Source organism: Piliocolobus tephrosceles, chromosome 5 (genome assembly GCF_002776525.5).
Source record: "Piliocolobus tephrosceles isolate RC106 chromosome 5, ASM277652v3, whole genome shotgun sequence".
Lineage (NCBI taxonomy): Eukaryota > Metazoa > Chordata > Mammalia > Primates > Cercopithecidae > Piliocolobus > Piliocolobus tephrosceles.
The window spans coordinates 62857174-62929262 of NC_045438.1; the positions used below are offsets into that span (position 1 = coordinate 62857174).

Below are 72089 nucleotides of genomic sequence, written 5' to 3' on the forward strand. Positions count from 1 at the left end.
CTTAAAACCATATTTAATTTTACACGTAAGTTACATTCACTAGTATATACATAAAAGAGAAGTATACAGTTGCAAAAAGGGGAAAACCTCTATGAACTGATTTGGAATGATATCCAAGATATATCATTAAGTGAAAAAAACAAAATACAAAAAAGTATATATAGATAAAATCCAAAACCGCTTTATAATAAAAATATTCAACAAACTTAGAATAGAAGGGAATGTCCTCAACCCGATAAAAGGTACCTATGAAAAACCAATGCTAATATCATATCTAATGGTGAAAGACTGAAGGTTTTCCCCTTCAGAGTAGGAATAATACGATAATATCTACTTTCACTACTTCTACTCAATCTTGTATTGGAGGGTCTAGCCAGAGCAATTAGGCAAGAAAAGAAACAAAAGGCATAAAGATTGAAAAGGAAGAAGCAAAACTATCTCTACTTGCAGATAACATAATCTTGTATATAGAAAATCCTAAGAAATACCACACACACACACACACACACACACACACACATACATACACACAAACATATACCTGTAAATTACTAGAACCAATAAACTGGCTTAGTAAGATTGCAGGATACAAGATCAATATACGAAAGTCAACTTTTGTATATATTACTAGTAATGAACTAGTATATATACAAGAGAACACTCTGAAAATGAAGTTAAGAAAAACAATTCAATTTATAATCATGTTAAAAGGAATGAAATATTTTGGAATTAATATATAACGAAAAAGGATAAAAGTTGTATCCTGAAGACTATAAAATATTGTTGAAAGAAGTTGAAGAAGACCTAAATAAAGGCATACCTCATTTTCTTGCACTTAGCTTTATTATGCTTTGCAGATATTGTGTTTTTTACAAGTTGAACGTTTGTGGCAACCCTGCATTGAACAAATTATTGGTACCAATAGCATATGCTTACTTCATGTCTCTGTGTCACATTTTCGTAATTCATACAATATTTCAAACTTTTCCATTATTATGTCTATTTTGGTGATCTGACATCAGCGATCTTTGATGTTACTATTGTAAATGTTTTGGGGTGCCATGAACCACACCATATAAGAAGATGAACTTAATAAACGTGTGTGTTCTCACTGCTTCGCCGACTGGCCATTCCCCTGTTTCCCTCCCTCTCCTCGGATCTCCCTATTCCCTGAGACACCCTATTGAAATTAGGCCGATTAATAACTTACAATGGCCTCTAAGTGTTTAAGTGAGAACAAGAGTCACATGACTCTCACTTGCAATCAAAAGCTAAATATGATTAAGCTTAGCAAGGAAGGCATGTCAAAAGCTGGAAAAGGCCAAAAACTACTCCTCTGGTGCAAAACAGCCAAGTTGTGAATGCAAAGGAAAAGTTTTTGAAGGAAATTAAAAGTGTTACTCTAATGCATACAAGAATGATAAGAAAGGAAAACAGCCTTATTATTGATATGGAGAAAGTTTTAGTGGTCTGGATAGAAGATCAAATCAACCACAAAATTCTCTGAAGCCAAAGACTAATCCGAAGCAAGGTCCTAACTCTCTCTAGTTCCATGAAGGATGAGAGAAAAGTTTGAAACTAGAAGAGATTGGTTCGTGAGGGTTAAGGAAAGAAGCCATCTCCGTAACAAAGAAGTGCAAGGTGAAGTGTGATAAATGTTGACATAGAAGTTGCAGCAAGTTATCCAGAATATCTAGTTGAGATAATTGATAGAGGTGGCTACACCAAACAATAGATTTTCAACGTAGACAAACCAGTCTTCTACTGAAAGAAGATGCCATCTGGTATTCTTATAGCTAGAGAGGAGAAGTCAATGCCTGGCTTCAAAGCTTCGAAGGACAGGTTGACTCTTTTGTTAGGGATGAATGCTATTGGTGACTTGAAGTGGAAGCAAATGCTCATTTACCATTCCGCAAATCCTAGGACCCTTAAGAATTATGCTAAATCTATTCTGCCCGTGCTCTACAAATGGAATAACAAAGCCTGGATGACAGCACCTCTCTTTACAGCATAGTTTACTGAAGATCTTAAGCCCACTGTTGAGACACCCACTGTTCAGAAAAAGAGATTCCTTTCAAAACATTACTGTGCATTGACAGTGCCCAAGAGCTCTAATGGAAACGTACAAAGAGATTAATGTTGTTATGCCTGCTAACACAACATCCATTCTACAGGCCATGGATCAAGGAGTATGTCTTGTGTCTCTGTGTCATATTGTGAAGTCATTATTAAGAAATATATTTCAGGCTGGGCACAGTGGCTCATGCCTGTAATTCCAGCACTTTGGGAGGCTGAGTGGGTGGATCATGAAGTCAGAAGATCGAGACCATCCTGGCTAACATGGTGAAACCCCATCTCTACTAAAAATACAAAAAGTTAGTCAGGTGTGGTGGTGGGTGCCTGTAGTCCCAGCTACTCAGGAGGCTGAGGCAGGAGAATGGTGTGAACCTGGGAGGCAGAGCTTGCAGTGAGCCGAGATCACACCACTGCACTCCAGCCTGGGTGACAGAGCAAGACTCCGTTTCAAAAAAAAAAAAAAAAAATACATTTCACAAGACTACAACTGCCATGGATAGTAATTACACTAATGCAAGTTTGTCCAACCCATGGCCCATGGGCTGCATGAGTCCTAGAATGGCTTTGAATGCAGTCCAACACAAATTTGTAAACTTTCTTAAAACATTATGAGTTTCTTGTGATTTTTTAAAAGCTCATCAGCTATCATTAGTGTTAGTGTATTTTATGTGTGGCCCATGACAATTTTTCTTCTTCCAATGTGGCCCAGAGAAGCCAAAGTCTTGGACACCCTTGCATAATGGATCTGGGTAAAGTAAACTGAAAACCTTCTGGAAGATTTATCATTCTAGATACCATTAAGAACATTCATGATTCATGAGAGGAGGTCAAAATATCCATGTTAACAGGAGTTTGGAAGAAGTTAATTCCAACCCTCATGGAGGACTTTGAGGAGTTCAAGACTTCAGTGGAGGGAGTCACTAAAGATGTGGCAGAAATAACAAGATAACTAGAATTAGAAGTGGAACCTGAAGATGTAACTGAATTGCTGCATTCTCGTGATAAAACTTACACAGATGAGGAGGTACTTCTTACGGATGAGCTAAGAAAGAAGGTGGTTTCTTGAGATGGAATCTACTCCTGGTGAAGATGCTGTGAACATTGTTGAAATGACAGCTAAGGATTTAGAATATTACAAAAACTCAGTTGATAAAGCACAGTTTGAGAGAATTAAATTCAATTTTGAAAAAAGTTTTACTGTAGATAAAATACTATCCAACAGTATTACATGCCAAAGAGAAAATTTTCATGAAAAGTAGAGTCAATTAATGTGGAAAACTTTATTTTGTCTTATTTTAAGAAATTGCCAGAGACCCCTGGCCCCCAACCTTCAGCAACCACCACTCTGATCAGTCAGCAGCCTTCCATATCAAGGTAAGACCCTCTACCAGCAAAAAGATTACGACTCACTGAAGGCTCAAATGATTATTAGCATTTTTTAGCAAAAATATATTTTCTCTTTCTTTTTTTGTAACTTAATATTCTTTGGTCTGCAAGTGAATAATGTATTTTAAATTGAGGTATAGGTACATTGGTTTTTTTTAAAGACAAAATGGTGTTGCACACTTAATTGTCTACAGTGTAATATAAAAGTAACTTTTATATGCACTCAGAAACCAAAAAATTGGCATGGAACCATCTGGAATCAAACCTACAATATCTCCAAGGTGTGTCTATAAATAGAAAGACATGCCATGCTCAAGAACTGGAAGACATAATATTGTAAAAATGGCAATCCTACTAAAATAAAATAAAATGGCAATACTACTCAATCTATAGGTTTGATGCAATCCCTGTCAAAATTCTAATGTACTCTTTTTAAAGCCCCCAAAATTGGCAAGCTGACACTAAAACTCATGTGAAAATGCAAGGGACTCAAAATAGATAAAGCAAACTTGAAAAAGAAAAACAAATTTGGAGGGATTATGCTTCATAATTTCAAACTTACTACAAAGCTACAGTAATCAAAACATAGTAGTACTGGCATAAAAACAGGCATTTAGATTAATGGAATAGAATTAAGAGTCCAGTTATAAATTCTTACATTTATGGTCAAGTGTTTTTATGGCAAGGGTTCCAGGACAATTTAATGAGGAAAGATGAGTCTTTTCAACAAGTGGTTCTGAGAAAACTGATTAGCCACATGAAAAGAATAAAGTTGGACCCCTACTTCCCATTATATAGCACAATTAAGTATAAATGGACCCTAGACCTAAATGTAAGAATTAAAACCATAAATCTCTTAGAAGAAAACATATGAGTGCTTTCATAACTTTAGATTAGGCAATGGTTTCTTAAATACGACACCAAAAGAACAAGTAATGAAATAATAATTAAATGGAGATCATAAGACAATCTGTAGAATATACTTGCAAATCATATGCCTTATAAGGGACTTTTACTCAGAATATATAAAGAACTCTTACAACTCATCAATAAAAAACCACAACATCAAATTTTATAGAAAGGCAAAGGATTTAAACAGACATTTCTCTAAAGAAGACGTACAAATGGTCAAGTAAGCAAATGAAAAGATGCTCAAGGTCTTAGTAAATGGGGAAATCCAAGTCAAAACCAAAATGAGATACTACTTTACTCCTACTAGAACAGCTAAAATAAAAAGGCAATAACAAGTGCTGACAAAAATGTGGAGACATTGGAACCCTCATACATTGCTGATGGGAATGTAAAAAGTGCAGTCACTTTGAAAAATTGTTTGGCGGTTCCTCAAAATGCAAAATATAAAGTTACCATATAATCTGAGCGATCCAATTTATAGGTATATACCCAAGAAAATTAAAAAATATATGTCCTCATAAAATTCTATACCTAGGCCAGGCCTGCTGGCTTACGCCTGTAATCCCAGCACTTTGGGAGGCTGAGGTAGGTGGATCACAAGGTCAGGACATCAAGACCATCATGGCTAATACGGTGAAACCCTGTCTCTACTGAAAATACGAAAAATTAGCCAGGCGTGATGGTATGCACCTGTAGTCCCAGCTACTCAGGAGGCTAAGACAGGAGAATTGCTTGAACCCGGGAGGCGGAAGTTGCAATGAGCCGAGATTGCGCCATTGCACTCCAACCCGGGTGACAGAGCAAGACTCCATCTCAAACAAAACAAAACAAAACAACAAAAAACCCTATACATAAATGTTAATAGTGGCACTATTCCTAATGCCAAAAAGTAGAAACAAATGTGGTATATCCATATAATAAAATATTATTTAGCAATGAAAAAATGAAGTACTGATACATGCTACAGCACAGCTAAATTTTGAGAATATTATGCTAAGGGAAAAAAGCCAGATACCAAAGGTCACCTGTTGTATGATTCCATTTATATAAAATGTCCAGAATAAGCAAATCTATAGAAACAGAAAGTAGATTCATGGTTGCCAGGGACTGAGGGGAGGGAGAAAAAGTAAGTAACTGCTAATGGGTACGTTTCTTTTGAGAGTGAGTGATAAAAATGTTTTGGAATTAGATAGTGATGATGGTTGCACAATCTTGTGAATATACTAAAAGCCACTGAATTATATACTATAATCTGGTTTTTGTTTGTTTGTTTGTTTTGAGACAGAGTCTCACTATGTTGTCAGGCTGGAGTGCAGTGGCATGATCTCAGCTTACTGCGACCTCTGTCTCCAGAGTTCAAGCAATTCCCCTGCCTCAGCCTCCCAAGTAGCTGGGACTGTAGGCACGTGCCACCACACCTGGCTAGTTTTTTGTATTTTAGTAGAGATGGGGTTTCATCATATTGGCCAGGATGGTATTGATCTCCTGACCTTGTGATCCACCCACCTCCGCCTCCCAAAGTGCTGTGGTTACAGGTGTGAGCCACCACACCCAGCCTGTGGTATGTTTTATATCACATTAATTATTTCTCAATAACCAAAAAACAAGAAATACAGAAAAAAGTACCACTGAAAATTAAGAAATCTAGTAAGGGTTTGGTCATACATTGATTCACAAACAGGAAACAAGGAAAGGAGGAAAAAAGGAAAGTAAGGAAGATAAAGAGATAGGAAAGAGAAAGTAGGGGGCAAGGGAGAAAGAGAGAAGGGAAAAAAGGAAGGAAGAAAGGGGCAGCCTGACATTAGCTGGTGGGAGTGATGACATGCCTCTGGCTTCTCTGTCATGCAGGCTGACCTTGACATTAGCAGGGCAGCTCCCTTGCGGGGTGTGATAGAAGTACACCTGCTGGACAGCCACCATCAAAGCATTTTTCTGAGCAGCTTGGCAAGCAAGAGTCACCTGCATATTTTCCACTCCTGAATGCAACAAGAGCTAAAGAAAGAAAATACGAAAAATATTAGGAATTTCTTGCATAAAGAAGTGAGTTGAAGGTTGAGATCACCACTTATTCAACATGTAAATATATGAATCAAACTGCCAAATGAGCTGGGATGCTTGCTACTCAGCCATAAGACTGAATCTGGTCTCTCCCTAAGCAGCATTTCATTCCAAGAAGGCAGCCTCCAGGCTTGATTTGCTCTATAGCTGGACACCATTAGATTTCCCCAATGGTCAGGAAAAGATGAATAGGCTCTAATGAACTAGCAAACATGTGCTCAGTGGTAGGCTCCTGTAAGCCAAGATTAGATCAATGTTTTAAAAATACACATACAGAAGCAAAGAAATCCAAGTAGCAGATAAAACATAGCACCAGGTTTAGAAAGACCAGATAAAAGCTCCAATAACAAATGTATATTTTTAAAACCTTATGCAAAGATTGTTCACTACATGTGTACTTCTTTTTTAGTATCTAACAGAAGTTATTATAAGTGGTGTTGCGGTCTCTATGGTTCAAACCAGGCTAATGTGCACATCAAATAAGGCAAGGCCATCACTATGGTTTGAATGTGTCCCCCAAAAGTTTATGTGTTGGAAGGTGATTGAGCCATGAGATTAGAGCCCTCATGAATGGATTAATGTCATAATCGTGGGAGTGGATTTCTTTCTCAAGAGAGCAGATGTTATAAAAGCAAGCTTGGCTTGCTCTTGTAGTCTCTTTTGCATGTAATCGCTTGCCCTTCTGCTTTTCTGCCATGTTATGATGCAGTGCAAAAGCCCTTGCCAGAAGCTGCCACCATGTCCTTGGACTTTCCAGCCTCCAGAATCATGAACCAAATCAACGTCTTTTCTTTATAAATTACCCACTCTCAGGTATTTTGTTATAGCAAGAGAAAATGGACTAAAACCATCATCATTATTATTATTTAAGAAATTGGAAGCTTTTCTTTTTTTTTTCTTTTTCTTTTTTTTTTTTTTTTGAGATGGAGTCTCACTCTGTTGCCAGGCTGGAGTGCAGTGGCGCAGTCTTCACTCACTGCAACCTCCACCTCCTGGGTTCAAGCGATTCTCCTGCCTCAGCCTCCCAAGTAGCTGGGATTACAGGCACACGTCACCATGCCTGGCTAATTTATGTATTTGTAGTAGAGATGGGATTTCACCATGTTGGCCGGGCTGGTCTTGAACTCCTGACCTCGTGATCTGCCCACCTTGGCCTCCCAAAGTACTGGGATTACAGGCGTGAGCCACCACGCCCGGCCCATGGAAGCTTTTCTTATATGTGAAAGTTAAATTTATATAAAGTATTATGTCTTCTGAAAGAAATACGTGAGCAAATTGCTTTATTCTACTTTCATTTGGTTTTAAAAAATAAATCATTTACCTTAAGAATGGTTTCCTTTGTGTAAAAACTAAATTTACCAATTTGGTTATCATCCACCTCAGAGATGGCTAAGACAAGAGCAGTAGGAGAATATCTGCAACAAAAAATATGAAATTGTTTTGATGTGATATGCAATTAATCAAGAGACACCATTATGATGGAACAGGATGTCATGTGATCAGATCTGAAATGTCAGTAATAATAGCAAATGCAACTTTTATACAAAACTTGGTATTTCCACTGAAAGCTATAAGAGATCTGGGATCTTTTCTGTCCTTTTTGAACTTGATCTTTCTGTAGTTTGATTGTGGTGACCACCTCATAGTGTTGGAAATTATTTTCTCTTGATTACCATTACACTACTCTCTCCCGTTTTTCCTCTTACCTTTTTTTTTTTTTTTTAAGCAAAATGTTTTTATTTATTTGAAGTATATATGTAGTTAACTGGGCATCAAAGGTGTACCAAGTGACTTTTTTTTTTGGAGTCAGAATCTTACTCTGTCACCCAGACTGAATGGCAGTGGTGCAATTATAGCTCACTGCAGCTTTGAACACCTGAGCTCAAGCAACTGTCCCACCTCAGCCTACTGAGTAGCTGGGACTACAGACATGCACCACCACACCTGGCTCTTCTCACCTTCTTGACCATACTTGTTTAGGATCCTTCACTGACTCACTCCTTTGAGCACCCCCTAAATGTTGTCCAATTCTCTCTCTTTCCTACGGTTCCAACAGCTATCTAAATATTCTTTGTTGCCATTTTTCCACCTTGAGACTCAGTACTTTGTCCATAACTATGAGACTTTGTCAAGTAACTTAATATCTATCAATCCTTCTTTCTTCATCTGTAAAGGGGGTATCACCTATCTCATAGGGTTATGGCAAATATTAAGAGGGATAATATGCATGAATGTGCTTTTTAAAATGTAAGTCACTATACTCATATTTGATCCAGTTGACCTTCCATATCTATGGGTTCTGCATCCATGGATTCAACCAATTGCAGATAAAAAATATTTGAAAACATAAAACAATAAAAAGTAACAATACAAAAATAAAAATAATGCAAATAAAAACAATGTAGTATAATGACTATTTACATAGCATTTAAATCGTATTAGATATAATTATAAGTAATCTAAAGATGATTTAAAGCATAAGGGAGGGAGTGCATAGGTTTTATGCAAATACTATGCCATTTTATATAAGGAACTTGTGCATCCTTGGATTTTGGTAACTGAGGAGATTTTGGAACTGATCCCCCACAGACACTAAGGGATCACTATATATGTTGTTGTTATAATGGCTCTCCAAAGTGGTAACTTTAAGGAATTAACATACATAAATAAATACGAATTCAGTACACAAGTTCTTTGGATATATAAGCTTTCTCCTGGTAATGAAAAAGGCTCCCTTATCTTGCGGCATCTCTAGGTCATCACCTGGAGGACCAGTTACAGACAAGAGCATCAGTCAGACCATAGGGCATTTGGGCAGTTTGTGCTGATTGGTGGATTCTGACTGAACAAAAATGTGGTGCCCTATTTTCACAGCAATATAAAACACCAACCAAGGAGGCCCTTGAAGAACCAGAAAATAGCTTAGCTCCAGATAGGTTTTTTTTTTTTTTTTTTGCCAATTGGAGACCTAGCGTCGCCTAAGGCCTGCTCATACTTCCTGCCTTGGCTTCTGTGAATATCTCTGTATCCGTACAGTAAATCCAGTTTTTGGCTTAGCTAGTGTGACAGGATAGAGCAGGGGCAGGTTTTCCCCCCAGGAGATATTTGGCAATGTCTGGGGATGTCTTTGATTATAGAACAGTGTGTATGGGGTGGGGTACTGAGATATTACTGGCATCTGGTGGGTAGAAGTCAGAAATGTTGCTAATCAACCTAAGACACACAGGATAGTCCCCTACAACAAAGATGTCTTCAGCCCCAAAGTTTAGTAGTGCTAAAACTGAGAAATCCTGGGATATTGTATTCTATCATCCTAACCCGCTCATTCTACCCCTGCTCTCTGGAGTCATTTAGGGTATTAACACTCAGAGTTCTATTTTGAGCAGAGATCTGCATTAGCAAAACAAAGGTGCTGGTTGCCTCCTTGGAGTCACCTTTTTCCTTCCTTGGCATGGAGCCAGTACCAGGAATCTCCAGGGATAGAGGTGGGACCCTGTGGGGAAAAGCAGATAGCAGAGAAAGAGAGCAGAGGGAGACAGCAGTTTCTCCTCCCCACACATCAAAGGTTAATTGTGTGAGGACAAAAGAAAGATTCCTTCCCCTGACTGAGCAGACTCACCATCTATTACTAGTAAGGGTATTTTCTTTCAAGCAATGGGTTGAACCTATGGGGCATAAGAGAGAAGTTTCACTGGTTTGCATTGGCTTCCGTCACTAGCTAACAAAGGAGGCTGCCTGAGATATTGCCTGCATGTTATATTTGTACCTTGTGTTATCCTTTCAAGGAAACAGCTGCTCTGAAAACTTAAGTGACATCTTCCTGGTCTGAAGGAAAGTGAGAGATGAGACCTGGACTTCTGATCCATGGCTCTCACCCCATTAGACCCATGCTGACTCCCTTTTCTACCTGGAAGCAACATATTCTACCCGGGAAGCAGCTGAGCCTGTGATTTCATCTCACCTGAGTTCTCTAGTTCTTTCATTTCTCAGTTACTTGGTGTTTTTAAATGCAATTGTCCCCCTTAAATGAAATCTTACTTTCTCCCTCTTATTAAAAAAAGAAAGAAGAAAAAAACTGGCATCATGACAGATAGAATATAAGAGAGAACTTAAAAATGTAATTGTTCTTGCATGTCAAATGGTGACAAAAATTAGTTTTCACTGGTTATTCACTCAGCCATCATGTTATTTTTACCTCATGCTCTCAAGGCTCACCTGTCTACCAGACCACTGTCCTCCAGCAGAGAGGTTATAAAGACAGGAGGTGGCTGGTCTGCCCTGTTCCTGTGTGATGCAAATTCAAAGTGAACAGGCCTCAGATACAAATGGAACTCTTCAAAACCCATCTCCCATGCCAATTCTTTATAGAGCCTAAAAGAAAAAAAGAGCCAAGGGCATATGTTAGTGTTTTCTCCTAAAAAACAAAGTGAGTAATAAGAAAACGAAGACACCTGAACAAAAACTAAAGTAAAAGTCCAATAAAAGCCCAGGTCTGTGTGAAGTGAGTGAGTCACAGAGGTCTTCTGCTCTGCACTTGCTGTGACAGTTACAGATGGTAGAAAGCAGTTCAAGTAGGAGATGTGCTTGGGTGTTTACTCGACTCTCATTTTCCACAAGCTGACTTCTGTCCCCAGAGCCCTCATGAGGTCACCAACATTGCTGAAATGCAACATTCACCATCTTCTCTCAGAGTTCATCACAGTTGGCCTCTCTGTCTCCTCCTCGAGGATCATCTTTCACCATGTTCCTGCCTCATGACCGCTCTCTCTCAGTGTTCACTGGCTTCTCCTCTTGCTTATCTTCAAATGTTGGTGTTTCCTGAGGTTCCGAACCTGGTTCTCTTCTCATCTACCACATCCCCTCCTTAGGGGTTTGTGGGGGAGTCTGTTCAGCTCCACACCCTAAGACTACTCCTTCATGTAACAATCTGTGACCCTTGTCTGTGTCCTGACTTAACTCTGAGCTCCAGTCCCAAGTCTGTCGCAGCATGGCTCCAGTTAGATGTTCCTCTGGCATCTCAGCCTTACATGTTTATAATTCTTTCCTCCTTCCTTAACACTGTCCTCCTCCTCCTCCCCCCTCCCCTTTCTCCTCCTCTTCCCCCTCCCTCTTCCCCCTTCCTCTCCTCCTCCTCCTCCTCCTCCTTCTTCTTCTTCTCCTTCTTCTTCTTCTCTTCCTTCTTTTCTACTTCTTTTCTTCTTCCTTCTTTCTTCTTCTTCTTCTTCTTCCTCTTCCTCCTCCTCCTCCTCCTCCTTTCCTCCTCCTTCTTCTTATTCCTATTTCCTCCTCCTCCTTTGTCTTTTATTTTTAGAGATAGAGGTCTTGCTTTATTGCCCAGGCTGGAGTGCAGTGGTGCAGTCATAGCTCACTGCAGTCTCAAACTCCTGGGCTCAAGCAATACTCTCACCTCAGCTTCCCAAGTAGCTGGAACAGGCATGAACCACCAGGCTCAACTAATTTTAAAAAAAAAAATTGTAGAAATGAGGTCTTGCTGTGTTGCCCATGCTGGTCTCAAATGCCTGGGCATTTGTGATTCTCCTATCCTGGCTTCCCAAAGTACTGTGATTCCAGGCGTGAGCCATAGTGCATGTTCCCCAACATCCCACTTCTAATGCATTTCTCCATCTTGAGAAGTTGGCATTGAAGGCTGAGTTCTTGGCACCTGTATTAGTTTGCTAGGGCTGCTGTAACAAAGTACCCTGGAAACAGACAAAATACTAAACAACAGAAATTTATTGTCTCACAGTTCTAGAGGATAGAAGTCTGAAATCAAGGTGTCAACAACTGGTTCCTCCTGAGGGCCGTGAGGGAAGGATCTGGTCCTGGTCTCTCTCCTGGGCTCGTCGATGACCATGTTCTCTCTGTGCCTTCACATGATCTCCCTCTGTGTCTGTGTCTGAACTTCCTCTTCTTATAAGGACACCGGTCATATTGGATTAAGGCCCACTCTAATAACTTCCATTTAACTCAATTACTTCTGTAAAGACCTATCTCCAAACAAGGCCACATTCGGAGGTACTGGGGATTAGGCCTTGAACATATGAATTTTGGAGGGACATAATTCAACCCATAGCAGCCCCTCTTCCATGAAGCTTTCCCTGACCACTTAGGAAGAATGTACTCCCCTAGTATTTTGTACATATCAGTAGAATATCATTGTTACCATGTGTCATGGGTAATTTTTACATTATGGGCTTCCTGCCACCAAGGATCATAAATTATGAAGCGATGTTAATAATATCTTGACTGATAATTTAAATTCTGTCTTTACTACTTTCTAGTTACATGCTCTTAGGCAAATTAACTTTTCTGAGCCTCTACTTCCTTGCTGATAAAATGTTTGTAACCCTCCTCATAAGGATATTCTGAGAATTAAATGAAATAATACACATAAAATCCCCAGTAAAGACCCTGGCCACAGCAGGCCCTTGATAATGGTTGTGGTAGGTGACTGGACTCTGTATGTCTACAGGGCCTTTTGTGGGGACCAGAATATGACAGCTCTCATACATGTTTACAACAAACCCTTTAGTTCCATATTATTACTGCTTGTAGGACATGTCCACTTGATGTCTTACCATCATCTCACCCTCATACCTAAAACGTAACTCACTAATTTCTCTCTCCTGCCCTCCAAGCCCGCCATACCTCTGTCTGACCTGGATGCTGTCACTGACTCATCTCTCTCTCATCTCTAGGCTCTTTCTATTCAACTTCATTACATTCAGGAGCAAATTCAACCAATATTCCCTGAGTGCCTGGTGTGGCTCAGGCCCCATACCAGGTGATGGGATGTCACGGTAAAGAATGTTGATAGGGCTTTTGCATTTAGGGAGCTTATGCTAGCAGAAAAGTCAACACACCAATATTAAGCAATGAATTAAAAGGAAATGTGCTGAATGGAGGGGAAACCTAGGTGCCAGTAGAAGGGCTTAGCCTAGTTGAGTGATCAGAGAGGCATTTGGGAAGGCTTGGAAGAGAGAAGGAACAAGGGAGCTGTTGCAGGAAGTCAGGGACCCTGAATGGAGGGACCGGCTGAAGACATGGCAGAAGAACATAAATTGTGAAGATTTCATGGACACTTGTTAGTTCCCCAAATTAATACTTTTATAATTTCTTACACCTGTCTTTACTGCAATCTCTGAACACAAATTGTGAAGATTTCATAGACACTTATCACTTCCTCAATCAATACTCTTGTGATTTCCTATGCCTGTCTTTGCTTTAATCTCTTAATCCCATCATCTTCATAAGCTGAGGATGAATGTCGCCTCAGGACCTTGTGATAATTGCGTTAACTGCACAAATTGTTTAAACAATATGAAATCTGGGCACGTTGAAAAAAGAACAGGATAACAGCAATGGAGATAACCTTAAAGTCTGGCTGCCTGTTGGCCAGGCGGAACAGAGCCATATTTCTGTTCTTTCAAAAGTAAATAGGAGAAATATCATGGAATTCTTTTTCTTAGCAAGGAACATCCCTGAGAAAGAGAATGTATTCCTAAGGGGAGGACTCTGAAATGGCCGCTTTGGGAACGTCTGTCTTTTACAGTTGTAGATAAGGGATGAAATAAACCCCGGTCTCCCGTAGCACTCCCAGGCTTATTAGGATGAGGAAATTCCCACCTAATAAATTTTGGTCAGGTTGGTTGTCTGCTCTCAAACCCTGTCTCCTGATTAAATGTTATCAATGACAAAGCGCACCCAAAACTTCATTAGCAATTTTAATTTTGTCCCAGTCCTGTGATCTCGCCCTGCCTCCATTTGCCTTATGATATTTTATTACCTGGTGAAGCATGTGATCTCTGTGACCCACACCCTATTCATACATCCCCTCCCCTTTTGAAAATCACTAATAAAAACTTGCTGGTTTTGCGGCTTGGGGGACATCACGGAACCTGCCGACATGTGATGTCTCCCCCGGACACCCAGCTTTAAAATTTCTCTCTTTTGTACTCTTTCCCTTTATTTCTCAGACCAGCCGACTCTTAAGGAAAATATAAAAGGACCCACGTTGAATATTGGGGGTGGGTTTCCCCCGATAGGGAGCAAGATGATCATGTTAGCCATTTAGAAAACTCTGGCTGCTCTGGGAGCAGAGAGGGGGTAGGCTTGTAGGCAGGGAGTCTCATGGCCTATTTCCCCCCATGTTTTGCTGCAAACCGTATATTCCACCTGGGTCCTCTGACCCCCACTGACCGAGCTAAGTGTGCACTCTCCAGGCTCATTTCTATCAGCCGGTGGCAGAGGGTCAAGAGTTCCAGAAGTTTGGAAAACATCTCCAAGAGTAGCACATGAGAGTCTTGGCCTTGTTTCTGTCCTTCGTCTGCTGCAGACTTAAATGCCAGCAGGCCTATCTCCCCCACGAGAAAGGGATCTCCCATAACTTTAGCTGAAAGAAAATAAAATATCCTTTAAAACATAGAAGAATTTTCACATTAAAAAAATACACTGTCTGTCAGTGGCACAAACTCTGGATCCAGATTTCCTAGGCTCAAGTCCTAACTTTGCCACTGAGAAGCTGTGAGATTTTGGCAATGTACTCAATTTTGTTGTCTCTCAATTTTCTCATCTATAAAGTGGTGATAAGGATAATAACAGTCCTTACAGCATGCAAATAGATACTAACTTCCTAATAGGGCTCTTGAGAGGGTTAAATGGGTCAACATATGCAGAAGCATCTGCTGTTATCATTATTATAAATGTTAGGAGTCTAAATAAACAAATCTCTAGATACTCACTGTGGGGATACTTGTCTATGCCAAAGACAAACTAAATAGAAATAGAAGTCCCTGATTTTTAAAAGTATTTTGGTGGCCAATAACAATTTTTTTTTTTTTTTGAGATGGAGTCTTGCTCGGTCACCCAGGCTGGAGTGCAATAGAGCGGTCTCGGCTCACTGCAACCTCCGCCTCCCGGGTTTAAGCAATTCTCCTGCCTCAGCCTCCTGAGTAGCTGGGACTACAGGCATGTGCCACCATGTCTGGCTAATTTTTTGTATTTTTAGTAGAGATGGGGTTTCACCATGTTAGCCAGGATGGTCTCGATCTCATGACCTTGTGATCCACCTGCCTTGGCCTCCCAAAGTGCTGGGATTACAGGCGTAAGCCAGCATGCCCCGCCAACAATTTTTTTTTTTTGCGTATACCTCTCTAATTACAGTTTCAAAATTTCAAAGTATTTTTACATATATTAACTCGTTTTTATTTTCACAAGATCCCCATGAAATAGGCATCACAGGTATCATTATTCCCCTTTGTCAGTGAGGGATCTGAAGCAACATGAAACCTTCCAAGGTCACGCAGCAAGAGTAAACTTGGGCTTCCTAATTCCAAGTTCAGCTGTTTTACAGTACACCAAACTGCCTTTCCAGCATTCCTTCACTCAGAGCTGGCCCTGGGTGATTTGTGAAGTAACCACACTGTCCTTTAACACCGTGCTACCTTGGTGGGTACCTCTGCTGTAACACCTTTGCTGTCTTCGAATATACCACTGCCAGCAACCACCCAGTCTGGAGACCCCCCCATCTACCTCTCTGGTTTAGCTCCTCAGGATACATAAGCTCCTTTGTCTATCCACTTGTCTACCAAAAGACTGGGCTACTCAAGGATGCAATTTCTAGGCTCTTAAAGTTTTCCAAAGTGGTAACAAAGAGACCTATTAAATAAATTCCTACATGTCTTCTGAGGGCATTTTCTGACCTAATATAAAATATTAATCTGAATATTTATCACTTATAGATATAAATTTGGACAGATTTCAAAAATAATAAAACTGTGTGGCAGCAATGGGAGATGACAGGTATCCCAGATATTCACTATGATTTACAAAATAATTTCAAATACATTTTTTTTTTTTTTTTGAGATGGAGTCTCGCTCTGTCACCCAGGCTGGAGTGCAGTGGCATGATCTCGGCTCAATTCAACCTCCGCCTTCCGGGTTCACACCATTCTCCTGCCTCAGCCTCCCAAGTAGCTGGGACTACAGCCACCCGCCACCATGCCCGGCTAATTTCTTTTTGTATTTTTAGTAGAGACGAGGTTTCACTGTGTTAGCCAGGATGGTCTCGATCTCCTGACCTCGTGATCCACCTGCCTCGGCCTCCCAAAGTGCTAGGATTACAGGCGTGAGCCTCCACGCCTGGCCTCAAATACATCTTTTAAATGTGGTATCATAAGGCAATATGAAAGGAATCTTCAATTAATGGTGGTAGAATAAACGGCTAGTAATTTGAGGAAAAATTCGGTTTTGACTCATATCTCACATACCATGCAGATGCATGCACACACACACTCTCTTTTCTCTCTGTCTGGTGAAATATTAAAAGAGTTAAATATTTTTATTATTATTTTGTTTATTATGGAGTCTTGCTCTGTCACCCAGGCTGGAGCGCAGTGGCACAATTTCAGCTCACTGCAACTTCCGCCTCCCAGATTCAAGTGATTCTCCTGCCTCAGCCACCCGAGTAGCTGGAATTGTAGGTGCCTGCCACCACGCCCAGCTAATTTTGTATTTTTGGTAGAGATGGGGTTTTGCCATGTTGGCCAGGCTGGTCTTGAACTCCTGGTCTCAAGTGACCTGCCCACCTTGGCCTCCCAAAGTGCTGGAATTATACTCGTGAGTCACTGCGCCCAGCCAGAGTTAAATATTTTAAAAATAAAGCCAAGCATTTAAAAATTAGAATAAAATAAGACAAATATGAAAGATCTGGAGTAAGACTTTTTCTGAATTTAGGACAGAAGAAATCATAAAGGAAATGATTAATAGATTTGACTACATGAAAATAAATTTATGTTAAAAAAATGGAAAGACAAATGGAGAGGCTGGGCACAGTGGCTTGTACCTATAATCCTAGCAATTTGGGAGGCCAAGGTCGGGGGATCGCTTGAGCCCAAGAGTTGGAGACCAGCCTGGACAACATGGTGAAACCTCCTCTCTAATAAAAATACAAAAATTTAGCTGGGCATGATGATGTGCACCTAGAATCCCAGCTACTCGGGAGGCTGAGGTAGGAGGATAGCTTGAGCTGAGGAGACTGAGGTTGCAGTGAGCTGTGATTGTGGCACTGCACTACATCCTGGGCAACAGAGTGAGTCCCTACCTCAAAAAAAAAAAAAAAAAAAAAAAGGTGCGGGGGAGGGATGAATAGGGAAATATTTGCAGAAAATTATAGACAAAAAGAAAGTTAAAATTATTATTTAAGAGAAGCTCATGTAAGTAGATAGGACTAATGTTAGGATTCCAACAGATAAATAAAGGGAAAGAACAAAATTCACAAAAAATATAATTAGTAACAAAACATTTGAAAGACTATTTAAGCTCAATAAATAGCAAGAAAATGCAAATTAACAGCATAATACCACTTTTCATGTATATGTGTATATTCGCACATACATCATACGCTTTTGCCTAATACTACACAGTATAGCAGAACTGGTACTCTTAAAATACATGAGTGTCATTATAAATTGGCACAACTCTTTGGAAAGCAATCTGCTAATATGTATCCAAATATTTAAATTTTATTTTAGTAATTCTGTTTCCAAGAACCTTTCAAAAGGAATCAATTCAAAGTGTGGAAAAATCTTTATGTAAAAATATATATCTTATAGCATTTTTCATGATAATGAAAAATTGGAAACCACTTGAATGTCCATCAATAGAGAAATGATTAGAGAAGTTTTTATTCATCAGATATGGGAATTATATGTGGTCATAAAGGTAAATCTAAAGACGAGTTAGCATTATGGAAAAATAGTATAATGTTAACTGTAGTATAGTTATATAGTATAATGTTAACTGTAGTATAATGTTAACTGAGAAGAGGAGGAAATAACAATGGACAAAAACTATGATTATGGCTATGTACAACACACATATTAACAATGCTTAAATTCAGAAAAATAATGATATGAATGCATTAGATTGGTGATATTTAAATTCAATTTTGTTCTTTCTGCTTTTGCTAGAATTCTCTGTGATTTTATATTATTTTGGTCACTGTAAAATAAAATCAATTTTTACTTTAGTCAGGAGGGGATAGGAGGCCAAGGCAGACCTGTGGAGCAGACAGTTTGGGCAGTGGGGGGCCTATGAAAGTTTCTTTGTCATATAGCAAGTATGCACACAGAACAAGGTCAAATTGGAAACCCAGGGGTAACCTTGACAGCCTTAACAGAAAAAGAAAAGGATTAAAATCGAACTACAAACACCATGTAAATCATTAACCCACAATTTGAACCATGGAGCAGTAAAGCTGAAAGGGGCTTCAGAGATCATCAAGCTCACCTCTGCCTACCTCCCCTACCAAGTACACAAACATAATTTTACAGAAACAGTAAAGTGAGGTCCGAGAGGCTAAGAGACATGCTCAGAGTCACACAGCAAGTGAATGGCAGGACTGAACTTGAATTCTGATCAATGCTTTCTGTCTTCTGCCGGATCTTGACAAAAAGAATACATTTAGGAAGTGTCTTAGTGGAAAGAAAATATAACATTTTTAATTAAAATATATTTGTTAAAATATAAATAATAAACCAGAAAACATTTCCCACATACCCACATATATCACCTTTTAAATTTTAATTGTAGCAGTATCTTTACAAATGAGAAACTTTGACCCCATCCCCCAAAAAATCACATAAAAATGTTGGCAAGGCTTATGACTGAGCTCTGTCTCTAGCCAAATAATGGGGGAATAGAGCCAAACAGAAAAACAAAGCTAAACAGTAACATCTGGAAAAAAAAATTCTCCCTGCCAAGGACCCAACTATCCCCTTCAAAAAGAACTTACATCTTTCTGGAGCTGTGCACTGTAGCAGGCCTTAGGCGTGGCTGGGGTGAGCCACAGGCCCAGGGCCAGCTGCAGGACATGTCGCTCCAGGGAGGCGAGGCCACTGGCTGATGTGGGTCTGCAGGCATGGCAGGCGTCTTGGAAGAGATGCTCTAGGGCTTTGGGGATAAGTGCTACCAGGCTGAGGGAAGGGTGGAACTCCAGCAGATAAACATTTTTTGAAGCCGGGCTTGAAGAAAAGAACAACAAATGACAATTTTACACAACAAACTTAAAATTCAAAAGATATTTCAATTTTATATTTTTAAGGACCAATAAAACAGCTCCTATAAGTCCAGTGCATTGTGAAAAACTGGGAGCTCAGAGGGACCTCAGAGTCTGAGAAACTGCTAGGTTGCATGACATGTTCTTTGCTTTAATGTGGACCTTTAAAAACGGAAAGACACAGATGTATATTCTAGACGCTCAATAAAAATAAGACTATACAGGCCGCGCACAGTGGCTCACGCCTGTAATCCCAGCACTTTAGGAAGCTGAGGCAGGTGGATCACGAGGTCAGGAGATCAAGACCATCCTGGCTAACACAGTGAAACCCCGTCTCTACTAAAATTACAAAAAAAATTAGCTGGGCATGATGGCAGGCGCCTGTAGTCCCAGCTATAGGGAGGCTGAGGCAGGAGAATGGCGTGAACCCGGGAGGCGGAGCTTGCAGTGAGCCGAGATCCGGCCACTGCACTCCAGCCTGGGCGACAGAGCGAGACTCTGTCTCAGAAAAAAAAAAAAAAAAGACTATACAGCAAAACTGTCAACATTTCACTAATCAATATTTACTCAAATATATAACAAAATAGCTCAAAAGTGACTACATAAAAAACAAATAATTTCCATGGTTATTAGTTTCTATTTTTCATCTGAATCTTTATCCCTTCTTTCCCAAAATGTTAACGGACAAAGACAATTTTTAAATTCTGTACATAACTGCTGGAATCATTCAAATTGACTGTAAGGGTGTTATATTTCATAAATGAATGAGGCCAGAAGCAAAAAAAAAAAAAAGTTCATCTGTGGGTTATTTCTTTAGATATAAAGGGTTCAGCACAAGTTGAGAGTCCTTCTATACCTACACAGAACTGAAGAACGTTGTAACTCCCTTTACATTGATGCAAATGGTATCTTTCTTAGTCCTGAATCTACAAAATAAAAACAGCCTAAAGTCTGGAAAGGAATCTCACCAAGCAAATAATACTTGCTTTTGAGACTATTCTGGCAGGTTTTAGTATCCATATAACCCTAGCCTGTTCTGCCAGAAACCATTTCCTGAACAGTAAGTGTTTGCCATAGCAAACTGCACACACACAGCTGATGTCTCAAGTTTATTATGGAGAAGAAATCAGTCCTGTGGAAGATCTATGGAGAAAATGCAGAGTTTTGAGCCTGGGGCTCTTTCTCAAAAATGAGAATCTCAGATATTTGCTCCCATGATGCCCTGCCTGTCCCCAAGATAATACCATAACCCATTATGGCAATTTCTTACATAAAGTCTGCCTTTACTGCTGGACTGTACACCTCACAGGAACATAGAACCGTGCCTGTGTTGTTCACATCTGTGTGCTAAACAAATATTTGTTGGTCCTCCCTAACTCATTTTATGAGGCCAACATCATCCTGATACCAAAGCCTGGCAGAGACACAACAAAAAAAGAGAATTTTAGACCAATATCCCTGATGAACATCGATGCAAAAATCCTCAATAAAATACTGGCAAACCGGATTCAGCAGCACATCAAAAAGCTTATCCACCATGATCAAGTGGGCTTCATCCCTGGGATGCAAGGCTGGTTCAACATTTGCAAATCAATAAACGTAATCCAGCATATAAACAGAACCAAAGACAAGAACCACATGATTATCTCAATAGATGCAGAAAAGGATTTTGACAAAATTCAACAGCCCTTCATGCTAAAAACGCTCAATAAATTCGGTATGGATGGAACGTACCTCAAAATAATAAGAGCTATTTATGACAAACCCACAGCTAATATCATACTGAATGGGCAAAAACTGGAAAAATTCCCTTTGAAAACTGGCACAAGACAGGGATGCCCTCTCTCACCACTCCTATTCAACATAGTGTTGGAAGCTCTGGCTAGGGCAATCAGGCAAGAGAAAGAAATCAAGGGTATTCAGTTAGGAAAAGAAGAAGTCAAATTGTCCCTGTTTGCAGATGACATGATTGTATACTTAGAAAACCCCATCGTCTCAGCCCAAAACCTTCTTAAGCTGATAAGCAACTTCAGCAAAGTCTCAGGATACAAAATTAATGTGCAAAAATCACAAGCATTCTTATACACCAGTAACAGACAAGCAGAGAGCCAAATCAGGAATGAACTTCCATTCACAATTGCTTCAAAGAGAATAAAATACCTAGGAATCCAACTTACAAGGGATGTAAAGGACCTCTTCAAGGAGAACTACAAACCACTGCTCAGTGAAATCAAAGAGGACACAAACAAATGGAAGAACATACCATGCTCATGGATAGGAAGAATCAATATCGTGAAAATGGCCATACTGCCCAAGGTTATTTATAGATTCAATGCCATCCCCATCAAGCTACCAATGAGTTTCTTCACAGAATTGGAAAAAACGGCTTTAAAGTTCATATGGAGCCAAAAAAGAGCCCGCATTGCCAAGACAATCCTAAGTCAAAAGGACAAAGCTGGAGGCGTCACGCTACCTGACTTCAAACTATACTACAAGGCTACAGTAACCAAAACAGCATGGTACTGGTACCAAAACAGAGATATAGACCAATGGAACAGAACAGAGTCCTCAGAAATAATACCACACATCTACAGCCATCTGATCTTTGACAAACCTGAGAGAAACAAGAATTGGGGAAAGGATTCCCTATTTAATAAATGGTGCTGGGAAAATTGGCTAGCCATAAGTAGAAAGCTGAAACTGGATCCTTTCCTTACTCCTTATACGAAGATTAATTCAAGATGGATTAGAGACTTAAATGTTAGACCTATTACCATAAAAACCCTAGAAGAAAATCTAGGTAGTACCATTCAGGACATAGGCATGGGCAAGGACTTCATGTCTAAAACACCAAAAGCAACGGCAGCAAAAGCCAAAATTGACAAATGGGATATGATTAAACTAAAGAGCTTCTGCACAGCAAAAGAAACTACCATCAGAGTGAACAGGCAACCTACAGAATGGGAGAAAATTTTTGCAATCTACTAATCTGACAAAGGGCTAATTTCCAGAATCTACAAAGAACTCAAACAAATATACAAGAAAAAAACAAACAACCCCATCAAAAAGTGGGGAAAGGATATGAACAGACATTTCTCAAAAGAAGACATTCATACAGCCAACAGACACATGAAAAAATGCTCATCATCACTCGCCATCAGAGAAATGCAAATCAAAACCACAATGAGATACCATCTCACACCAGTTAGAATGGCAATCATTAAAAAATCAGGAAACAACAGGTGTTGGAGAGGATGTGGAGAAATAGGAACACTTTTACACTGTTGGTGGGATTGTAAACTAGTTCAACCATTATGGAAAACAGTATGGCAAGTCCTCAAGGATCTAGAACCTGATGTACCATATGACCCAGCCATCCCACTACTGGGTATATACCCAAAGGATTATAAATTATTCTACTACAAAGACACATGCACACGTATGTTTATTGCGGCACTATTCACAATAGCAAAGACTTGGAATCAACCCAAATGTCCATCAGTGACAGACTGGATTAAGAAAATGTGGCACATATACACCATGGAATACTATGCAGCCATAAAAAAGGATGAATTTGCGTCCTTTGTAGGGACATGGATGCAGCTGGAAACCATCATTCTTAGCAAACTATCACAAGAAGAGAAAACCAAACACCGCATGTTCTCACTCATAGGTGGGAACTGAACAATGAGATCACTTGGACTCGGGAAGGGGAACATCACACACTGGGGCCTATCATGGGGAGGGGGGAGGGGGGAGGGATTGCATTGAGGAGTTATACCTGATATAAATGATGAATTGATGGGTGCTGACTAGTTGATGGGTGCAGCACACCAACATGGCACAGATATACATATGTAACAAACCTGCATGTTATGCACATGTACCCTAGAACTCAAAGTATAAAAAAAAAAAATATTTGTTGGATGTTGAAATTTTCTCAACCCATTTGGAGGCAATTGAGAGATTGTGATCTACAGCCATGCAGATCAACCTGCGGCTTGTCACCTGCTTCCTAGTTTCCTCTACCCTCAAAGGTTAAAAGGGAATGAGGGAGATGGTTATGCTGCCTATCTAGGGGGTGACAAAGTGTGTACCCTCTCTGAGTGGTCACAGGAAATTTAACTCTGTTCCTTAAATTTAACTCTGTTGTGACCCTCCAAGGCAAATCTGCAGAAACCTCTTTAGTGACACTTACATAAATTCCTTTTTAAGAAGCTTTTAAGCACCTCCAAGTTTTATATGTAGGCTCGTGTGGTGCATCTGGTTAAATCCTGAGAGCATCTCAAGAGCAACTGCTTTTTCCCCAGGCCTTTTCAAGAGAATAATGATTCTATACCCAGTGGCATATGTTTAAATTCTAGCCTCCTATTCTTTATTATTCACAAAACAAAAAGATATTCAATATACAAGGGAATCCCTCCTTCGTGGCCTTTGTACCTACTTCTTTCATCTCCCCCAAGCACTTGAGAAGTGCTTTATAGAGTAGTACTGAGATTTAACACTCTATCCTTAATTAATCTAGAAGATCACATGTAAAATGTATAAAGACAACATCAACTTACCAGCTATTGTTGATGGAAATAAGTTGTTTGCAAACTATATTAAGGGGAAGTCCAAATGTATTGCTATTGTCCAGATGATCCTCTCGCCAAATCCTCTGGACATACTCCCGCTGACATTCTATCTAAAAATGTAGCACAAACATTAAAATTAGAAAAGTTAAACTTTCCCATGGCCATGAGTTATAAGCCTTGACATGAGAAGGGACGAAAGTCCCTTTGTGTCTCTTCATCATTTGACTAATTTTCACCCTGACATTGTTTTGAAGACTCTCTTGCAATGGGTTGGTTTCTCAGTCTGAGCCAGATAGCCAAGGAAAGCAAAGGCAACTGACTTCAGACAAGTTTAAGAATCAAAAGAGAAATCTTTGTGTTAAATAATTGACTACATGGAAAAAATTTCAACCAGGAGACAACAATCCTTTGTCTCTTGCTTGCTTCAAGCCATTAGCGTTTCCCTAGAGGACATACAATATGATGGTTTCTTTTAGTGTCCTAAAAATAATCACACTTAAAAAAAAATAAACACAATTTTATACATTAATGTCAAAAAGATGTATCATTAGTTCTTCTTTCACTACAAATAAACTTTGCAATCTAATGAAAACTAAGGTCATCAATTCCTTGTGGACTATTAACTCTAATTAGGGATGGAAATCTCTCTTTGAGACCATAGTTATACTGGGATTTCAACAATGCAAATGAGCTTACAAATAAGTCAGCTGTACATGCTGGCCTAGAAAACACAGATTTCAGATCTGCAATGGAAGGAAAACACTATTTTTATTTCTGGCCTGTGTTTTCCATCCTCTTCTCACATGTAGTATTTTAAAACCCAACTATACTCACCTGCTGGGTGAGGATGCCCCTCACTAACTGCAGGTGAAGCCTCAGGCAGGTACATTCCTGTGGTAGGCCTTAATGAAATAGGGGTGGCTGAGATCAAACCTTGGGCGCCGGTGCACAATGTCCGTCATCACTTGTGCTAAGGCCAACCTCTCCTCAGGGTCCAACGTGTGCTGGTAGGCTTCAAAGTAACTGTCAAGAAGCTGCAAATAAGGTTGGTAGTCAGGGATCAGCAGAGGCAGCCTTGGGGCCCAGCAAAGAGATGGGAGGCCCCACTGTGGGGATGCAGTACCAATACAATGCCGTGCAGCTAGTAAACCTACAGACAGAGTTAGACAGGGAAAGGGAAAGAACACAAACTTTGGAGCCAGAAGAACTAGGCTTGAGTTTGAGTTCCTGCTTCCATCCCCTCTTCCTCTGGTATCCACAAATAAAAAGGGGGTTAGGTAATTATATAATAATTATTAGCTCCAATCAGACAACACATTAAGACACTTAATGTGTTTATCTCCAACACCTTTCTCCAAGGACTCATTCTCCTTCTTCCATTTTATTCCATCACCAAAGCTAAGTAGGTGGCCGCCTGACTTCTACAGTCTCAGCTCCGCTTCTGACTCCTCCTCTTTAATAGTTTGTTCACATTTCACCTACGCAAAAATGATACAGGAGTAGAATGGAAGGCTGAGGGTAAATGTGCTTCCTATATTTAAAGTGAGTTATCCCAGACTGAAGTCCTCTAGGTTGGGCCTTACAAACAGAACTCTCTGACACATCAAGTGTCCAAAACCCCAGTGGAGCATCTGTTTTAGTGGAGTTCGCAAGTCTTTTCTAAAAACCTAGAAAAGCTTCCAGACACTAACTGCTGAAGAGCGTTCTTAGTGTGGGAATTCAGAAAGAGATATCTCTTGATTTTGCTTTTACATTTGTCTGTGAGCTTAAGGAATTTCTGTTCTGTGTGTAAATTCTATTTGTGTGTGATTAGTCATGATGCTAATCAGAAAAGGCTCTTCAGAGATCACTGGGTTGGAATTCCCAACTGGGACCCTAGGGCAAGATAAGTAGCTCTGATGTGTATAGTGCATAATAAATCCCTTTTCCTGTTAATCTGTCTTTTGTCAGTTTCATTTTCAGAGCCCAGGGACTGAATCTAAGAAAGCAGAGGAAAAAGTTTTTCCTCTTCTACATACAAGAGTTGAACCCTTGAGGATGAACAGCACACTAGGAATCAAATACTGCTTTACTAAGAGATACTTTATTTTGGAGACCCAGTGCTAAGGCTCAAGGAGGAAGAGCCTGAAGCACTTTATTTAGCACCTGGTTTTGTAGGATGTCCTTCGGGTATAAGGGACCTTGGATCAACCTTAGTATGAAAAGGAAGACACCAAAGGAAACTAAAAGCTCAGGTCACAGAGATGCTCCACAAGTCAGAAACTCACACATCAAGAGTGCAAAGTGAGGGAAGGTGGAGACCATCCTTGCCTTTAAATGAGCCCCAGGGAAAATGATGCCAGCTGGGTGATCTCGGTTACCTTGTTCCATCCACCAACCTCTGCTCTATAATAACACTCAATTACTACATAGCAGAAGACAACACAGAAATGAAGGAAGAATGACCGGATCAGGGTAAGAAGGGTGTCCCTCAGTAGACCCAGGTGAAGTTAGGAAAGAAACAATTACTTCCCTAACTCATTCTGGACTCACTTGAACCTTTTTAGCTGGGCCAGGGCAATCCCAGAAGCTGGTTTATCGTATTTATACTTCCTTGACCTGTTTTTGCACAGAGTCCAATTGTTTGGTTATTTAGCAGGGGGAGTTTGTGGGGAGTTGGGGGTGGTTGAAGGGTTCTAGATGGTGATTCCAACCTGATACCAGACTGCAGAGGCTTATGCTAAATTGCCATTTTATCATTGTCGATAGGGCTGTCAGATTTAGCAAGTAAAAATATAGAACATTTAGTCAAACTTGAATTTCAAATAAATAAATACTTTTTTAGTATAAGTATGTCCCAAGTGTTGCACTATTTTATCTGGTAAACTTAGCTATGGGGAAGGAAACTGTGGCTTTCTTTTTAAATTGATGAAGCTTCTTCAAGCTTTGTGCTCAACCTTGAGAGGCTCTCAGATCATTGCATAAGTTTATTATGAATTCTTTCCCAACAGGAATGGGGCCAAGATCTTTCTGCCTCGTGGGTTCTATTTATTATCTGTTTGCTAAGTGGCCCATTTCCATTTCAACTCTGGGCTGGTATTTGTCTAAGAAGTCTTCCCAGTCTGTCAAATGTCACCTATGTGTGTCAAGAGCCAACTCTCAGGCAAGATAATATGTGGTGCATGCTGATGGTAAGCACAAAATATTGGAGAAAATGGGAAAATAGACAAAATAAATAATCTCAAACCTTACTGTGTTTATATTCTTTTTACTTCAATTTTTTTTTCCTGGGATTTAAAAAAACTTCTAAAATAGTATTTTAGGTCAAATGAAAGTGCAAAACAGAAAATCTTTGCTAGACCCAACTTAGCACAGAACATTTTCTTTTTGGCTTTTCTAAGGAATGATCTTTTTATCCAGTACATTTGTCCTTTGGTAGCTGTAGAAAGACTTAGCAGATGGTACAATGTCACTTAGGAGCTGCTACAGCTGATACCTGACTTTTCTAAGAATCCCTTGATCTACCTAAGTTTCTACCAGCTCTATTTTTATGAGCTTCATAAGGATTTAAAAGAACCCAATATGTTCAAGCAATTCTTAACCCTAGTGATACCAATATATTTAACAATCAAAAACAGCTGAGGAAACTTGGCTGTAGGAAATAGTACTGGGGGAAATAAACTACTTTAGATAGAAATCCGGCTTATCCACTAAAAATAGGCTCTTTTGACAAAATTTCTGACTTGGCCATTTTACACTTTTCGCACCTATAGCTCAGTTTCTAAAGGGAATTTATTCTCAGGATAGAAAAGAGGGAGATATTTTCACCAAATGTTTTTAAGTCAAAATAGTTTCATTTACCACAGAAGGAACTAGTGGACCGTCCTAACACCTTACTACACAATGAATCCTAGGCTGAAATGTGGAGAAATGGGTTCGTTTTTCAGTATTTTCTGCCTTCCTCCTTTTCTATTGCCATAGAGTCCTGCCGGGGGGCCTCCAAAGGAGAGGGCCGGTAGGCCCTCTTGAAAGGGAAGGTAGGGAGAGAGAGTACAAAAAGGGGTGGGGAGTGCTGTTTAAAATTCATGCCTGGGCTGGGCGGGGTCGCTCACACCCTGTAATCCTAGCACTTTGGGAGGCCAAGGCGGGTGGATCACGAGGTCAGGAGATGGAGACCATCCTGGCTAACACGGTGAAATCCCATCTCTACTAAAAAGTAAAAAAAAAAAAAATTTAGCCAGGTGTGGTGGCGGGCTCGTGTAGTCCCAGCTACTCGGTAGGCTGAGGCAGGAGAAAGGGGTGAACTCAGAAAGCGCAGCTTGCAGTGAGTCGAGATTGCGCCACTGAACTCCAGCTTGGGTAACAGAGTAAGACTCCATCTCAAAAAAAAAAAAAAAAAAAAATTCATGCCTGGACCCATAAACTTGTTGAGTTTAAGGATCCTGTCTTATTTATATTTCATACAGCCATTCCAGTTACTACACTGTGCATCTAAATCTCTCACTCCGTTGATTAAGGTTCCAATGGGCAGATTAAGACTCCAGACTAATGCTGTAGGGGCCAGTTATCATTGAAAAGAGGAACATTTTTTTCAAAGTCCAAGGCTTGCACTATTGAAGCCTGGCCAACTGTTTGCCAAAGGGTGGGTGACCTACATCTCTAGGAGTAACAGACCAACCAGAGAGCAGATGAAATGGTGAACCATCTATTCTACTAGCAAAACATTTCAAAGAAAACACTGCCATTTCCCCATCTTCTGACCATATCATAGTGCACTATAACGTGGTTTCCACCCCCACCATGCTTCTGAGAGTCCTGCAATGCTGCCAGTGACCATCTGACCAAGCTGCTTGGTTTTTAGGAGTTCCTTTCTTGACGTTTCACGGAACTCCACAAGTAACCATCCCCTCCTAATTAAAACTCATTTCTTCCTTGTTTCTCTGGTCTATTTAGTTTTACTGCTTCTTGTTTCATGACCTGCCCCTTAAACGTAGGTATATTACTCAGGGGCTGGGTGCGGTGGCTCATGCCCGTAATCTCAGCACTTTGGGAGGCCAAGGCAGGTGGATCACTTGAGGTCAGGAGTTTGAGACCAGCCTGGCCAAAATGGTGAAACCCTGTCTCTACTAAAAATACAAAACATTAGCTGGGCATGGTGGTGTGCACCTGTAATCCCAGTTACTCAGGAGGCTGAGGCATGAGAATCGCCCGAACCTGGGAGGCAGAGGTTCCGTGAGCTGAGATGGTGCCACTGCACTCCAGCCTCGGTGACAGAGCGAGATCTATCTCAAAAAGAAAAAAAAATATGTAGGTATATTACTTAGGGCTGTATTTCAGGTATCTCTAGTTTCTCCCAGTTGTTTTGATTCATCATTGTGGTTCAACCTCCATATTCATACCTCAGCTTATACCTGTTCCTGAGCTTTAGACCTATAGCTCCCCACAAAACATTCACACCTGAGTTTCAGCAAACCCCCTCAAATGCCTTGTTGTTCTAGGTCCAAGGTCATTTTCCCCTCTAAAGACACTCTTCCTCCTCCTGGGTTCAGTTCCAGTTAATAGCCTCCTCCCTAACCCTCAGGAAGTTGTTTCAATTCCATCTTGACTTTCTTGCCCCAACTTCCAGATCCAGTCTTCCAATCCCACCATTTCCACTTCTACAAAGTATTCTCAGGTCTGTTCCGCCTTCCTAGTCTCACCGCCTCTCTGCCTTTCTATTCTTCTGTTGTCATTGTATGCTTCCTCCTAATTTTTCAGGTCACTGTTGCAATAACTGCACTTCTTCTCTCAGGGGCGCTCTATTCCAATCCATTCTCTCACTTATACCCAAGGTAGCTGTTAAAAACACAGCTATGATCATATTTCTCTCTATGGAAACTCACCAGTGGCTCTTCTTTGTTTATAAGATGAACTCTAAAATAATACAATTAGCAGGTCCTTTATAGGCTGCACCCAAAACACATGAGTGGCTTGTTGCCACCCATCATGCCTTTACATCCCAGCCATAACAGTCTTCCTACCATCCTCCAAGAAGGTAGGATTTTATTTCTCAAAATAAAATCCCCCAAGCTGGTCCTTCCCATTTACATTCCCCAGACATTCTAATGCTGTTTTGTCTGCTTAAGAATCTTTTCTTCCCTGCCAGACAACATCTTACTCACGTTTTAGTATCAAGATTAAATATCTCTTCCTCTGGAAAGGCTTTCTAGCACTTCTTACACCGGACAGTGCTCCCCTCCACCAGGACAAATATCTCTGCAGAGTCCCCATGACTCATGAATGTACTCAATTATAAACTGTTAGTAACTAGGTTATAATTTTTGCTTGGAGATTGAATCAACTTTTGTAGATGATAAATTCCTTAAAGATAAAGATCATTTTCACTTAGTTATCTATGTCCCTGAATGCCTGGAACAGTCCCTGGCGGAGTAAATACTTCATATTTGATAAGTAAATGCCTAACAATTGGTGATTATTAGAAGGGCTGATAATCCATGCTAAGGGCACAAATGAAGAACAGTAAACCTGCAGTGTTTCATTCATTATTGGGATATGAACCATCTGTGACACAGTGATGATTTAGTAACCTGCTGTTTCATTGCTTTAAACTCACCCCCGTAACATTGCACTCAGCACCCTATCCAATGCTTTCACCTACCCACATGTGGCATATGCTTCTACAGGCCATGATCAGGTCAATTTGTCTGTAATTAGCAAAGTGATCATTGTCCCTATGACTGCACAATGAGCATGAATGAAATCATCATTCATTCTCACTAAAAGCATACATATTATAAGAAGGAATTATACAGTCCTGTAACAAATAATACCTGCAAGATAAAGAAGTATCTTTCACATTTTGTTTTTTGTGATGAACCTCAGTAAAGAAAATAAAATTTATTACATCCTTACAACTGGCCAAGATTATTTAAATAAAATAATTATTCTCTTGATTGAGAACTTTTCTAAAAGTCTAACTGGGTTTTACAAAAACAAAAACAGAAAAAAGACTGGATTTTGTAAGAATGGTTTTTTAGCAGACATTTTGTCTCCTAGGCAAGAATACCTGGCGCTTGTTTTCCAGAAGAGCTGCTTCCCAAGTCCATGTGTCATACAGCACAGCAAATCTGTCCACACCTGCATGGGCCCATCCCCAGTCCTGGCCACTCTTTGGCTGGCTGCCCACTTTGTGACCTGGGAGAAAAGAGGGTGAGAATGTTTAGAGACAGGTCTTCCAAGAAACCTGTTCCAATTAGAAATGTGCGCCTTGGATTATCAGCTCCACCTCAGAAACAGAAATGCTGAACCAGTCTCTGGGACGAAGCCTGAGTTCATACTTGTTACTTCTAAGTCAACAGGAGCTTTTGTTTTTGTTTTTAAAATTCAATTTTAAAGACTAATCTTAGAAATAAAATAAAAAATTTAGTTAACAAGAAATCTATGCTAAAATGTCTTCAAACCCACAATTTAAAGGCAAGGTATACATTTCTCCTTCTCTAAAAACAAATCCCTGTGGTTTAACAACAAACTCAGTTTGACTTGCTATTTCCATCATTGCGAAACGTTTCCAAGATATTCTTTAATTATGTTAATTACTAACTTAAATCAATGAAGGTAATTTTCATTATGCAGCTGATTTTTTTAACTTTGTTAATGCTACTTTTCACTACTAGTATTATTGTTACTTTAAAATTTTAACTATTGTATTTCAGAATTAAATATTCAAAGATAAGATACTTTCATGTGCTGAAATTTGAGTTCAATAATTATCACATATCTGATGGGTACTAAACAAGAGAAAGATGATCAAGAACTTCCATAGCAACAGTTGGGAAATCATTCCACAATAGATGACTATACATTTACCAGCTCAATTGAAAGAAAGATGCCATGTGGTTAAAGTGTCAGTGTAGACACTACTGACTAAGTGTCTCAGTCCAATTAAATTTTTAGCAGCTAGAAATAGTTCATGCTATTATAAATTAATATGGACCAAATGGTGCATTAGTATGTAGGATAACCAGTAAAGATAAAAGCTAAGAGCTGAAATTAAATACCCTGGAATGTTGGATGCCATCATTGTGTCCTATGATTCAGATACCAATGGCAAAGATAGGACAATTAATTCAATCCTACATCAAATTAATTCTGTCTGGGATCTGAAAAGTTAGTTGTCAGACTTTCTTTGGGCAGCATTTTGTAACAATATGAATGTGAATTATCTTTAATTACAGTCTACACATATTACAAAATAGCACAAACCCTGATTAAGTTTCCCTTTAGGTATTGCAATGTGTCTAGAAATTCTAAGCTCTTCGCAGATGTAATTCCAATGCTGTCATAGTATCCCAAAAGAATATTCTTACATCATCTATTTCTAAAATTGAATCAATTTGAGTGATGCCAAAAGGAAGAGAAAATACAGGTTATGGGTTACTTGATTACCCTGAGTAACGATTTCTTCCTCTGGGGCTTGTCTGGCATTTTCCTAGCCAGATGTTCCTGTATCCTGATGGTTTCCTGTTAGGAACCCAGGGCTGTCTCTGCTGCTAAATGCAGTTTCCTCAAGGTCTACCACTTAGAAAAGTCATTTGTTTCACTTGCTTATTTTCCTTTCTTCAAGGTCCTGCACCTCATCCCCTCCACCCAGTGGGTGACTTGGAAATGCTCCTAGGAGTAAAATCCCAAATCTTGGCTTAAGCCTGTTTTAGTCAGAGACCACCCAATTTAGCGTGCAGGTCATCAGAGTGGGTAGAGGGTCAGAGGTCAGGTCTTCGGCCCTGAGAAGTGAAAATGCAGGGGCCGTGCTGTCCCTTGTACCTCAGGAGAGCAAGGAAGAAACTGGGCCTTCCCTTGCAGGGCTTCCTGCTCCTTGACGTTTCTGTCTCCCCTGGGCTTTCCCAGAAGGCTGCACCCTGCTACTCAATCGGAGCACCTGCCTCCCACCCCTCCTGCCCCTCAAGCTCACGATCTGCCTCTGAGTGTTACACTAGGATTTTTATTGCTTAAAGTGTCTTAATTCTTTGTCCCCTGGCACACAAGCCCTCTAGTTATCGAAGGGGAGATCATGAGAAACCTTCTGGGGAACCAGAGCACAGAATGACTGTTAGTTGTTTTTTTAAGTCTATGTAAACATTTCAACAGATCATAAAGAAAACATTTATCTCTTTGGTCCTTGCAAGAGAAGTCAAAGGAATTTTTGTTTCGTATCAAGAGCCTGGACATCTCTGTCTGTTGCGACTGGAAAGAGCCTGTTGTACTGAAATCCTGTCATCATGGTAGATTTGATCTTCACTGGCCAAACATGAAGAATTAAAAGCATAATTCTTGACTGAACTGGTGGGTGGGTTGAACTTCAGGAGTACAGGGGTGGCCATTCCTGGCGCGCATATCAGTGTGACATGAGCTCTGGAGCGGGTCGTCCCTCTCAGCCCTGCTGCTTACTGCCTCCTGGGGCCCAGTGACTGAGGCCCTATGCTAGAACTGTGTATCATCAAATTCGCCATTATAAAGGAAACTTCCTGCTGCAACAACAACAACAAAAAAGAAAGAAAGAAAAGGAAAGAAATGCCCCTGCTCAACAAGCAGAGTCTGAACCACAGCAAGAATTACAATCCAGCCCTGAAACAGTAGTTACCATCTCTATCAGAAGCGGGGCTTGAGCTGGAAACAACTGTTTCTCTTCTCAAGTGAATGCATTTTAGGGGTGGGGGTAGTGTGTGCTTATTGCAGTTTCAGATACTATTGGATATGTGTTTATATTTTGGGGTGGAGAGCATTAAAAAGAAGCCCTTGGTGTTTTTTGCTTATTTGGGCAGTTGATTTTTTTTTTTTTTTAATCTGACTTCTCACCCCTTTCTTTCTCAATGTAATGGCTAGCCACAAGCAGCAACTCTGCCTCTAGTTCCTTGAGATCACTCAAGGCTTCCTCATACATGACATGCACCCCTTGCTGGTCCTGGGTGTGGATACAGCCAGCTTCTGTGCTGTAGTAGTCATCCTGGTTCTCCACTTCCGAGAACTCCATGAATTGGATGCCGTGGACCTGGAGAAAGAAAGCCAAGCCCAGATGTTACTGGAAAAGGGAGAGCTATATTTTGCCATCCCACATGGACAAGCAGCAGGTTTCTGCTCCCACACAGTGGGCTGCCAGTATGAAGCTGTAAATATTCTGAATGTATAAAAAGCTGTATGCAGAAAACATATATTAACAAAGAAAGTTGGCAGGAAGAGGTAGTTCCTGAGGTGGATAACTAGCTGATTAGTTTGTTTTTCTGATAAATTCAGTAGCAACTGGAGAAAGGTAGGGAATAGAGCCTAGAGTGATCTCTGGAGTCAGAATGCCTGGGTTCAGGTTCTGGTTCTGCCAGGATCTCATCCTGGGCAGGTCATTCAGCTATTCCCAGCCTCCGTTTCCTCATCCGTAACATGGAGACTGTGGACACACTACAGACTACGTTAGCTGTCAGGAGTATGTGACTCTGTAAGTGTAAGGCACTTGGAATCCTTAAACGTTAGGTTAAAAATATTTTTAATTCTGTAAGTACTTCTAAACTGTATTAGCACAGTTTCGTGGCTTAGTAATGTACTAAGTCAAATAGTGTCCCCCAAAATTCATGTCTACCTGGAACCTGTGAATGAGAACTTACTTGAAAATAGGGTCTTTGCAGATGTAATCAAGTTAAGATGAGGTCATACTGGATTAGGGTGGGCCCTACTTCAAGACTGGGATCCTTATGAAATTTGGAGACAGACACATGGGGGAGAAGGTCATGTGAAGATGGAGGTAGAGACTAGGGTGAGTCAAGGAATGCCAAGGATTGCCAAGGGTTGCCAGCAACTACCAGGAGCTGAAAGAGGCAAGGAAGTATTGCCTCTAGAACCTTCAGAGAAAGCACGGTCCTGCTGACACCTGGATTTTAGATCAGCAGGACCGTGCTTTCTCTGAAGGTTCAAGGTCTGTGGCTCCAGACTGTGAGAGAATAAATTTCTGTCATTGTGAGCCATGCAGTTTGTGGTACTTTGTTTTGACAATCCTAGGAATCTAATACAAGTAAGAAGTGTTTCAATTATAATGTTATTTTTCTTAGAAAACTGAGTATCTGCTGTTCCCTGAGAATCATTATTTTAATAATAATTTTCTCGGCCGGGTGCGGTGGCTCAAGCCTGTAATCCCAGCACTTTGGGAGGCCGAGATGGGCGGATCACGAGGTCAGGAGATCGAGACCATCCTGGCTAACACGGTGAAACCCCGTCTCTACTAAAAAAAAAATACAAAAAACTAGCCGGGCGAGGTGGCAGGCGCCTGTAGTCCCAGCTACTCGGGAGGCTGAGGCAGGAGAATGGCGTGAACCTGGGAGGCGGAGCTTGCAGTGAGCTGAGATCTGGCCACTGCACTCCAGCCTGGGCCACAGAGCGAGACTCCATCTCAAAAATAATAATAATAATTTTCTCACAATTTCAAACTTTTCCACACTCCTCAAGCCTCGGAACTCCCTCCCTCACAGGCGTAGTCTCCTCTTACTCCCAACAGGAGCTTCTCCGTGCACTTCTCCTGGCCGCCCCCGACCAGGGCTCACACCTCTCCCCTCCTGCTTCCTCTGCACAGTGGAGGACAGTGTTGCCCCCCTTCTCTAGGACCACTGCCTCCCACCTCAGCACATCCCTGCTCCTTCGTGGATATCCCACTCCTCTCCTCTGGACTCTCGACACTGAAATGTGCGCACGTCCCTCTCATTGTGAAACTTCCTCACACCCTTCCCAGGTTCCACTGTGTGGCTCTCCTCCCCCTCACTGTCCAGTCTCCCAAGATGTTATCTACACTCTCCATTTCCATTTCTTCACCTCCCACTCTTCAACCCATTGCCATCTGGCCCTTGGCTCCACCAAGCCACCCAAACCACCCTCGCTAAGACCAACAATGACCATTGCTCTACATGCAACAAACTTTCTTTCATCATCTTATGTAATCTCTCAGGAGCATCTGATACAATTTAGCGCTTCCTGATTCTTGACTCACTCTCTTCTCTGGGCATCTGGGACTCCACGTTTTCCCTAATTTTGCCTAGTTTCCGGTCATTCTGTCTGACACTGTGAAGTGTATTTATTTTTCTCTACCAAGTCATTAAATGATGGCCACTCTCAAGCCACCTCCTGGGACCTCCTCTTTTCCTCCTCTGTTCCTTCCCTAGGAGGTGGCAGACACTTTCATAGCTGAGATTACCACCTTTAGACCATTTGCTCCCCCAGTTTATGCCTCCAATCCAGACCCCCTAGAGCTCCAGACCTGCACATCCAATTACCTATTTGGAAACTGCTCCTGAGCATCTCAAAGCCCACTCAATTTTAACAATGATCAAATCATTAAATCTTCTTCCCGCAAACCCAAGCTATCTGTAGCCGATTTTACTAAATAGCACTACCACCCATCCACTTCCTCTAGCATGAATCATTCATGACATCTCTTTCTGCTTCACCCTACTTGTCCAATCTATCACCAAGTTCTGTTAGTTTTACTTCCTGTCTCTCAAATTCATCCACTTCTGATATAGGAGGTGGGGCAGGGAAGTGCTGAGTAGAGAAGGGTGAGGGCTCCACCCTTGGGCCTATGCCCTCAGACCTAAGTGAGAACAGGTACTCCTGTTTTTGTGCCCGAATGTTGCATTTCGAAGACCACTCTGGCCCACTATCCTTTGCCCATATAAACCTGAGACCTTAGCGGGCACACACACAAGAAGCTGAATGTTGTGTGTGTGCCCAGGAGCAGAGAACAGAGCAGTAGAGAGAGGCAGAGAGCGATGCAGAGCAGCAGAGAGCAGCAGGGCAGCACGACAGAGAAGGAGGGAAGAGGCCTCTGAATGTCCAGAGGAGTTCTGCTGAAAACAGCTGAACTCCAGGGGAAAATTATCTCCCCCACCCCTCCACCTTCTGGCTCCCCATCCATGTCACTGAGAGCCACCTCCACCACTCAGTAAAACCTTGCACTCATCCTTTGAGGCCGCATGAGATCCGATTCTTCTGGGACACTGGGCAAGAGCTTGGGATACAGAAGGCTGTCACACTTGCCCCCTGCCCTTGTGAAAAGGCAGAGGGTTCATTGAGCTGATTAGCACTCAAGCCATCTGCAGACAGCAAAGCTGAAAGGGCTTTGTAACACTGGGGTTGCCGGCACCCACTGCTAGACACTACGTGGGGCTGAGAGCACAAAGCACTTGCCCTGGCCTCTGCACCTGCCCGTCTGCATGCTACTCCTTGGCGTTTGAGCTGCAGGGCCATTGAACAGGTGAGCCACATCCCTGCTGCACATTCTACAAGGGGAAATCAGGGAACTTTCCCATTTCACTTCTTCCCATCTCCACTACCCACTACTCTAGTCCAAGCTATTATATGTCATGAGGACTAGCCTAGGAGCTTCTAAACTGGCCTAGCCTCTTAAATGGTCTATGCGTGACTCCTCTGGCCTGGGCTTTCCCTCCTCTCCATTTTACTCACTGCTGGCTGGGGAACTTTTACAAATGCAATTCTGATTGTGTCATTCCCCCTTCCCCCTTTTATATCCCTAAGAGGCTTCCCATGGGCCACAGAATAGAGCAAAACTCCTTAACAGGGCCATATAATCTGGCCCATGTGTATCTCTCTAGTCCAGTGTTTTTCAGCTGAGAGTGATTTTGCCCCCCAGAGGACATTTGGCCGTGTCTGGAGATACTTCTGGTTGTCATGACTTAGTGGGAGGCACTGCTGGCATCTGGGTAGAGGCCAGGGATGCTGCTAAATATCCTATAATGGACAGGAGAGCTTCTCACAGCAAAGAATTATCAGGCCCCAAATATCAGTAGTGCCAAGACTGAGAAACTCAGAGTTAAGTTCCATTGTGCATCACCTTCCACCTTGTGTCTGTGCCCCAACTACTCCTGTCTTTTGGTTTCTTATGGGTGCTATGCTCCTTCTGGCCACAGGTCCTTTGCACAGGCTGTCCCCACTCTGTGGAAAGGTCTCCCTCTCCTTTTTACCTAATTAAAGACTTTCCATTTTCCAACCTCAGCTCAATCATCACTTCCTTGGAAACCCTCCTGCCCAGCCTCCCTATAGTACCAAGGAGCTCTCAGTCTCTCTTTTGAGGAAATTGATGTCCCTGTTTTACATTATTTGTGTGATTTTTGACCAATATTTGTCTCACCCACTGGGTTGCAAAGTACTGTAAGGGTAAGGAACATGTCTATTTTTGGTCACCACCTAGTACAGGGCCTAATACATAGTAGGTGTCTATCTGTTAAATAAAAGAATGTATGAATGGTTTTTATATTTGTGCATATAGGTTTCTTTGACTCTATGATTTGTAATCTCTACTTGTGTTTTTAACATATGCCCGTCAAAAATCCTGTGTTTTGCCTTCGTAGATTCTGATCTCATGTCACCACAGCCTAATACATACATTCTATGTGGGGGGATAATACTCAGGTGGAAAGTTGTTCTTGGAGGACAAAAATCATCTTATTCTTTATATATATAAAGCACAGATACACACATTGCACATAAGCAAATCTATGGCATATCTCTGGTGTTAACATTTCTTCGTAAGAGGAGAGTAGGGAAAAACAGTTGAAAAAGGCTATTTGTTGGGGAAGCCGTCATGGAAAAGAGGTTAAAAAACACTGGCCTAGATATCTATCATCTCTCTCTCTCTCTCTCTCTACTATCTATAGATCTATCTATCTATTCTTATTATTGTAAAATACACATAACATAAAATTTACCATCTTATTTTTTCATGTACAATTTAGTGACATTAAGTACATTCACGTTGTTGTGCAACCATCACTACGCATCTCCAGAATTATTTTCATCTTGCAAAACTAAAAATCTGTACCAGACAAGAATTCCCCATTTTCCCATCCTCCGAGCCCCTGGCAACCACCGTTCTACTTTCTGTCTCAGAATTTGACTACTCCAGGTATCTCATGTAATGTCCTTTTGTGACTGGCCTATTTTACTTAGCATAATCCCATCAAGATTCATACATATTACAGCATGTGGCAGAATTTCCTTCCGGTTTCAGGCTGAATTATATTCCATAATAACTATGAAACTACCATATCTTGTTTCATCTGTTGATAGACACTTGAGTTGCTTCCACATTTTGGCTATTATGGGTAATGCTGCTATAAATATAGGTGTACAAATATCATTTTGAACCCCTGCTTCCAATTATTTTGAGTATATAGCCAGAAGTAAAATTTCTGGATAATACAGTAATTCTGTTTTAAATGTTTGAGGAATCTGCATACTGTTTTTCATAGTACTTACACCACTTAACATTTCTACCAACAGTGCAAAAGGGTTCCAGTTTTTCCACATCCTCACCAACATTTGTTATTTTCTGGGGGTTTTTTTTTTTTGTTGTTGTTAGATGAGTCTTGCTCTGTCACCAGGCTGGAGTGCAGTTGCGCAATCTCGGCTGCTGCAACTTCTAACTCCCTGGTTCAAGCGATTCTCCTGCCTCAGCCTTTAGAGTAGCTGGGACCACAGGACACATGCCACTATGCCCAGCTAATTTTTGTCTTTTTTGTAGAGATGGGGTTTCACCATGTTGGCCACGCTGGTCTCGAACTCCTGACCTCAGGTGATCTGCCCGCCTCAGCCTCCCAAAGTGCTGGGATTACAGGTGTGAGCCACAGCGCCTGGCCTATTTTCTGTTTTTAAATATATATGTAGTATATTTTTATATTTTAAGAAAAACAATCTGGTTTTCTTAGTTGTTACTCATGAGTCATTTAAGCTTTGAAATCACTGGCTCCTAATCTTTCATCTTACATCTATTAACTCTTATAAAAACTTTGCTAAGTAATCAGTTGTATAGAATCCATTTAGCTATAAATTTTAAAAAATCATATCCTGGCTCTCCAAAGACCTATCAATTGTTTTGTGTATGTGGCATTGCCTATAGTACAACTACAGGAACACTCCTGGAATCTTAACAAACAGGATAGATTATCGTCTGCTTAGATGGTTAATTGCCAATATTAGAAAGGTAGATGGGGCCGCTCTTCGGGTCCCTTCACTTCTGTGACTGTATAATTAGTTTTTATGTGCTGTTTCTTAACCATTCAAGCAGAAACATAGAAACCTTCTAATAAGTAAATGTGAACATTTCTAAATAATAGTTATAGTTCATAATATTTCATCAAAAGGATACTTAATAGTTCATCATTCCTCTAGCAGCGTTTTTCATTTTGCTTTGATTTTGCTATGCTTTAAACACACAATTTTGTTTTTTTGTTGTTGTTGTTTGTTTGTTTTTGAGTCGGAGTCTCACTCTGTCACCAGGCTGGAGGGCTGTGGCACAATCTCGACTCACAACAACCTCCGCCTCCTGGGTTCAAGCAATTCTCCTGCCTCAGCCTCCCAAGTAGCTGGCACGCGGCACCACCAGGCACGCGGCACCACCATGCCCAGCTAATTACAGGCATGCGGCATTACAGGCACACGGCACCACCATGCCCAGCTAATCTTTGTATTTTTAGTAGAGGCGGGGTTTCACCATGTTGGCCAGGATGGTCTCGATCTCCTGACCTCATGATCCGCCCGCCTCGGCCTCCCAAAGTGCTGGGATTACAGGCGTGAGTCATCGCGCCTGGCACAACTTTTTAATAATTAATAGCTTCCTTTGACTAGAATTCCAAAAATGAAATTATCATCTTCTTTTTTTTTTTTTAAATGGAGTCTCATTCTGTTACCCAGGCTGGAGTGCAGAGGTGCAACCTTGGCTCACTGCAATCTCCGTCTCCTGGGTTCAAGCTATTCTGCCTCAGCCTTCTGAATAACTAGTATTACAGGCATGCGCCACCATGCCTGCTTAATTTTTTGTAGTTTTGGTAGAGACAGAGTTTCACCATGTTGGTCAGGCTGGTCATGAACTCCTGACCTCAAGTGATCCACCTGCCTCAGTCTCCCAAAGTGCTGAGATTACAAGCGTAAGCCACTGCATCCAACCTGAAATTATGATTTCTTACAAAATGATTGGTATCAGTGGAAAATAGAAAACATGCTGAGAAAATGACATGTTCCATAAAAAAATTAAACAGCTAAGATATATAAATTACCATGTTGGCTTCTATTAGCATTTAACTTCTGTCTCTTGTTATGTAAAATGAGCTTGCTTTTGAGGAAAAAAGAAACAACTTAACATGTTAGACTTCATTCACTTTGTTGGAAAAGACCTTTCCCAAAGTTCTTGTACAGAAGAATTTTATAAGACTTTCAGGCAATGGCAATTGGATTAAGTTCTGAAGCTGATGAAAAGCAATAGTATTGTCAAGATGCCAACTTTAATGCTATCATCTATATTAGCAGACATTTTTCCACTCTTCTCATCTACATCCCATTGTCCCAACCCTTTATATAGGCATACATATTCTTTCTCTTTCTGCCATAATTCGCTCTCTTCCTCCCTTAGTTCTGTGTCTCTGAAATACATACTTGTGCCACAGGAGATACACTTTAAAGACCAGATGACCAAATTGCCTCATGCAGGGTTATGGCTCAGTTACTATAATGTTCTTTATTTCCTGTTTATTTTCATTTTTTCCACAGTCATGTGGAAGACCCTCCCTCTAATGGTTTTGTGGTTTAGAGAGTCGATGCTTCAATATTATGTTTGGAGGAGTGGCAGAAGGAAGAGGGCAATAATTATCTGTTTGGGTAAGAAATAATATGACCTTTGCAATGATTCATATGTTTTTAGTTTGAAAATTAACTGATGCCAAGATAACTATTTGCTGAATATAGTAACTATAGGAAAATTGGTGGTCCATCATTCATTCCTTTCACCCTAGTGGCTTCTGCCATCACTTGTTAATGTGAATTTTAGAACTTTTGGCAATATAGACAATACTTCTCTGACTAGTTTACCTTTTTCTAAATCATCTTGCATTAATTTTGGATAATAATAGTTCAGCCTAAGAATCCCATCAAAATTTGTTGGGTGAATGACTCAATCTATTGGCTATAATCTTTTAAAAAGAAAATCAAATATATTTTCTACTCTACCTTTCTTTCTAGTCTGTAGAATATATTATTATTATCACAGCTAATTGTTCTGCGTTTCAACATGATAACTTTGCAAAGCACTTTCATGTACATGGTCTTTTTGTAAGCATCCTACCATTCTGTTACAGGCAGAACTTTTCTTTTATCAAATAAACACTTGATACCTGCAATGTGAAAGATATATATCCAGCTCTCTACTACCTTTTGCCACCTGAACATCTTGTTAAGCATCTCAAACTTTCCATGTACTGTACTGAGATCTGGATCTTCCCAACAAATCTGCTTCAACCAAATCTCAGTTGATGGCAACTCTAAACTTCCAAATGGAAAGGCCAAAGCTTTGGAATCAAATTTGACTTCTCTATCTGGAAATCATGCTAGCTGCACCTTTAAAATACATCCAGATTTGTTCTGGAAGTCTATGGAAGCTTTGGTGCTAAATCATTGAACGTTCTATATACGTTACTTATTTATTTAATGTCTGTATTTCTTCATGAAATAAGTCTCATGATGGCAGGATTTGTGCCCATTTTGTTCACTGCTAAATCCCCAGTGCCTGGAACAGTGCCTAGTATATTTATTGGTCAGAATATTTGTGGAATGAATAGATGAGTGATGGGCTCACAGCCTGTGGGAACAAACAGGCCAACAGTCAAGCACAGCAATGTGCTCAGTGCTATAATGGAAGTAGACAAAGTCATGGCGAGAAGCACTTAGCTCTGCATTGAGATGTCAAGGAAGGCCCAGAGAGGTGATACTTGAGCAGACTCTGGATAAGAGTACACATTTACCAAGGAAAGAGGAGGTGAGGGACAGAGGAGCCCAGAGGTAAGGATAGCTCTGTCCATTCAGGGGAGATCTAGGCCCAGCTCCCTAAGGGCAGACATATAGGCACAATGAAGAGAAATGAGGTCTGAGAGGTTAGCAGCAGCCAGACTGTGCCCAACATTGTCAGCTTTACCAAGGAGCCTGGACTTTGTCTTGTGACAAACAGGAAACTCACGAAGGACTACAACCAAGGGAATAAATGTGATTATATATGCGCAAAGATCCTCTGGAAATTTACAAGCCAATGAAAAGAGCCATTCTCCCATTTAAAAGAATTCTCTGGGCTGGGCATGGTGGCTCATGCCTGCAATCACAGCACTTTGGGAGGCCAAGGCAGGCGGATCACTTTAGGTCAGGAATTCTAGACCAGCTTGGCCAAGATGATAAAACTCCATCCCTACTGAAAGTACAAAAATTAGCCAGGCATGGTGTGTAGTCTCAGCTACTTGGCAGGCTGAGGCACGAGAATCGCTTGAACACAGGAAGTGGAGGTTGCAGTGAGCTGAGATCATGCCACTGCACTCCAGCCTGGGTGACAGAGTGAGACTCTGTCTCAAGAAAAAAAAAAATTCTCGGTTCCCCTACCAACCTTGGAATTAGTCCCCCATCCTAAGGAGAGCCTAACCCTTCATGATCGGGCCCACTTTTCTGCCACCTTATCTCCCACCACTTCCTCACAACAGCCTCTGCTACCAGCACGTCAAGTCCTGGCAGATCCTGAACGTGCCACAGGGTATCAGGCCTCCATGCCTGAGAAGACATAATCAAGGTCCCCAGCCCGCTAAAGGCTGCTGGCTCTCATTCTGAGGCTCTTTCGCTCTGCCACATGCCTTTAAGTAGGCTCACAGAATGGCAAAGTGTCCAAGACAGATGGTAGGTGCCTTTGTTTTCTGGCATTCTTGTTGAGTGAACATTCGTTAATACTAGCCTAAGACTTTCGGCATGGGATCAAATTCACTGGGCCCAAGAAAAGGGGTCTCCATTTTAGGAGCCTTCCTGAGGTCTGGTAAGCCCAGTGGTTTGCTCTCAGCAGCCTCAACCCTGGGCCTGGTGAGTTCAATCCAACATATTAACATCTGTGCCTCCCATCCCCTCTGTGGGAAAGAATCACACTGTCCAGAGCTGGATATCCTGGTGTAAATACTGACAAGGCCACACCCATGGGGTGCAGCTAAACCACGTGGTCCCATTAAAGACAGACAGAAGGCCACTTCCTTGAGTGCCTCATATGGAAGTAATAGCAGCTGGGAGCTGTTAAGAACAAAAATAGGCACTGTTTTTCTTGTATTTATGAGAGCATAGGAAAGAAATATTGCATGAAGGCCAGGCACAGTGGCTCACACTTGTAATCCCAGCACTTTGGGAGGCCAAGGTGGGCGGATCACCTGAGGTCGGGTATTCAAGAGCAGCCTGTCAACATGGTGAAACCCTGTCTCTACTAAAAATACAAAAATTAGCTGGGTGTGGGGGTGGGCGCCCGTAATCCCAGCTACTCAGGAGGCTGAGGCAGGAGAATCGCTGGAACACAGGAGTCGGAGGTTGCAGTGAGCTGAGACTGCGCCACTGCACTCCAGCCTGGGCAACAAGAGTGAAATTCCATCTCAAAAAATATATATAAATAAAATGCATTACCCTGAGAAGTTCCTCCTATAATGAGTATGGCAGGACAGTATTTGCCTGTCTTCTCCTCCTTTATTTCTATATCCTACCCAAACCCAGAAGAGAGAGACTGAGAGAGGCCTCTTTGGTAAGAACATTTTCAAAAATATCCATTAGCATAATAACATACCACAGCTGTGGCTGGATCAATATTAGTAAGAGAAAGATGTGTTTGTTTTGTAGCATGTTGGTATTAAAAATATCTTAACTCACCTCTCTAGTTCCACTGAGGACCAAACTAATTGGGCTTGATGAGTTACAACCCAAGCAGGAGGACAGAGGGGTAAGGGAAGACCTGAGAGGAAGTCTGTGTGTCATGCGGGAGTAGGAGTTGGTGGGTGCTTGTTAGGGCAGGAGACCCAAAGGAGAAGGGTGTCCTGAAGATTGAGTGAAGGTAGGACTCTAAGCCACTGGGACAGGAAAATAAAAAAAAAATTCCCAATATCTGAAGCTGAATTGTTCAGTACATGTGGCCTCTAGCCAACAGCTGTTAAGCCCTTGAAATGTGGCTTGTCTGAGTTAACATGTGCTATCTGTATATAAAATATACACCAGATTTTAAAGACTTAGTACAAAAAATGTATGATCACTCAATGATTTATTAATATTGATTATATGTAGAAATAATATAGACATTGGGCTAAACAGATTATATTATTTAAAATTTCATGTTTCTTTGTACTTTTTAAAATGTAGCTACTAGAACATTTTAAATAATGTATGTGGCTTGCATTATATTTCTGCTGGCCAGTGCTGCTCTAGACTGTGTGCATATGAACAACACTTAACAGTAAGATTTCACACTTATAGACACAACAGGCATAAGTCAGAGGTCACACTAGCTTAGAAAATGACTTGTTTTGGAGCTAAGTAGATTTTATTTTTCACCTTTGTCAATCTAGCATTTTTAAGAAGATAAAATTCATATTAAACTCTATCTTCAGGAATAAACTCTCTAGAAATTGAGATTAAAATATTACAAGAGTGTCTACAATAGTCCAATAAAATGTAAGCATTCTCAACTTTATTCCCAAAGAAAGGGAGTTAATATGAATTTTGTCTTATTGGCCTTTTGTTAGGCAGGATTGAAATTTTATAGACTTCGTAGAAAAAACTGTTCTAGAAACACCAAAAGCACTAAGTGGCAAGCAGGTGTTTAGAGGGATAAAATATTTCTTTATTGTTCAGTTCTGTCTGATGTTTTTCTACCTCTGTTTTCAGTCTTTTTTTTTTTTTTTTTTTTTTTTTTGTTTTTGAAAACAGAAAAGAGGCAAAAAAGGTAAAAAAAGGTATTTTGGGGGGGGGGGGGGGGGGGGGGGGGGGGTCTTCTAAGAGTGTCTCTGTAAGGATGTAAAGTTCTCAGGCCAGGGTAACAGAAGGGCCTCTCATGCTCTATTTCTTCCTTCCCAGTGTGGCCTCCAAGCTGCTTTAGGGCACTCTCTGCCTGTGAATTGCTCTTAAGCAGACCTTGTGTTTTATTATGATTAAAAGGCCTCTTCCCTAAGAACCCCCCATCTGTTACTACATCATGTTAACTGATTCCAGGTCTTATCTAGAGGGTGGCTTTGGGAGGCAGGATAATCAAGGAAGAAAAAACCTCAGCACAACAGCTCACCTTGTGCTCAGCAGGCGTCTCATGGACACAGTGGTGAGCGCCCAGGCCCTGCAAGGTGCCCAGACCTCCTTTTGCCATATTTACCCAGGAACTATCTTCCATGGTGGGGACCAGTTTCCCTGAAACCAAAGTAAGGCCCCAAGTGTTGATTGTCAGGGTTCGCTCAACAGATCTGAAATAATTCAGAATTCCTAAGCAGATGGGCTGAAACAAAGAAAGAACAGAGTCAGGTCCCTGCCCTTCGCCTAGTTCACCCTACAGAATACAACTTGATGTCAGGTCAACCCTACTGTGGAGAAAGGAACACACCACCCTGGAAAGGGGCTGATTCCAAGTTAAAAAAAAAAAAAAAAAGGAACAAAGGGCAAAAGCATAAAATGGCATTTGCTATTGGAATAGCAGAAAATCCTCTTTGCTAGACAACCAGGCATTTCTGATGCCTGCCATCCACATACCTTCAGTTCTCTGATTCGAAGGTGGCGCAGATACAGAAAAGACAAGTAGGCCCCTCTCATCAGGACGGGATTCCTATCACTGGGCTCAGTGCCGTCATCCAAGCCCAGCAGTTGTAGGGTCATTGCATAGTTGTACCTTTAGCAGGCAGGAGAGATATCATAAATCCATTTCACCTCGAAGTGATGCCAAAAATTACATGCACAAAACTAAAGTCATTTTATTTAATTTAAGGGTGTTTCATGATAGCTTCATTTTATAAATGTACTGAGGGGAAATAATTACTCCCTATATATATATGTAAAGACAAGTTTCTCTTAGAAATTACTCTCATTAAAAACACAGTCATAGGGTGAAGCATTAGTTTAGTTGTCTGACCTGTTTTAAAAGTCTTGCTTTCATTCTGACTTCATATTTCATTCTGACTTTTTGAGTTAACATGTAAACTACATATTAATCAGTCACTCTGTTTCCCGCACAGTGTTTTAATCCACTTTTTTGAGTCACTAATAATATGATTTACTTTACCCTGTCTCTTGTATCTGCTTGAGAGGCCCATTAGCATGTTGGCTGAGATTTACTTCTGATAGATCATTTCCATTTTGTTTCATGGAGAGGTCATCATCCTTCATATTTTTATTCTATCAAAAAATTAGCATTAATCAAATTACATAAACATTTGCATTATTATTAACAAAATCACAGTCAGGTCATTGCAAAAGAAAACCTCATAATCCAAAGCATATTTAGATAAGTAAGTAGAAGAGCGGCTTGATCTACTTCAAGCTGACATATTCAACCTGACATCTAAATTTCTATAATAAATTAGGGAGGTCATTGTTTTTACTAAACTAATCTTTGTTTCATGAAAGTAGTCACAGCTTTTAAATAATAGCCATCTACCTCCCTGTCTTTTATGTAATTCACTTTATAAAAAATTGATACAAGCATGTATACATTTGGCACCTCTGAGCCTCTCTAATCTAGTCTTATTCTGTACTGAGAGCTCAATGGATAAAGCCTCTTTCTACGTATTAGCTATATGGTTCAGTCATTTACAGTCATGAGCCTGTTTCCACATTTGTACAATGGCATGATAATGGAAAATGATAAGGTGTTGTGAGAGTTAAATGACAGAATGTACATAAAACCTCCAGCTTAGTGCCCGGCACCTAATAGGTGCTCAAGATGCCAGTTCTCTCCTGTTATGAACTTCAGTAGTCCTGTAGGATCTCTCACAGTATTCAAGGTTTACACTTATTTCCACAGTCATCTTCCTTGATGCTGAGAGGGATGTGGTCATGCACCCCAGCCCCAAGTAACGCTGTGAGGAAGGTAATGCTGGTCTAACATCCTGCCCCTCACCCTCTGGGAAGCCTCTTCTTAGCTGCCATCTCTGCCTGTCCCTGGGCATACACCCCAATCTCATAAAGTGTGCACTTTCATAGTGGCACCAATCCCCACAAAAGTACTGAGTGGTAATGACTGAGCTTGGAAATCCCCTTTCAGGGTTATATTCTAATAGTTGGTTCTTGGAATTCCAACGGACCCTTATCACAGAAACTGCTAGTTGTTCCCCAATAGCCATTTTCCTCTTTTTCTAGTTATTGAATATTTATCTTGCCACCTGACCACCCAGATAAAGACAACATTTCCAAGCCTCTCTTGCAGCTAGGTGTAGCTACATGACAATGGACTGGGAGTAAAGGGCCATGTTGCAGCTTCCAAGAATTTCTAGTAGAGGCAGCTTCTTCATCCCTTCTCCATCCTGCTACTTAGAGCATGAATGTGACAGATGGAGTTCTGTCTCAGGCTGGGTGTTGATCTCAAATGTAGAGCCATATTTGTTAGAACTCCAAGACAGACAGGGCTGAGAGCCCTGAGGGTTCCATGGTGCAAAGCTATCACACCAGCTCTGTACATCCTGCCCTGAAACGTTCATATGAGGGACAGAGAGCAAAATTTCCACCTCCTTTAATCCTCTGTCATATGATTTTACCATCACCAACAGCCAAACTTAATTTTACCTAATACAGTCCCCAAGACTCTAAAGATAGACTACCAGGCTTTTGACAGGAAGTGGGGAAGGAAAATGTTGACAGGAATATTAGGAAAAGTGGGTGAGATAGAAAGTTGTCCAATTGAGTAGCGTTAAGTGATTGTCCATTCCGCCTGTAGGTAGACTTGGCTTCCAGCTTAGTGTACACATCTGTGTATTTCTAGGTAAACATCCCACAACCCTAGGACTGGAAAAGACCCTGTGAGGTGACATGGTGCATTCCTGTTCGTTAAAACGGAAAGATCGTCATTCCAAAGTAAAGAACATCTCTGTTATGTTTTTAAAAATCTATAGGAAAGCATATACTCTGAGGGTAGCTGAATTTTGACCATTCCTATGAATTTGGGGTGAGAGGGGTTCAGTGGAGCCTTTTGCCTCCTGGCCTATAGTGCTCTCAGGTTGCCATTCAGCACTGCTTGATGTGGTCCCAGAAGGAAGGCTATGAGCCACATCCTTTCTCTGATGGGATTGTGATACTTTCAGCTGCTTCTAAAATTACCCAGAATTACATAGGACAGGACAGAAAGTGACATCAAGTTACAGTGGAAGATGTTTGAAGGACCGACTGAACAAACCACAAAAGTACTGCTGGACCTGCAGGTGGCCTGGAAAAAAAGGAAGGGAGCACAGATCAGCTGGAGCAGGAAAAGGAGAGCACCCAGCATCCTCCAGGAAAAGGGACCAACAACATCCCACAAAAGGAAACTGCTTAAGATATATCAAGTCCAGAAGCATAGACCCTAAGCGTACTGGAGACAGTACATGCAGGTAAGCAGCAGGGCAACCCCGTCTGCATTCATTCTCCTGGCCTGGGTGTGGAAATCTGCTGACCTTTACTGCCTGTGGCTCTTTGTCAGCATGACCAAGTTCATGCGCTTAGACAGTTCTGAGATTTCCACTGATTGCAAATCTCATTTTCTTCTGGGAAGTTCGCAGGGGAAATGGAGTGGAAGGTAGGTAGGAAAAGTAAGTCTGTGCAGTATTCCCCACACCCAGAACATCTCTGCTGCTTACATGGGTTTATCCACTGAAACAAAGACTAGAAGGATATATACCAAATATTAATAATACTGTTGTTATTCTGGATGGTACAATAAGGGGTGATTTTAGTTTTCTTTCTTGTATTTTTCTATGTTTCCCAAGTTGTCCATGTTAAACACATGCCACTATTGTCATCAGAAATTTTTTTAAGTAAACGTTTTATTGAATTTGATGAGAAGAACCAGGAAAAGGGTGTTTTGTGTTTTGCTGAATGTGTTGCACATCGGAGCTACTGTCTACACCACCGTTTCTGTGCGAGCACACCTTCTTCTCACTATATCACATTACCTCTGGAAATGCAGGGGAGCAGTAGCAGACAGAAAAACATGATGGCTCTTTCCTTCCCTCCTTGGTGTGGTCAGTGGGAAGAGGCAAAGGAAGGGCTCTAACACTGCCCCCTGACACTGCAACCTGGATGTGGTGTTTTCTGTTGCTTTACTACTCCATGAGGTTAAAAAAACAGTGATCAATTTAAACTGTATTTTTGAAAATACAATTGTCAATAGTAGTGTGTAATGTCTATACACAGCCATTTTAATAAACGTGCTTTTTTTGTGAACATGAGTAACTTGATCTAACAATTACAGGTTCCAGAGGATCTACAAAGGCCTAGCTGGGGTGTAATCTGTAGGATACAATAAAATACAACTCAGCCATTGAAAAGAACAGCAGATCTCCAAGACATATTGTTGGGTGAAAAAAGCACGTTGCAGAAAGATATTCATATAGTATGATATATCATTTATATAAAAACCTCAAGTGCAAACTTATCCTATATATATTTTACAGGGACATATGTATGGATGTAAATGCATTGAAAAGGCTCAAAGCAGTAACAGTGTTTGCCTCTAAGGAGGTGGAATGGGGAGCAGGATAGGCAGCACGGATTAGTTAAAAGAGAATTTAAATTTTCAGTAATGTTTCAACTTTTTACAAGGAGAAGACTTTTTTTATTATTTCTATGATTTAAACTTATTTTTTTAAAACTCCTTAAAGAAAAAAATGGTAACCTGGCAATCACCACTAGCTTAACCAAGTGAGCTAGTTTAACATCAGCCGTGATGTCATATTGATATCATGTTCCCTGAATAGGATGTGGTGAGGACAGTTAGCCTCTGTGATATTCTTCTTCCTCTAAACCCATAACCCCAGTGTAACCATGAGAAAATATCAGACAAACTCAAATCAGGCAAAGGTCTACAGATTGCGGGGCTAGTACTCCTAAAGACTGTCAATGTCATGATAAACAAGGAAAGACTGAGGAACTGTCACAGAGCGGAGGAGGCGGGGGAGGTGCGATGATTAAATGTAATGTGGTACCCTGGATAGGATCCTGGGGCAGAAAGAGAACATTAATGGAAAAGCTGGTGAAATCCAGGGGAAGCCTAGTTAACAGCATGTACCAATGCTGGTTCCTTGGTATGACAAATGTATCACTACAATGTAAACGTCAATAATGTAAGAAACTGAGTGGGGTTATATGGGAACTCTTTGTGCTGTGTTTGCAGCTTTTCTATAAATCTCAAACTATTTCAAAATAAATTAAAAAGACAAAAACTCCCTAAAGGAAAGTGGGGCCAGGCATAACGGCTCATGTCTGTAATCCCAGCACTTTGGGAGGCTGAGGCAGGTGGATTGCTTCGAGATCAGCCTGGGCAACATCGTGAAACCCTGTCTCTACAGAAAAAAAATATATAGCTGGTAGTGATGGTGTGTGCCCACCCACCCGTAGTCCTAGCTATTCTGGGGATTGAGTCAGGAGGAGCACTTGAACCCAGGAGGCAAATGCTGCAATGAGCTGAAATCACACCACTGCACTTCAGCCTGGGCAACAGAGTAAGACCCTGTCAAAAACAAAAAACAAAACAAAACAAAACAAAATGGAAAAGTTACTGGTGAATGGCATTCAGTGAGAACTGATCAGAAACTGTTCTGAAGTTGTGCTACAATTAGTGATTATATTCATTCTCTCAGAGATGCCAAAATGGACAGACAGTCATCCTATGAAGTTTGTTTTTCTTTATGCAGAAGGCCCTTAAGAAACTTTTCTGTCACAAGGTATTGGTTGTCGCTTGCCAGATTCAGAATCAAGATGCTGACCAGCATACAGATGCTAAAATCCACACTTGACTGCTACATGTTTGCAAAACAGTAACACAGCTTTAAAATTCATACTCACATTCCCGTAACTCCTCCTAGCTGCCACATTTTTACTTAATTCTAATCTGATTTGATTAGCATTTAACATCCAGAATGGCTCTGTGCTACCAGTAGGGCCCTGATACAGTATAAAGTGGCTCTTGACCAAAGCAGAAATACTTGAGGAGGTCACAAAGTTACACCCATGGGAAAATGTGAAGAAAACTAGAAAATATTGGCCATTGCCTTGGAATTTCTATTCTTAAACCTAGTGCTATTTTCTGTTCTCTGCTTTGGAATAGAAAATAGCACTGGTTTTAAGAAAGGGAAAAAAGGGAAGGGAAGGGAAGGGGAGGGGAGGGGAGGGGAGGGAAGGGGAGGGAAGGGAAGGGGAAGGAAGGGAAAGGGAAGGGAACAGAAAGGGAAGGGGAGGGGAGGAGAGGGGAGGAGAGGGGAGGGAAGGGGAGGGGAGAGGAAAGGAAATTCTTCTCTTCTCCAGGCTCCTTGCATGGCTGCCTCCTTCTCATTCATTAAATTCAACTCAATCCTCCCACCCGAAGATTTGGCTGGCCTCTGTCAGAGGGTGCTCCTCTCCACTTATTGTTCTCTGCCCATTGTTTTCTTCATGGCACTCACAAGTTAGAGATGTAAGTTTACTTCTTTGTTCACTTGTTTATTATATGTTGCTCTCAGGGCAGGGACTGGGTCTATTTCATCCCCTAACCCAAGTACAGTTTCTGACACAAAGGCAATATCCATATAATAATCATGGAATGAATGAATGAATGAATGAATGAATGAATGAATGAATGAATGAGAAAATGGAAAACTTCATGATCCTAATTTGTAGAGTGATTTGTGTGTGTGTGTTGTATGTCTCCCCTCATGTCCCATCTGTGGAATCTGAAGATCTACAGGTATTATTAGCCTCTTTTATGGTCTATTTACCATAAGTCAACTTGAAAACACAGTGCTGATATTTTTCTCCCTTTGGGGAATTCCAAGATTCCAAGAACAACATTTATATGTCAGTAAATAGCTGGAGGAAGTGGTTTTCTTTTCTCTTCTTTTTATTATTTGGGCAATTGCATTCAAAACAGACTTTGGTGAAAGCACAGACTGCATCCTATCAGTACCTGAATTTCCATCCCCTCTGCAAGTGGAAGAAAGTAGTAAGAGCAAAAAGTGTTAGTTGTCCCCTCCACTACACGGCTGGGAAAAGAGAAGCAGGAGTTTCCCTACTTCTGTTTCCACCAGTTTCTTACACTGTTGCCCTAGCTTGGTGTTTTCTACTACTCAACACTTACCTGAGCCACTATCTCCTGCTCTCACTATTAACCTTCTGCTTTTCACTGGCACAGTGGTCCTACAGAAGTAAACCCCCTTTGTCCCCTAAGTGCCTGTGGGCAGTGCTACAACTCAGCTTCCCAGTGGTCAGGCCACCCCTAGACCTTACTGTTTCTCCATAATTTCAGACATGAAGCTCTTTATCTCTGACTCCCTCCTCCTTTGATTCCGACCTCTCCTCATTCTTTTTTTTTTTTTTTTTAAGACGGAGTCTCACTCTGTCGCCTAGGCTGGAGTGCAATAGCACGGTCTCGGCTCACTTCAACCTCCGCCTCCTGTGTTCAAGCAATTCTCCTGCCTCAGCTTCCCGAGTAGCTGGGACTACAGGCGCCCACCACCATGCCCAGCTAATTTTTTATATTTTTAGTAGAGACGGGGTTTTACCATGTTAGCCAGGATGGTCTCCATCTCCTGACCTCGTGATCCGCCCGTCTTGGCCTCCCAAAGTGCTGGGATTACAGGCGTGAGCCACGGCGCCTGGCCCTCTCCTCATTGTTATTCATCTCCTCTCATCCCTTTATGAACCCCCGGAATCTAATTCCCCTTATTCTCTCACTCAAGGAGGAAAACAGATGTGTGTTGAAGGCCCTCAGATGTTAATACCATAACTCCCCAGGTAAAGGATGATTATTACATCTGCATCAAGAGGTAAACTGTCCAAGGTTGGGCATGATGGCTCATGCCTGTTATACCAGCACTTTGGGAGGCTGAAATGGGTGGATCACTTGAGGTCAGGAGTTCGAGACCAGCCTGGCCAACATGGAGAAACCCCATCTCCACTGAAAATATGAAAATTAGCCAGAGGTGGTGGTGCATGCCTGTGGTCCCATCTACTCATGTGGCTGAGGCATGAGAATTGCTTGAACCTGGGAGGCAGAGGTTGCAGTGAGCCGAGATCGTACCACTGCACTCCATTCTGGGTGACAGAGTGAGACTCTGTCTCAGAAAAAAAAAAAAAAGGTAAAAATAAAAATAAAAAGAGGTAAACTGTCTAGGATCTTAGAAGCAAAGACATGGTTCCGAGACACTGGGATAGACTCTGCCTTCTCACTCCTTTCTCCCCTACCCTGTAGTCTCTATGTTTGGTTCAGGAACAAGAGAGTCAAATTTTTTTTAATGTCTCCTTGTTCGTGTAAGATCTTCCTGAATGGTGATACAAACTTCAGTTGTAAAATGGCAATGAGATATGAAAACTGTGGCTATTTTTTCAACTCTGGCAGGATGCTAGCCAAGGAGTGTGTCACTGGTAGTTGTATACTCTGTCAGGAAATTCAGGGGCCAGGGAGATCCATGCTGATATGTTGCCTCTGCTCCTGATCTGTGTGGCCAACCCATTTCTCATTTGATCTCTAGATCCTTGCTCAAACAAATGGTACAATTATAAAAGGTGTGTGTGTGTGTGAGCTCCCAACTAATCCATAACTCACAGGATACCTTGAGGTCTCACTTTCCCCCATATCCAGCCTGGGATAATGAACTGTGACAGTGCTTCTTTCTCCAGCATTCTACCCAACTTCCCCACAACTTTGACTTTATGCAATTTTCAGGTACTCTACAATCATTTTAGGGGTGAAAGTAATAGAATTTATACAAAAGGGGCTCACTACAAATTCATAGCATTGTGTTTTACCAGGGGCCTCTTGACTATGCAGTCATTCGTGTATTTTCCTCTCACTGATGGTCCTGTGGCCTTTATCATAGCCATGCACTCCCTCACATGTAGCTCTTGCAGTTCGCTTCCCTAATGCAGATGACCTCTGCCTCCTCCCTCTCTATGAGACAGCCAGGGCCAGTCAGGAGCACCCACATCTTACCTTTCTGCACCTAAAAATTCTGTGTATCCCATTCACCTCAAGGGAAGTGATGTCATTCTTGATTTCTCAAAATTACTCTTCCATCTGGTTTCCTCATCCCATCCCCTCCTCTTCCCCAGGGTCATCTGTTTCTCACATTTCCCTTTTCATATCTTCTGTCTCCTCTTCTCTACTGCTTCCTCACCTTAGACTATAAACATATTTGGGTCTTCCCAACTTAAATAGACAAATGACATAAAACTCTTCTTTTAGAGTGAAAAATAATAGCAGATGAAAGCTTCAAAAATGTTATGGTATCATTGTAAGGACAAGTATACACTAGCTTTGTGAACTTCTTTTCACTTCCAAACCTCATGCCTATCCTGTGCAGCAGCTACCTAACTGACTTCCTTGCCTCTAAACTCTCCCTCTTTCAGTCCAACTAACAATTTGCTGCCACATTAATTTCCTTAAAAATATGCCTTTGTATGAAATATTTTCCTTATAGGAAAAAGCACAGATTCCTTTGCCTGGAATGCATGAGCATTCACAACTAGCACCTCCCCTGACAAACAAACAAACAAACAGCCTTTCTTTTCACTATATTTCCACATGAATCTTCCACTCAGCTAAGCTGGCTCTGACTATATCACATCCAGTTATCTCCTCAGCATGCTCTTCATGCTGTACCTCCTAGAATGCACTCGCTACTTTCTTCCCCACCACTTCCCTAAGTCCTATGCCTCCTTCAAATCCAGCCCAATTTCCTCTCCTTCAAGAGGCTTTCCTCAATAGAATCTACCCTTTGGGGACCACTTTCTAAATACGGTATTTAATAACTGTCCAGCTCATTGGGTGCTTAGCCCTTGGATGTACAGCTTTGCATTGGTATTTATTGGTTTAAGTATCTGTCCTCATAGGAACAACATCTCATGTTATACCTCTTTATATCTTTCTTTTTAATTAGCACTTAATCTTTCTTATAATGAAAATAAACCTGGCTAGATTATAGAGATTTTGGTGGGGAGGGTTTCAGAAAAACTACCAAAGTAAATGTCTAAGGGCTACACACAGGTTGCAAGTTGAATAAAAAGGCATTTTGGTTATTTCTTCCTGTAGTACCTGACAGAGGTTGATGTTGCTGTAAATATTCTCCCAGACTTGGTCATAGTCGCACTGATGCAAACCCTGGGAAGCCACAAAAGATGGATGATGTGGAGCCAGCATGACTGTCTTTGCAGCATGATCTTGGAGCACTTGCATTACTCGCTCAGGGTTGGAAATCTCAGGTAGAATAGAGAAGAGAAGGAATGGTTATGAGAAGTATGTTCCCTTTTTCTCAGCAAGACTTTGGTCACATACACGTGAACAAGGAAGAAAGTCTAGGTGGGACTTTATTCAATTAAAAAAATAAAATTAAAGTCCAGCATCATGATTCCCCAAATATGTTTGTCCATTCAGCACTATAAGTATTCAAATATACATAGTAGCTCATTTAAAAATTCTGTGACAATCCCCTAAAGACAATAGCAGGTGGTATTCCCACAAGTGTTGTGGCATCAGTGAAAAGATAAACACCCATCAGCATTGGGTGCAAACTCTGTCAACTGTTAGGAAGCTTCTGGGCAATGGAGGAGGGGGCAGAAGTGTAGCACAAGAAGAGCACAAGCTTTATAAAGACACAGACCTGGGCTTGTATCTCTGCAGGAATCCTGGCTTTTCCATGCAGAGCAGGCCAAGTCAACCTAACAAAAATGCTAATGATGTCTCTACCCAGAGTGCTGCAATAATGCCTACCATGTAGGAGGACCTCAATAAATGTCCCTTCTTCTCTTCTGGAGGTAAAGAATTGAATAATAATCCCAGAACTGAATTGCTACTTAAGTGATACATATATACTATATCACTTTAATATCACAAAGAACCTCAAAGATCATTTACTTCGATCTCTATCAAAATCCCAAAGACATTTCTTGCAGATATAGAAAAATTCATCCTACAATTTATATGAAATCTCAAGGGACCCCAAATAGCTAAACAATTTTCCAAAAGAACAAAGTTGAAGAACTTACACTCCCTGAATTCAAAAACTATTATAAAGATATAGTAATCAAAACAGTATGGTACTGGCATAAAGAGAGACATGTAGACCAATGGAATACAGTAGAAAGCCTAGAAGTAAACCCTCACATATATGGTTAAGGGTGCCAAGACCACTCAATGGGGAAAGGACAACATCTACAATATATGGTGTTGGGAAAACTGAATATCCACATGCAAAATAATAAAGTTTTATCCTTATATTATACCACATACAAATATTACTCAAAATAGATTAAAGATCTAAATGTAAGACCTAAAATTATGAAACTCTTAGAAGGAAACATAGGGGAAATGCTTCATGATATTAAATTTGGCAACCATTTCTTGCATATAACACCAAAAGTCCAAGCAACAAAAGCAAAAATAGACAAATAGGATGACACCAAACTTAACAACTTTTAGTGCAGCAAAGGATGCAAATCAATTGAAATGAAGAGTCAACCTACATAATGAGAGAAAAGATTTGCAAATTATATATCCAATATGTGACTAATAGCCAGAATACATAAAGAACTCCAGGCTGGGTGCAATGGTTCACACCTGTAATCCCAGCACTTTGGGAAGCCAAGGCAGGTGGATTGCTTGAGCCCAGGAGTTCAAGACCAGCCTGGGAAACATGGCAAAACCCCATCTCTACAAAAAAATACCAAAAAATTAGCCTGGTATAGTGGTGTGCCCCTGTAATCCCAGCTACTTGAGAGGCTAACATGGGAGGATCACTTGAGCCCAGGAGGAGGAGGTTGCAGTGAGCCAAGGTCACACCACTGCACTTCATCCTGGGTGACAGAGTGAGACCCTGTCTCAAAAAGAACTAGAACTCAACAAGAAAAAAATGAAATAAACTGATTTAAAAATAGGTAGTCAATTACAAAAAAAAAAAAAAAAGAAAGACGAAAGAAAAAATAAGCAAAGGATTTGAATAGATATTTATCTAAAGATGATATACAAATGGCTAAGAAGCATATAAAAGATGCTCAACATCACTAATCATCAGAGAAACTCAAATCAAAACCACAGTAAGATTTCACCTCACACCCATTAGAATGGCTGCTATTAAAAATCATAAAATAACCAGTGTTGGTGAAGATGTGGCAAAATTGGAACCTTTGTGCACTGTTGGTGGGACTGTAAAATGGTGCAAATGCTAAGGAAAACAGTATGGTGTTTCCAAATAAAATAAAATAAAATAAAATTACCATGAGATCCAGCAATTATACTTCTGGATATATATTCAAAAGAACTGAAAGCAAGATCTTAAAGAGGTATTTGCACATCCATGTTTATAGCAACATCATTGACAATATCCAAAAGGTGGAGGCAACCCAAATCCTCATATCAGATGAATAGATTTTTTTAATGTGGTATATACTTACAAGGGAATGTTATTCAGCCTTAAAAAAAAAGGAAGGAAATTCTGACACACACTACAACATGAATGAACCTTGAGGACATTATACTAAGTAAAATAAACCAAAAAGACAAATATTGCATGATTTCACTTATATGAGGTATCTAAAGTAGCCAAACATATAGAAAAAGAAAGTAGAATGGTGGTTGCCAGGAGCTGGGAGGAAGGAAAAATGAGAGTTGTTGTGTGATGGGTATGGAGTTTTAGTTTTGCAAGATGAAGACATCCTGGAGATATATTGTGAAACACTATGAATGTATTCAATGCCACAATTACCATGTTCTTTTGGAGGTGTCATGTTTCCTTGCTTTTTTGCTTCTTGTATTCTTTTTCTTTTTTTGAGATGGAGCTTCTGTCTTGTTGCCCAGGCTGGAGTGCAATGGCACGATCTCAGCTCACTACAACCTCTGCTTCCCAGGTTCATGCAATTCTCCTGCCTTAGTCTCCCAAGTAGCTGGGATTACAGGCATGCACCACCTTGCCCAGCTAATTTTGTATTTTTAGTAGAGACATGGTTTCTCTATGTTGGTCAGGCTGGCCTTGAACTCCAACCTCAGGTCATCTGCCTATCTCGGCCTCCCAAAGTGTTGGGATTACAGGCGTGAGCCACCGCGCCCAGACGCTTCTTGTATTCTTACATTGATATCTGTGTATCTGGTGGAATGGGTGCCTCTTCCAATTTTATGGAGTAGCTTTTATAGGGATACATTTTCTGTATCCCTGAATTATATACAGTAAATATTCATTTAATGTCATCAATAGGTTCTTGGAAACCACAACTTTAAGCAAAACAATATAGAACAGGTCCTCAAATAACATCATTTTATTCAATATCATTTTATTGTAATGTTGATGAGAAAAAATGCTGAGTTTTCTTATACATTGTTTGGTTTAAAGTTGCAGTTTCCAAGAATCTATCAATGGTGTTCAGTGAGGACATACTGTACTTAAAGATGGTTATGGTAAATTTTATGTTACTTTTTTTTTTTAACCAAAATAAAAGTATCATTTAGGTTCAGGCTCCCCAGGGACCAATGACCGGCCCACCTGGTGCCTACGACTGCCAGCAAACCCATCTCCTCCAGTGGCAGAGCCACCATGTACTATACCAGTATCCCAGGACCAACATCCAGCCTGACTGGTGCCTGCAACACCAACCCTGCAACCAGCAGAGATGCCATGCCCAGTGTGTGCCCTCCAGAACCTGAGAATTGGCCCTCTTGGTGGCCCTTATCCCAAGCAAAGCCATACCACTACTGCCTTCACAAATACCCAGAGCCTAGGCCGGTGACGTACTTGCAGACACCACTGACACTGAATACAGCCAAAGATATCACACAGAGACTACACTATTGTACCCGTCCAGAACCAAAACTAAAGCATCCTTACATAACCAACACTATAGGACACATCTATGGGGAAAATGTAGCCCTATAAAAGCTACCCCATAAAATTGGAAGAGGTACCCATTCCACCAACATGCAGATATCAGTATAATAATACAAGAAGCAAAAAAGTAAGGAAACTTGATCCCTCCAAAGGAAAATGGTAATTATCTAGCAACAGACCCCAAAGAAAAGGCAATCTATAAAATGCCTGGATAGGAATTCAAAATAATGATTTTAAGAAAACTCAGTGAGATACAAGAGAAAACAGACAGACAACTCAATAAAATCAGAAAAATAATTCATGATCTAAATGAAAAATCTGGCCAGGCATGGTGGCTTTTACCAGTAATCCCAGCACTTTGGGAGGCTGAGGTGGAAGGATTGCTTGAGCCAGGTGTTTAAGACCAGCTTGGGCAACATAGCAAGCTCTTGTCTCTACTAAAAATTTTTAAAAATTAGCTAGGTGTGGTAGTGAATGCCTGTAGTCCTAGCTACTTGGGAGGCTGAGGTGGGAGGATCATTTGAGCCCAGAAGTTCAAGGCTGTAGTGAGAGTTCTAATTGTGCCACTACACTCTAGCTTAAGTGACGAAGCGACTCTGTCTCAAAAACAAACAACTAATAAATAAATAAATAAGATATTCAATAGAGATCAATATAAAAAAGACCCAAACAGAAATCTTGGAGTTAAAGAATTCAGTGAATAACATAAGAAATACAACTAAGAAATTCAACAATAGACTAGATCAAGCAGAAGAAAAGTTTTCTGAACTTGAAGGTCTTTTGAAATAATCCAGCCAACCAAAAAAGAAAAAAATGAAGAAAGCTTAAAGGATTTATATAACACCATTAAGTAAACAAATATTCATTTTATGGGAATTCCAGAAGGAGAAGAGCAGGAACAAGGCATAGAAAACCTATATAATAAAATAATCACTGAAATCTTCCCAAGTCTTAGGAGAAATATGTATATTCATACCTAGTAAGCTCAAAGGTTCCCAAATTCAACCCAAAAAGCCCTCTCTGAGGCACATTATAGTTAAACTGTCAAAAGTCAAAGACAAAGGAGAAAATTCTAAAAAAAGCAAGAGAAAAGTGTCAAGTTACATATCATGGAATCTCCATCAGACTAACAGAGATTTCTCAGCAAAACCTTATGGGCCGAAGAGAATAGGATGATATATTTAAAGTGCTGAAAGAATAGAAAAACTGCCAGTCAAGAGTACTATTCCTAGCAAAGTTAAACTTCAGAAATGAAGGCAAAATAAAGTTTTTCCCAGACAAGGAGAAAATGGGGAATTTATCACCACTAGACTGGCTTAACAAGAAATATAGAAGTCCTGCATCTGGAAGTGAAAGGACAATAACTACCCTCATGAAAACAGACAAAAGTATAAAAATCACTGATAGAGCAGATACACATAAGAAAGAGAAAGAAATCAAATCTTTTTGCTACAGAAAACCACCAAACTGAAAATATAAACAAAAAGAAAGAAGAAAGGAACAAAGACTATATGAAACAACCAGGAAAACACGAACAAAATGACAGGAGTAAGCCTTCACCTATCAACAATAACCTTGAATGTAAACAGTTTAAATTCCCCAATTAAAAGACATAGACTGTCTGAATTGATTTTTTTAAATGATCCAACTACATGCTGCCTACAAGAAACTCACTTCATCTGTAAAGATATATAAACTAAAAAAAAAAAAAAGGGATGGAAAAAAACATTCCATGCAAATGGAAGCCAAATGTGAGCAGGTGTAGCTATACTTACATCAGATAAAATAGATTTTAAGTCAAAAACAGTAAAAAGAGATAAAGGTCATTACATAATGATAAAGGGATCAATGAAAAGCAAGAGTATATAGTAATTATAAATATATATACACCCAACACCAGAGCACCCAGATATTTAAGCAAATATTATTAGATCTAAAGAGAGAGATAGACTCCAATACCATAATAGTTGATGCCTTCAACACCCCACACTCAGCATTGGAGAGATCATTTAGATGGAAATTCAACAAAGAAATACCAATCTTAAATTGCACTACAAACAAATGGACCTAATAGACATTTACAGAGCATTTTAACCAACAGTCACAAAATACACATTATTCTCATCTGCACCTGGAACATTCTCTAACATAAGAAAACAGTAGTAAACCAAATCCAACAGTATCTCTAGGATAGACCATACGTTAGGCCACAAAACAAGACTCAAAAAATTTTTAAAAATAAAAATTATATTAAGTATCTTTTCAGACCTCAATGGGATAAAACTAGAAATCAATAACAAGAGAAACTTTGGGAACGGCATAAACTCATGGAAATTAAACAACATACTCCTGAATGACCAATGGGTCAATAAAGAAATTAAAAAGCAAATTTTTAAAAATTTATTGAAACTAATGAAAATAGAAACACAACATGCTGGCCAGGTGTGGTGGCTCACACCTGTGATCTCAGCACTTTGGGAGGCCGAGGCCGGTGGATCACCTGAGGTCGGGAGTTCAAGACCAGCCTGGCCAACATGCAGAAACCTCGTCTCTACTAAAAATACAAATTTAGCCAGGTATGGAGGCAGGCACCTGTAACCCCAGTAACTCAGAAGGCTGAGGCAGGAGAATTGCTTGAACCTGGGAGGTGGAGATTACAGTGAGCCAGGATCACGCCACTGCCCTCCAGCCTGGGTGACAGAGTGAGACTCCATCTGAAGAAAAGAAAAGAAAAGAAACATAACATACCAAAACCTATAGGATACAGCAAAAGCAGTATAAGAGGGAAGTTTATAGCAATAAACACCTATGCCAAAAAGTAGTAAATTTTGAAATTAACAACCTACTGATGCACCTCAAGGAACTAAAGAAGCAAGAACAAACCAAATCCGATATAACTAGAAGGGAATACATAATAAAGATCAGGGCAGAAATAAATTAAAAACTAAAAACAATACAAAAGATCAATGAAACACAAAGCTGACTTTTTAAAAAGATAAAATTGGAAAACCATTAGCTAGACTACCTAACAAACAAAGATCTGAATAAATCAAATTAAAAATGAAAGAGGAGACATTAAAACTGATACCACAGAAATACAAGAATCAGGTTGGGTGTGGTGGCTCACACCTGTAATCCCAGCACTTTGGAAGGCTGAGGCGGGTGGATCAACTGAGGTCGAGAATTCGAGGGCAGCCTAACCAACATGGAGAAACTCCATCTCCACTAAAAATACAAAATTAGCTGGGCATGGTGGTGGGTGCCTGTAATCCCAGCTACTTGGGAGGCTGAGGCAGGAGAATCACTTGAACCCAGGAGGCAGAGGTTGTGGAGAACCGAGATTGTGCCATTGCACTCCAACCTGGGCAACAAGAGGGAAACTCCGTCTCAAAAAAAAAAAAAAAAAAAAAAACAAGAACCATTAAAGACTACTATAAACAACTCTATGCCAACAAATTGGAAAACCTAGAGGAAATGGGTAAACTCCTGGACACATGCAACCTATCAAGATTGAACCAGGAAGAAGTAGAAAACCTCAACAGACCAATAACAAGGAACACAACTGCATCAGTAACAAAAAGTCTCTCAACAAAGAAAAACCAAGAACTGGATGACTTCATTGCCAAATCTACCAAACTTTTAAAGAATTAATGTGGATTCTTCTCATACTGTTCCAAAAACATGAAAAGGAGGGAATTCTTCCAAATTCATTCTACAAGGCCAATATTACCCTAATAAAAAATACAGACAAGGACAGAACAAAAAAAAAAAAAAAAAGAAAGAAAACTACAGGCTAATATTCCTGATGAACATAGATGCAAAAATCTTCAACAAAACAGTAGTAAACCAAATCCAACAGTACACCAAAAAGATTAATACACCATGATCAAGTGAGATTTATCCCAGGGATCCAAGGGTGATTCAATATACACAAATCAATAAACATGATACATCCACAAAGAGAATAAAGAACAAAAATACATGATCATTTCAATAGGCACAGAAAAAGCATTTGATAAAATTCAACATCCTTCATGATAAAAACTCTCAACAAATTAAGCATAGAAGAAATTTACCTCAGCACTATAAAGTCTGCATACGACAAACCTACAGCTAACATTATGAGGAAAAGTTGAAAGCTTTTCCTCTAATAGCTGGAACGATATAAAGGTGCCTACTTTCCCCACTACAATTTGACACTGTCCTAGAAGTCCTGGCCAGAGCAACTAGGCAAAATTAAAAACACAGGGCATTCAAATTGGAAAAAAAGGAAGTCAAATTGTCTTTTTGAAGACAATGTGATCTTATCTGTGGAAAAACCTAAAGACTCTGCCAAAAACTCTTACAACTGACAGACAAATTCAGTTAAATTTCAGGATACGAAATCAACATACAAAAATTATTAGCATTTCTATACACCAATAACAAACTAGCTGAAAAAGAAACCAAGAAAGCAATTACATTTTCAATAGCTATAAAAAATATTACGTAGGAATAAAACTAACCAAGAAGGTGAAAGATCTCCACAATAAAAACTATGAAGTACCAATGAAAGAAATGGAAGAAGACACAAAAAAAAAATGGAAAGAAATATCATGTTCATGGATTGAAAAGATTAATATAGTTAAAAAAGACCATACCCAAATTGATCCACAGATTCAAAGCAATCCCTATCAAAACACCACTGATGTTCTTCACAGAAATAGAAAAAATAATCCTAAAATGTGTATGGAACCACAAAAGACCCAAACAAACAAAGTAATCCTGACTAAAAAGGACAAAGCTGGTGGCATCACATTATCTGACTTCAAAATACACTGTAAATATACTGTAACTAAAGCAGCATGGTACTGGCATAAACACAGGTACATGGATCAATGAAACAGAATAGAGAACCCAGAAATAAATCCACATATTTATAGCCAACTGATTTTTAACAAAGGCACCAAAAACATACATTGGGGAAAGAACAGTCTCTTCAATAAATGGTGCTGGATAAACTGGATATCTGGATATGCAGAAAAATGAAACAAGACCCTTATCTCTCACCATATACAAAATTCAATTCAAAATGGACTAAAGATTTAAATATAAGACTCTGAACTATAAAACTATTAGAAGAAACTAAAAGGAGAAACACTTCAGGACATTGGTCTGGGAAAAGATTTTAAGGATATAATCTCCAAAGCATAGATAACAAAAGCAAAAATAGACAAGTGGGATTATATCAAACTAAATACACACACACACACACAAATAATCTGATTTAAAGATGGGAAAATGATCCTGAATGGATATTTCTCAAAATAAAGCATTCAAATGACCAAGAAGTATATGAAAAAATGCTCAACATTACTAATCATCAAATGCATATCAAAAACCACAGTATGATATAATCTCATTCCAGTTAGAATGGCTATTAACAAAAAGACAAAAAAAAAAAAAAAATCAAATGCTGGCCAAGATGCAGAGAAAAGACAACTCTTATACACTGTTGGACTTATAAATTACCATAGCCATTATTGAAAAAAGTATGGAGGTCCCTCTAAAACCTATAACTAGAACTACCACATGATCTAGCAATCTCACTATGGGGTATAAATTTTTAAAAAAGGAAATCAGTATGTCGAACAGATATCTGTACTCCCATGTTTATTGCAGCCCTATTCACAATAACCAAGATAAAAGTATCCATTAACAGATGAATGGATAAAGAAAATGTGTTATATATACCCAATGGAATACTATTTGGCCATAAAAAGAATGAGATCTTGACATTTGCAACAACACTGATGAGCTTGGAGGACTTTATGTTAAGTGAAATAAGCCAGGCACTGAAAGGTAAATACATGTTCTTACTCATCTTCTTCACATGTTCTTACTCATTTTCAGAAGCTAAAAAAGTTGATTTCATAGAAATAGAAAGTAGAATAGCGATTATTAAGGCTCAGAGGGTGGGGGTGGGATAGGGAGAGATTGTTTAAAGGATAGAAAATTATCAGTAGACGGGGAAAATAAGTTATTGTGTTCCATAGCACTGCGAGGTGACTATAGTTAACAATAATTTATTGTATATTTTCAAATAGCTAGAAAAGGGGATTTTGAATGTTCCCAGGGCAAATAAATAATAGATGTTTGAGAAGATGGATATACTAGTTACCTTGACTTGATAATTATATATTATATGTATCAAAATATCACTCTGTACCCCATAATTATGTACAATTTTTGTCAATTAAAATATTTTAAAAGATAATTTAGTTTAATATTTTGTTTCACAAATAAAGAAGCTAAGGCTAAAGGAGGTTACCTGACTAGACAAATATCACACAGAGAGTTGGTGTTAAAACTGGACTAAAATCCAGTTTTTTGGGTTTTGTTTTTGTTGTTGTTGTTTTGTTGTTGTTGTTGTTGTTTAAGACAGAGTCTTACCCAGGCTGGAGTCTCACCCAGGCTGGAGTGCAGTGATGCAATCATAGCTCATTGCAACCTTGACCTCCTGAGCTCAAGCAATCCTCCACCTCAGCCTCCCGAGTAGCTGGGACTACAGGTGTATTTCACCACATCTGGCTAATTTTTAAAAAAAAGAATTTGTAGAGACAGTCTCTTTTTGTTGCCTACGCTGGTCTTGAACTCCTGGGCTCAAACAATCCTCCTGCCTTGGCCTCCCAAAGTGCTGGGATTACAGACATGAGTCACTGTACCTGGCCCTAAAGTCCAGCTTTTTGACAATCTTTTATTCTCTACTGAAAGCTAACAAGATTTTGAAAGTGTGGCAATTAGATTAGAAAGTTTCAAATAAGGCCAGGTGCAGTGGCTCACACCTGTAATCTTACAATTTTGGGAGGCCGAGGTGGGCGGATCACTTGAGGTCAGGAGTTCGAGACCAGCCTAGCCAACATGGTGAAACCCCTGTCTCTACTAAAAACACAAAAATTAGCTGGGCATGGTGGTGCATGCCTGTAATCCCAGCTGCTAGGGAGGCTGAGGCAGGAGAATTGCTTGAACCTGGGAGGCAGAGGTTGCAGTGAGCCGAGATCATGCTACTGCACTCCAGCCTGGGTGACAGAGCAAGACTCTGTCTCAAAAAAAAAAAAAAAAAAAAAAAGAGAAAGTTTCAAATAAAGTTGTTGTAGTGAATCCATGCCAACATTTTTTAAAAGGGAAAGAAAATTCCATATTTTGTGAATGATTTTAGCAAAAATCTTATCTACAAGGAAACATAGTTATTTTCTCACCTTCAAAAATTTTGCTTGGAGTTGCAATAATGCATCTGTTCTTCTCCGTTCTTTTAATTTAGTCAAAAGCTTCCTTTGCCACGGATCACATTTTGGCTTGATCTAGTGGACAAACACGTTCACACAAAGTTACAACATAACAGAATGATTCTCAATAAAAGTTGCAAGCAAAGAGATTCAAGGACCTTCTGAAATGGTGTCTGGCTTTGGTGCTAGGTTGGCTAGGACAAGTGAGCTTTTGGAAAGGGTCTTCATGGGTTCACAGATCCATTGAAGGAGACAGCAGCACCAGTTCCTGTTGGTGCCTGGCCTATAAGATGCAGTAGATCCATCTGGGATGACACCATAACATCCACAAGCAGCAGGAACCCTAAATCCATCAGAGTTGGTCATTGCACTTTATTTACAGGGCAAAAGAAGTTCACCCACAGACTCCTTGTGACTCCACATTTAAAACATCTTTCATATTAATAAACTGTATTTCAAAAGTAAGTTCTGTTGCTGTAAATACCATTAACACTCAAATTTATATCTCAGCCCTAAACTACAGCCTATTATATCCAACTACTCCTTTGATATCTATTCTTGGATATCAAGTGTAAACATCTAAAACAGAAAGTCCAGCTTCCCTTACATGGACTACCTTGTTCCTCAAGCACTAAATGGACTTAGGAGCAATCTTTGATTTCTCTCAGTCCATCTTTATTTACTCCTATGGTCTGAATGTGTTCTTCTAAAATTTAAATGTTGAAACCTAACCCCCAAGGTAATAGAATTTGGGGATGTGATTAGATCATGATGGTAGAGCCCTCATGAGCAGTATTCACGCCCTTACAAAAGAGGCCTGAGGGACTTTGGCTTTTTTCTTCCACCGTGTGAGGATATGGGGAGAAGTCAGAAGTCTATAGCCTGGAAGAGGACCTTCCAGAACTTGACTATGCTGGCCCCCGATCTTGGACTTCCCAGTCTCCAGAACTGTGAGAAATACATTTCTGTTCTTTATAAGCTACCCAGTTTATGGTATTTTGTTAAAGCAGCCTGAATAGACTAAAACAATCATACAAGATTTATTTTATTTTTTGAGATGGAGCCTCACTCTGTCGCTAGGCTGGAGTGCAGTGGCACAATCTCGGCACACCGCAACCTCCACCTCCCGGGTTCAAGTGATTCTCCTGCCTCCTGCCTGTAGCTGGGACTACAGGCATGCACCACCACACACCCAGCTAATTTTTTTTTTTTTTTTTTTTAGTAGAGAGGGTGTTTTACCATGTTGGCCAGGATGGTCTCAATCTCTTGACCTCATGATCCGCCCACATTGGCCTCCCAAAGTGCTGGGATTACAGGCATGAGCCACCGCGCCTGGCCCAGATTTTTCTTTTCTTCATAATACAATCAATCCTTGTTATTTGTGGATTCCACATTTGTGATTTTGCCTACTATCTAACATTTTTTGTGACCCAAAAGTCAATACTAGTGGAGCTTTCATAGTCACTCATAGGAGTGTGCAGGGTAGTGAAAATTTGTGTCACCCTATGGGCATATTCTCAACTCAATTTGAACAAGGCAACACTCTGTCTTCTTGTTTCTGCTTGCATATTACAAACAAGGATCCTTTTCGTGGTCCGTTTAGTGCCACATTCTTCACATTTTTGTGCTTTTTGGTGGTTATTTTACTGTTGAAAATGGTCTCTCCATGGGTAGTGCCAAAGTAATGTCTAATGTTTCTAAGCACATGAAGGCTGTGTGAGGTGCCTTTTGGAAAAACTACATGTGTTAGATAAGCTTCATTCAGGCATGAATTATAGTGCTGTTAGTCATTAGTTCAATGTTAATGAATCAACAATATATTTTAAATAAGATGTCATTAAACAGAAACACACGTAAAACAGTTATGTATTGATGAGTGTTCCGATGAGAGGTCCACAGGAACTAACTCTATTTCCCCTAGGGGTGATTCAATGTTTGCTAACTCAGTGTTCATGATGACTTTCCAGAGCAAAACTACCTTGAATAACAGGAACTGACCATAGTTAGCACTACCTAAAATCATCTTATTTAGTGTGCTTACTTGCATATTGTTTGTGAATTGTGTATCTCCAGCATGAAAGGCCATACTTGATATACAATATGTACCAAATAAATAGTTTTTGACTCAACGGTTGGATTTACACAAGTCAATCACACCCTTGGATAGTAAGCTTAGCTCTTGCCAAGTATCTGAGATTATTAGTAATAAGCAGGGAGTTTGGGTCCATTAGAGTGGGGTACAGGCATCTGGAAAACCTTCAGGGAAGGCAGATCAGCATAGCAAACTTCGACATAGAACCAAGGCAGTCAAAGAGCTGGAAGAGTGTGGCACATAAGGCCAGGTTCTCTGAGTTGCCTCAACTGAGGACACGGAAGCGTCTCCCCTAGTCAAAGAGGACAGTTTGCTGAGGGCACTAAGGAGAGAGGACAACAGGGACCACATAAACCTGGTGCTGCCAGGTTGCCTAGCCTGCTTAGATGACACTGTGACACTGCTGACATCACTGATAGATGACTATCACCATGAGTCTCCTTACCTTTATGAAGGAAATCCAGTTGGCTCTCTTTTTCAGGGTCATTCTGGGTCCTGCCAAACCCAAATTATCTGCTTTAGCTATTCCAGCTTCATAGTCTGGAAACATTCGCAATCTTTGTTGCTCCATGAAGATGCTTTGAAATTTTTGGGAAACCTAAACAGGATGAAGTGAGAAGTGGAACCCAGAAAAAAAAGTCTCAGAGAGTGGGCAATTTCAAAAACAGCTACTGATTGTCTTTGAAATAGCCTTGGAATCAAACTAATTTATAAAACATGACTCTGTGACAGTGACAAGACCTTAAATGGGCATACCTGTGTGGCACATGTTCTCAGTCAGCTCATTACCATAATTGTGTGTATTACCTGTTCTGAATGTCTGCTCCAGCAATTGGAAATATATTAATGCATTTATTTATATATATTTTGAACTGGAACCTAAATATAAGTGAGAAGTAAACTGTCTACCTTTGGAAATGCATTCACTTTTTCCGACCACCCAATTAACTATTATAGACTATCTAAGGATTAAATAAATCCTGCTCTCAGAGGCCTGACAAGGATGTGGCTAGAGAGGAGTCCAGATGCTAGAACCTGTTAAACTCTTTTTTTTTTTTACTTTTTTTTTTTTTTTTTTTTTTTGAGACGGAGTCTTGCTCTGTCGCCCGGGCTGGAGTGCAGTGGTGGGATCTCAGCTCACTGCAAGCTCCGCCTCCGGGTTCACGCCATTCTCCTGCCTCAGCCTCCTGAGTAGCTGGGACTACAGGCGCCCGCCACCTCGCCCGGCTAGATTTTTGTATTTTTTAGTAGAGATGGGGTTTCATTGTGTTAACCAGGATGGTCTCGATCTCCTGACCTCGTGATCCGCCTGTCTCGGCCTCCCAAAGTGCTGGGATTACAGGCTTGAGCCACCGTGCCCGGCCAAACCTGTTAAACTCTTTAAGGCATCTCAACCTATTCCTTTCATAGCTTACTTTCAGACTGAGGCTACAAGTGCTTTCTACGACATCGATTCCTACTGTCAAAATGCTGAACATTCCTTCTTCCCCCTCCAGGGTGGGCCCCTGTGGTGGCACCTTTATCATTGTACTTGCCATGTTGTGTCAGGATTTCCTCACTACATGGTGAGCCCTATTCAGGGTATAGACTACGAATGTCAAGAATTCACCACAAGGTGGTGGCCACACAACAACGTGAGTGTACTTAATGCCACTGAACTGAACACTTACAATGGCTAAAATGGTAAATTTTGTTATGTTATTTTACCACTCATGCGTGCACATGTACACACACAGTAAGAACCTACCACAGTGCTGACACATAGTAGGGTGTCAACAAAGGTTTCTGGAATGAGTGAGCAAATTTATGAGTCACAGAGCTGAAGATTCTTCTAGTAATAACGCTGCTACCTCTGAGGTTGTGCTATCCAATGCTGTTGCCCCTAGCCACATGTGGCTGTTTAACATTATTAATTAATTAGAATTAAATAAAATTTGAAATCTTGTTCTTCAGTTGCGCTAACCACATTCCAAGTGCTCAGATAACTATTAGTGTATGTGACTAGTGGTTAACATGGGACAGTGCAAAGGCAGAACACATCCATGGCTTCTGTAAGTTCAGTGAGACAGTGCTGGCCTATGACTGGGCCGGCAAACTTCTTAAAGGGCCAGATCGTAGGTATTTTAGCCTTTACTGACCACAAGGTCTCTGTCACAGCTACTCAAGTCTGCTGTAGTAGTGTGAAAGCAGCCATAGAAAATACATATATGAATAGGCATGGCTGTTGCTAGGGTCTAAATGTTTGTGTCCCCACAAGATTCATGTGTTGAAATCCTAAACCCAAAGTGATGGTATCAGGAGATGGGAATTTGGGGAGGTGATTGGGTCATGAAGGTTAAGTCTTCACAAATAGGATTAGTGCCCTTATAAAAGAAGCCTGAGAGACTCTTGCCTTCTACCATGTGCGGACACAGCAAGAAGGCACCACCTATGAGCCAGAAAGTGGACTCTCGCCAGACATCAGACTACCTTGATCTTGAACTTTCCAGCCTCCAGAACTGTAAGAAATACATTTCTGTTGTTTAGAAGCCACTCTGTTTATGGTATTTTGCTAGACCAGCCTGAATGAACCTAAGACCACTGTATTCCAAAACAACTTTATTTTAAGAAAACAGGCGAGGGCTGTAGTTTGCTGACCCTGCTCTCAGGCATTAGAGTATCAGAATAAACAGCACCTAAACATAGGAACTCTTCCTAGGCAAAAAAGTTGATGTAATGTGATTGGTTATCTTGGAACACAGTTAGTATTTCACCTAATACTGTCGTAAGAAAATTAAAAGTGGAAATTATCACCATAAAAAGGAGACA

General features: G+C 40.5%; 1 protein-coding gene across 1 annotated transcript; it reads right to left on the reverse strand.

Annotated features, from left to right (window-relative positions):
• Positions 1-6045: 6045 nt before the first annotated feature.
• On the reverse strand, positions 6046-37142 carry LOC111538465. Its single transcript, XM_023205839.2, is given in 12 exon segments — positions 6046-6366; positions 7754-7847; positions 10648-10803; positions 14632-14824; positions 14944-14953; positions 19226-19454; positions 24055-24176; positions 24901-24962; positions 24965-25100; positions 31112-31239; positions 33898-34090; positions 37023-37142. Coding segments are annotated over 12 exon segments (1764 nt in total).
• Positions 37143-72089: the final 34947 nt, after the last annotated feature.